Genomic DNA, 72,089 nt, shown 5'->3' on the forward strand with positions numbered 1-72,089 from the left:
AGATGGAGGTAGATGGACAGAAAGAATATCAATAGGGGAATACCGGAAGAAAGCAACCATGCTCCCAAACCTGTTACACATAAGGTTGTTTGTTACCTTTCAAGTATTGATAACCAACACAAATTACATAACAAAAAATTGATTGGTGATTCCTTGTCTGGATGATTTACCCATAGAAACGGAGGCAATCCCTCTGCAAAGAATGTCCACAGGTTGCAACTCGATTTGCAGTTGCATGGTTTGAAAAGCTAAGTTCCAAGAACTTTCCAAAAGATAATCCCCAAGCAGCATTCGACATAACAACTCTCTGAGTTGCTGGTGGAACTCCATCCTCAAATGGACACCTCAGACACCGGTGCCACATCCAAATCTTGCCATCTCTTTCCCCTGGTAACTTCACAGAGGGAAGGCACCGAACATTGATTGTAAGATTTCCTTGCTGGTGAGTAAAACATAGGACGTGAGCCTCTGCTGGCTCTTTACAAGACTGGCAGCAACATGCCTGGAAAAAGCAATTCATGTCCTTTCACTTCAGAAATAACTAGTACCAGAAAACACAAAAATAAACACAACTTACCTGATCAAACAGATCATCACGAAGATATCTCCCAAGAGGCTTATCAAAAGATCCATAAAATTTAAAGCGCAGCAACCTAGTACGTTCACATACAGTTCCTTTTGATACACAATGACTGGAAAAGTACACCAATATGCTCTGATGACCATCAGTGGCAGAAAAGAATTCACCAGAAAGCTCATCCTCATTAGGCTTGTCTTTTGAGTCAGCAACTTCACCACACTCCCTCTCGTCTTGAACCATGGCTTGTTGCAATTCTGATTGCAAAAGGTCTCTTGTACTAAATATAGTCTCTCCGTCTGATTCATTGCACTGATGTAAATAATCTGATTCTACAGTCAAATTAGAAGTTAAATTATTATAGAATGAATCAGAGAGTACACTCTCGGCTCTATAACCTGCCATGGTGCCTGTATATGAATGACAACTAAGGTCATCAAGATGCTCTGGCACTGATCCCAAATTTTCAAGCTTTAAATCAAGGCCAGCAAAGTCTTTCACTCTAGAAGCATCGTCAACCTCTGATTGGCACATGGTTGTAGAAAAGGAGTTAGGTATCATAGAAATATCAGTGTCAGCAGTTGCACTCTCTGGCATGTCAGTAGAGTTTTTTACTATCATTTTAGGTAGGGTAGCACCCTCATCGGCAAGGAATGAAGTCTCAAGAGATAAGTGATAGGCTGCAAAAACTGCATATTGCACAACATGTTTAATTTTCTTTAGTTCTTCACGGCATGTGCCCTTCAGCAAGACCTATAATGAGAATCAAAATCAGAAACAGACACCATTGCACATCCATATCCATACCTTACACAAAAAGAAACATGTAAAAAAACATGGAAGAAAATAAAAAGAAAAAGGAATACCGTGCAACCCAACCGCCGTGGACAACCTTCAAAAAACATTAATGTTTTGGTTGGCTTTTTGTTCAACTGATGAGTAGTCTCATGATCTTCCATCATTCTGTCTAACCGGAACAACTCACAGTGCCCCAATCGTGCTTTAGATAAACAATCCACTGATGGAGTGACAAGAGCGCCAGTGCACCGAGCTATACGCTCCAGCAAAGGCCTTTTAACATTCAACACCAAGGAGATTTCCTTTGCCAGCAAATATTCCTGCGCACATGAAGCTACACTTTTTTCTACCAGCAAAACATTTGGTCGAAGAGCCTCAATTTTCGAAATAATCATCTTCAGATGATCATTTTCCTGCCAGCATTTACAAATGAGAATTTCTTTCGAAGAAAGAAAAAAAAACTGAAACGGAAAGACACATAATCCTATGTGAGTCATGAAGGCACCTGCTGTAACAATGTATCAAAAGAAGCCAATTGATTTGGAACTTTCTGATATTCCAGAGCTCCACCTAAAAGGAGTAGTCTAGGCTTTCTGTATTGAGAGGTCATGCGCTTGTGCTTAATATTTTTTGTGCAAACTACTCCTTTGACAAGGGTGCTACAAAACCAAAAATCATAATTTAATGGTGAATCACATAGAAGTACCTAGGAACAAGGCAGGGATTTACAAGGTATATAGGCAAATTTCGGAAGATATGTTACCTCTCACTTGGGCTTCCAGATGCCACACATTTGACCTTCACATAATCACCTGGATCCATACTGCCACCTTTGCTGGTATCTGGTCTCACAAAGTTAGCAGCCTGCCACGCTACTGTTGCAACTATGTCAAGCCAGTCCTCAGAATCATTTTCCTTACCAACTTTAATTCCCTCTCCCTGTAAAAGCTGTGAAACAAGAGCTCTAAAATGCCCTTGGATGACTGATTTTAAAGGTTCCTTGTTTTCGTCATTATGTTTCTCCTTTCCAGGAAACATATTAGATAGACTGCAACTGGATGAGAACAAGGCACCTGAGTCACCAATATCATCATCCTCGTCATCATATGCAAAGAAATTACCTTCTGCATCATCGTTCTCATCATCAGGCGGTGGGGGGAACCAAATATGACCACTGTTTTCAAAATCCAATGGCCTCTGCGAATTCTCATTCTGGTTCCGGAAAATAGACAAGTCGTCAGAAAAATAAGCAGTAGTATATGCATCCTCAGTCCCTTGTTCAGGCTTTCTTAAAACAGCCATACTTTGTTGACCCAAGGGACCATCATTCTGAGGGATGTGGCCTTTCTCCTGCCCCTTCTGTTCAGGAAGCCCAGCCCTACTAGAAGTAAAACCAATCCTAGAAGGGCTATCTGAAGGACTCGACCCCACAGAATTATAGTTGTAAGTGTCATGTCTAGCACTAACGCTACTTGAATCTATATCTGAATAAGTATCACAATATGTACGTGACGATGGGCTGAGAAGGAGCTTCCTAGATTCCTCCATCCCCTCTTCATCACTCCTACATTTATACACAACACATATCAACTACAAAGGAGTTTTGAGGAAGAGGGACTACTTGAATTATGCAAGTAACTTTTAGTTTTCAAACAATTATAAAGGATCATTTTGTTCTCGAAATTCAAGGATAAGAAAACATATATGTGAGAACATATATTCATCATCAATTAAAATAACAATGAAAATTTACCCTTTCAATTGTAATAGTAATAGAACATGGAACACCATTATGTTAAGATATCAGATACGCAACAACTTTCTAATGAAATTCCAAAAAATACAAACCAAAAACATATAACTTCCCGTAATGATGATGAAAATATGATTACCTGAAGGTAGGTGGATGAGTAGATACCGAAGAAGGGTGAGTACAAGATGAGTTCACACGCTTGTTGACCACAGAACAAGGATAACATCCATAATCCAGATCGTGGAAACAGCTATCGAAGTGAGTTCCCTGATTCAGTTCAGCATTGAGAGGAGAACCGAGTCTATCACTCTCAACACTAAAGCATGGAGAAGGTGGCTCAGGACTTTGTCTTGGACTCTCTTGTGGAGAGACAGAAGGGTGCACTTTCTCACTGCACTTCTTCTGACCCTCAAAACACATCCTCCTACTATTGGCATCTGAACAGAACTTGCTTGAACGAATGGTTTCCTTAATTCCAGTGTTATCAGATTCACGATTCGACAGGTCACAACCCCGGATGCATTTCCCACACAACCAACGGCCACAGCTTTTGCAATTGTAATTCTGCTGCTGATTCATTTCACCAAGATTTCTATTGCACTCACAACACATTTTGCAGCCACTATGATGGAGCATATCAAATTTCTCAGACAAATAACACAAATCACTTCCTCCCCAAGAAACCCAAGACCTTACCTTTTCTATTAGATCTAATAGTGAACTATCAGGTATTCCCATATAAGATTTAATGATCCAACAAAGAACTCAGTCACTGCCTCAAAACAAAAACAAAAAAAACTCTACTTACCCCTTTTTCGGTATAGGGGTTTTCTTTCACAAAATCAAAAAAAGCAAAAGTAAAATCCTATATATGCTTTGGCACCAGAATACTGATCACTAAAATTGTCTAAAAATAACAAATCAAGTGAAGAGTATTGGTAAAAAAAACCCACGATAAAATTAGAGGGGGTGACTGTGATTGTTTTTTTTTTTAACAAAAAAAATCAAATTAAAAATAGTTTCCTTTTTTTTCCTCTTTTAATTTTGCAAATCCTCCAGGGAATCAAATAATATCAAAGGAGGAGGAGGCGACAACTATAACGACGAGAATCTAAGATTTCACCAATCAAACAATATTTACACCGAAAATAGAAAAAAAAATCCAAAATAACCACTGAACAACAACAATGTTTCAAATATCACGAACCAAGAACGAGAACCTCTCTCTCTCTTTCTCTCGCTCTCCACAACACCCAGCAACAAAAAAGCACGAAACTTTGAAATGCTAATGAGACCCCCACAAAAACTAACCGATCCCTAAATCACCCAGAATGCAGTGAGGAACCGATTCGAGCATTACCACGAAAAAATAAACAAGACCCTTAATAGAAAACGAGTTTTTCTCTCTGTTTAGAACAAAAAGGTGAAGTCTTTGAACAAAGAAGAAGAAGAGAAGAGAAGAGAAAGTGTGAACGAAGGAAGAAACTTTAAATGATGGGAAGAATTAGAATCAAGAGGAGAAAGAGAAGAAGTACAGAGAAGGTTCCCTTTCTACCGGAATAGGCTCGCATCTCAAACAACAACAACGCCACTTCCTTCTTACCCATCTTTCTCTCCTTCACTGCTTTCTTTTCTTTTCTTTTTTCCCTTCGTCCTCTCTTCCTTCACCACCTTATTATTATTATTTTATTAATTTTTTAATCATATAATAAATGTAGTTTTCATTGGTTGGTTTTTCAAAAAGAGCACGCAATGCTCTTGCTCCTATTTTTTTAATAACAATTAATTAACAAATATTAATATTATTTTTAAAGTCTGGGTAACGGATGCCCTTAATAAGAACACTTGATAAGAAATTCAAAATAATTTTTTTATTAAAATTATATTTCTTTTTATCTTTATCCCCATGTTTATCAGAAAAAAATAATATTTTTAATCAAAAATTATTTCTATCAAAAGATTTAATTCAAGTAATATCATATCGATTCAATTTTAACTTGAGCATATTAACTATTTATTTATTGAAATTAATATTTTTTAGAAAATCAAAAATATATTAAATGTTAAAATTTCATTAAAAATGTTGATTTGATCGTCCTTTTAATATATTTTAAAATACAATAAAATTAATATTTATAGCCAAAAAAATTACTTTAAATTTCTTCCCAAGTGATCTTGTTTTCATAAATTATCATAAATACTTTTGCTCAAACCTGGTAAGATTGCTATGAGACGATAAAGATCTCCTTTTGACTATTTTATTTTTAATTTTTAATATAACTACCTATTGAAAAACTTTTTTAGGGATCATATTGAAGCTTTTTTTTTACAAAAATATTGAACACTTAAAGTCAACATTATTGATTAAGTAAAAATAATCATATCAATTTATATACATAAATAATAAATATAGTGTGATATTTAAGATGTTTAACTTACTTGATTAAATCTGATTGCATGAATTATTATAAATTTTATGATATTATCTTCAATTCTCATGTATTAAAAAAAATAGTATCATTTGCATCTTATTACTCCTTTCTTTGTTTTTTTTGGGACTTGTGCTTATTATATCCTGCAAAATAAATATAATGTGGTATAATTGTTAGATAATTTTATTTTTTTTAAAGCATATTAAGAATTTGATGTTAAATTTTATTTATATTAAAAGAAACATATTGATTTTCGTAAGTTTATGTAAAATAAAAAGATATATATTAAAAATATATATCTTAAAAAATAATTCTTTAACTTTTAGGGAAAAATGCATGTCATAAAAATAAAAAATAAAATAATATGTGATGATTCCTTTTCAGATGTTACTAAAGCCTAAAATAGAACAGTCTGATTGAGTTTTTTATTTGTCTGTGGCTTCCTATTGGTCCTATGTCAGCCTGCCTATTGCATTAGCTGGGGTTTAATTAGTATAATACCATTATCTTCAATTGTATTATCCTTAATTAATTAATTGGTTTGTTTTTTTCTCTGTTTTTTAAACTTTGCTTGTTTTGATCCGCCCGCAAAAGCATTGTTAACTGTTCATTGGTCAGCATCAGTATGTAGACCACAGGTTGAACTCTTTTTATCACTTTTTATATTTACAATAATAGCAAGACGGAAAATATAAAACAAAGGGTTTTTTTTAAATTAGTGGCTATGATTTTTATAGTGCTTTTATATACCATATGTCAATCTAATTTGAAACAATATAAAATTTTGTTATTTTAAACTAGTGAAAAGACAGGTACCTGATTGCATTATTATTTTTGTATAATGTAAAAATACATATATGTGGACATTGGATAAAAGTGAAACATTAAATCGAAAATTGGAATCACTTTCTTAACAACAACAATCAATTAAGATAATTCGGAAGTTAAAGAAGAAGAAAGAATATGAGAATTGAACAGAAAATAAAAATAAAATAAGAAAGTATAATGTACAGTTAAAGAGTAAAATAAGTATAAAAATCGAAATAGGATATTGCCTTTATTATAGAAGATTATAGATTATAGGCTGTGGATTATAGAGGATGATAATGTTTGATTAACAAAAATAAAGCATAATCTTTGGAAAAAGATTCTTTCCATTTTTTTATATTCTCTATTATTATGTTTTTAGAGAAATAAAAGGATACTCTCTACTATATATTACCTCTATTTTATTTATAAGAAAAGAATTGTTGCAACTCCATAAAATGCTATAACTCATAACCTTTCTTTCTTATAGTAAATAAACCGCAACTTAAAAGTCATCACTTAATTGATATTAACGTGAAAATCCTAAATAAATAATTGTCTAGAGAACAAATATTTTTCACTTGAAGTCATCATATTTGAATTGGATAAAATTACTCTTATAATGGAACGTAGCGTAGCCAATTAGGTCAAAGTCGACTGGGAGGGCATTGAGTTGGCTTTCCATGCAGGATAATTTGTGTCATTTAGTTTGGCAAAGGGGGAATGATTATTTAGAACAACTGATTAATTGATTGAGAGTCATTAACTTGGATGGATCTAGGTGAGGAAGACATGATTTATAGGATCGTTAAGCTAAAACTTATGATACCATATAATAATTATGATACCATATAGTAGTATAGAGAGGAAGAATGAATCTAATTTATTCAATGAAGGATTATACTCCATGTATAGATGTAGATTACAATCGAATGATAATTACAATAATTAAAACTGAGAAACAATAAAATTATCTATGGTTAAACTAACGATAATAATTATCTACAATAATAATTATATATTTTAAACTAGCAATAATAATGATGTGTTGTGAACAATTTATTACTGTATAATAAGAAAAAGATATTATTAACGGACTAAGTTAAGTTTATCCAATAATGATCACTAAAAAAAATATTCTAAATATTTAACAAAGCACTGAGTGTGATGTCAAACTAGCACTATACATTGGTTGTTCGTTGTAACAAAAAAAAACTAGCACTATACATTTATTTATTTGGATGACTATTATTTAAATAATAATTATTAAATTAAATGTCATAAATATAACCAAAATAAGATATTTTGTTTTAATTATTGAGTAATTATTTAAAAAGTAAAATACGTTTTTAATCTTTCAACTATTCAAGGTTTTTGTTTGTAGTCTTTTATGTAAATGCTGACAGGTCTTAGTTCTTAAATTATGTTTATATTTCATTTTATGTCCATGTGGTTTGAGACTTGTGTTAAGTGATGAATTATCTGTTGAGGTGACGAATTGGGAGTAACCATGTGGATAATTTACTCACACGCGTAAAAATCATAATGCCACATCACATCATAAATAGTTAATTTAATTTTTAAAATGATATTACTAAATATTTTTTAATTTGTTAAATAAAATAGAATTTACTTAGAAAGTGTGTTGTGTACGTTTGAAAAGGACCAAAGTTTGGATCCAACGTGTTATTGTTTGAGCCCTAACAGGAGGTAGAAGTGGGAGGCTACCCATCTTCGTGCTCATAGTCCAGTCAAGAATGTCAATTTGAAAAGTGTCCAAAAATAATCTAAGTCTCATATCGATTAAAAGTAATTTTCCATTAGAATATATAAGTTAGAGATAACCCTTATCCCTTAAACTAATTTTTGGGATTAAATTAAGTTTCTCACATTATACATTATGGGATCATACTTTCGCTAGTTCTTGATTGGAGAATCATCGATTTTCATTTAGTTTACAATTTAATTATACAATTTTTTTTATTTTAAATATCAACATTAGTTGTTAATTTGTGTTAATAAGAATGATTCAAATTCATGACTTTTTTTCTCCTAACCACATGTCAATTTTATAACTATAGCTATATATTGTGTTAAAATGTTAGATTGACTAAGTTTTGCCCCCACATATTTCAAGTCATGATTAAGCTGGCTTTCAAGTTTTTAAGATGCTCTCAAGTTTGAAAATAATTTTTCATAAGTGTTTTGGTGGGCATTAACGTGAATGAGATGTGGTTGGACAAGACTCGCAAAAACTCTGAATTATAAGATGGAACAATTTCCCTTTAAATACCTAAGATTGTCTATTAAGGGTAAACCTAAGAAGAGAACTTTTTGGAACTCTATTTTTTCATAAATTAGTCTCATGATTTTCAAGAGTGACGATACCTTATTTTTATAAGAAAATAAAATGAAAAGGGATTGGGAATTTAGGATCAAGGAATCTATATTGAGTAAGTTGGTAGATATTCTTATACATGTGTAGTAAAGGAAGACTTTGAGCAAAGTAAGAAATGCAAATATCTCCATTATTTCTGGGCGGCATATTAGCTACTATTCCGCTAGGTCCTGATCTATTGATCGCTGTTGAAATTGGAAAATTAGCACATTTATTTCGCATTAAGCTACTCGTGAAAGTCCAAACTAGAATTTAATTACTTAATAATTAATAAATTTGGCCTCTTTAGAGAACTTGTTAATTAAATAATCACAAGAAACCCAAAATATGTATTGTGTTTAAATTTATTTGGCAACTTACGTAAAATACAAAATCAACTTGTAATTCTAATCTCCCACTAATCTTTGTCTGTGATTATTTGTGATAATATATTGGAAAATCGAATAGCTAGTACGTATTACAATATATATATATATATATATATATATATATATATATATATATATATATATATATATATATATATATATATTGGTAATTTTAAAAATAAAAAAATCATCACTTCTATTAACATGCTTAGATTAACTCCAAGACTCTTAACTTGTTGGCAAGTGTACTAATTTGTCATAAATAGTAAAGTTTAAAATGGAAGTTCAAGTGTCGAGTTCACATAAACTTTGTTTGTAATTGAATTGATTTATATCCAATTTGCAAGCAAAAGAATTGTAATAGAGATGGGAAAAAAGAAATAATTTGAATTTAAATAGACAAGGGTAAAATAAACAAGATTAATGCAAAAGATAACATCAGAATTTAAATATGTTGAGGTCTAATATGTCTAATTACCCTTAATGTAATATTAATATTTTTCTCTGTTACCTACTTTCCTAATTTTCACTCACATCTATTAAGACACTCAATCTTGATCTCTCACGATGAAGAATATAATTTATCTATTCTCTCTCCCAAATCTCTCTGCAAAGATTGAATAGTAAATCGCATTAAACATGAAGATGTATGCAAAGGCAAAACAAAGTCACTTTATCCCTAACAATGAATTGTTTAAATGTCATTTTCCAATTCTTTAAAAATTACAATTTCCCAATGTATAACCCCTAAAAACTAATGCATGGATGGCCAGACTATACAATAAAGATGAAGAGTAGAAAAGAGACAATAAAAACTAAAATGACATTTAATAGATAAAAAGAGCAGTTACATTACAAGGGTATTTGGCTGCTAGGCTCCCAATAGAGGGGGTTTAGTCTCTCATAGTCATGAGAGACTTTGCACTTCAGAGGCTAATGGAAGAAAAGGTTGGATGACTAAAAGCAAGAAAGGGGGAAATGACTAAAGAAGGAAGGTTTCCCATAAGGGAGAGGCTCGAACTTTGGATTTCTTCACTAGAGAGCTCTGAGACTCGGTGTGTCTATCTCTTCTGCTTCATCCTCCTTATATAGGCTTCGACTCCGGGTAGTTTGCTTTTCATGTTGACTTCACGCTTAGCGCGGGCTCTCATGCTAAGCGTGCCTTTGGACTTCGTTGTGGGCTTTTTTCGCGCTTAGCCTGAGGTTGCCCACTAAGCACGGACACACACTAAGCCTGGATTATGTGTTAAGCAAGATGTCCAATTCTTCCAATTTTTGCATCAATTTCCCTTCAAAGCACTTGAATTCTTCTTCTTTTTACTTCTGTTAATCAAAATTTGCAAATATGTTAATTTCTTCATTATTTCATTAAAAACAATAAGTAAAATGAAGAAATTGTAATCATTATTAGTCAAAATTGACTATCAAATTAACTCGAATTTCGCAATTATCAAAGACCCTAAAGAATTGACGCAATGGTGTAATGGTATAAGGGGTCACGGATCGAGAAATCTTATAAAAGGAAGCTTGAAAACAAATTATTTATAATTGTTTAAATGTCTATCTTTTAATAAATAATAATTTTGAAAAAAAATATTATTTTTACACATAAAATTGAAATTAATTTTTATATTAAATGATTATAACAACAAACACGCAATTAATTTTACACAATTTTACACTACTTATCACTTAAAATATTGTAATAAAACAACAAATATAACTCATTTTACACAATTTTGCACTAATTAATCTTAATCATTATTATAATAATAACATACAAACTTAATTTTATACTAACTGATTCAAAAATATATATGTGTGTACACAAAAAGTTCCAAGGGATTAGGTGTTGGGGGGGGGGGTGTGGGGGACTCGGGCTCCTCTGTCTCTGGGTGTAAGATTTTGTTGCATTCACCTGTGAGGAACAATCAACCTAACGAAAAAATTAGTATTTGATTTCCACCATGTGCAAGATTTTTTTAGGTCAGCAACAATCTCACATTGCTAAGAAATTAGTTTTAGATTCAGTGAGTTGGGAAACATCCACAGTCTCTTATAATTTTTAAAATTTATTGATTTATTTGCAACTAATATTTCAGTGTGTGAATTGAAAAAAAATTATTTTTATATAATTAATATTTTAGCTTTTGCATTAAACAAAATAAATATTTTTTTGTATATAATTATAATTAAATTCATAGGTGTACCTATAGGGGTCAAGTAAGGCTAACAACTCTGTCAGTCCTAGCAGGATTTCTCGCTCAGTCCATGCCTAGGGGGGGCTAGAGCGAAAAGGAAGGAGGAAATCTTGTTTGGCCAAAGCCCAAACACCTCGTCGATCTAAGCCGGACCCCATCGTTGCCAGTAGGACCTAACCCTTTACAAAGAGATTGTTATGAGGATTAAGCAAAGATTACGCAAATCACCAAGTAAGCATTATTAGTAAATAATAATAATGGAAGATTAGCATGACCATTAGCCATCATAGGTAAGGCCATGGATCAAGGCCCATTAAAATATGCATATAAAGGATGAGCCTTTTGAGGTAGCACATACTATTCCTTAACATTTATTACTCTCATTTATTATATTGAGAGAGTTCTAACTTGGGCGTCAGAATATCTTCAAGTAGTCACCTCTGCCATAGAAGACGAGGAGCTCATGACGAAGTGGGTGAGCAATCATCGTATTGGGGTAAGAAGAAGTTACCTTAATACCCTCATATAGGTACAATAGTATATATAAGTTATATTTTATATTTATAACAAATAATTTAATTGTAATATAATATTAATTGAAATAGAAATAGAAAAGTATTGAGAAAATCAAGTATATTGACAAAGATAAAAATAGACTATTTTGATACTGTATGAAATGCATCTTTCAAAGAGAGAAGAAATAGTGTGTTAATAATCACTAATGGCAAGAGTGGGAGCTTCATTCTCCAAGTTAAGAATTTTGATCAATAATATAACAGTAAATTAAAATTTATATTAAATAAGTATATTTAAATATATATATATATATATATAATACATTTTGGATTTATAATAAGTAATCTAAATTATGATATAAATTTATTCTTAGTTATCGACAATTATTATTAAAAGAATTTACCGATAATGATAAAAAAAAAGGTAGATTGAAAGAGATTGACAATTAAGAACACATGGATCAATTGATATGGAGTTATTTTAGTTTAATTAAAGGTCTCAAGTTTAACTCGTGAGTAAGCAATTGCATTATAGATGGAGATCACTTGTTCAAGGACCTTGTCCCCATGAATAAAACATCAACACATCATTTAAAAATCCATATTTGCTTTTTTATGCTTCTCATAATACCCGTGGCATACCTATTAGCATCATTTTTATTTTTTGGAAGACCATTATCAAGTTTCCCCGACATCATTAACACCTCTTCCCTCCAACCTTCATTAAACCCACTCACTCGTACCTGATGGCATCAACCACCTCAATTGTCTTATGGATTTTTGAGCCCTTCCTTTTGTTGTTTCTCACAGACACATTTCATAAGGGCGCAAATTAAACATTCTTTTGTAGGTGTATGAACTATAGGGTGTGATTACAATGCTCACATATCCTAGCAACGCATCGATGGAGATCTATCTTATTCACTCGCAAACCATCCATAATGTGCTCTTACGACATGAAAAAAGCAACATGTTCATAGTCGATGTCTAAATACTTTCCTTCAGACACATTGAACCCGATAGGACCTCACAGGTACATTTGTTAGCAATAACAATCAGAATTCTAAAACAGTAATTATACACACACAAACACAAAATTTAACAAGATTCGACAATTGCTCCCATGTCCTTGGGAGCATAACAACTATTTATAATATTTGACAAATAGGGTTACATCAATACCTATAAAATAAAATAAAAATAGTATAGATTTATAATATTACCCTCGTAAAAAAAATAGGGGGAAAGCCTCGCACATCCCACCCCACGTTGTAACCAAACAACAGGTGAACAAGTGGGCCAGGCCCAAAGGCAAATATTGTCGCTCCACTCGTCTTCACTTATGCTTCGTTGCACTTTGCTCCAGTCCAACATTTGTCCACCCATAGAAAATGAGTCATGCACAACAATGTTGATGGATAATGTCCACATCATCACCTTTACTAGTAGAAGAGTGTTTTGTTAGCAATGATAGAGCTTATAAAGACAAAAGCAATGTAGGTGTCTCAAAGCAAGGTCTTTGGTTTTGGAATTGGAATTGGGGGATTTAGGAAACATCAAAGCTTTGAGATTTTGGGTACTAGCTTGTGTAGAGAACCCCATTAATGACATCTAGGAAGCTTTACGATTGTTTTTCTAAAGCAGAACGCAGTTAACATGTCTGTCTTATCTGGGGTAATATGAGAAACATGAAAATGTACACGTGGATTTTAAATTATGTGTTACGTGGGACTGAAAATGAGACAAGCTTTTGAAATAATTAATCTTTATATTTGCATTAAATATTCGAAGGGAGAAATTTATTGGAGATAACAACCCTATTTATCTCAAATAAGATTATCTCTAACGAAAGATACATGTGGTCTATATACCAAAAAATACATACAAAATAAAAAAGGATAATTTTAGATGAGTGAAAGTTGTTGAAATAATGTGAAAATGAAAATCTAAAAAGAGAATAAAGAAAATATTAAAAATGTCTAATTAAAAAATAATAAAAGTAAAAACTTCAATTTGTAAATTGTATATACTTTTATTAGTATAAATTGGGTATTCTAATTTATAGCATAAGAATAAATGCATTATGATTAAATCAATATGCAAACATCTTAATTGAAGAGAGATTTTAAAGTAACATGTTTAGTTCACAATTCACATTGTGTAAAAACTACTGTTACATGATAAAGTTCAGAATTCACATTGTGTAAAAACTACTGTTACGTGATAAAGGTGTGTCAGAATGAAATTTGAAAAAAATCAATAATATTTTTAGTTGATTTTAAAAATTAAATAATTTAAAAATATTATCTGAAAATAATTTTGAGATGCATGATATTTATTTTGTTGTGAAACTAAGATAATATGTCTTTAGATGGCATAAAACACTTTTATATAATTATAAATTACTAAGAAAAGAGCTTGGTGTAATTTATATAAATATATATTATGTAAAATTTTATGTTTTAGGGATAAAATTGGTAAATATGTTGATACATAAGATCAGAAATATTATAAATTGTAAATAAGAATTATGCTAAAAATTATTTATAAATAATTTTCAATATAAATTAAATAATCAATTATTTAAATTTGTTTCCCTCACTTTGATTCAAAATTTGTCATAACAAAATATTTTGTTATCTTGCATAAGCATAGAAACATGGCCAGTAGAACTTGTTATCTTGCATAATGGGTTTGGTTTGCAACTAGCCTCTTTTAGTTGTTCTTTTATGCCAAATTTCTTGTTTCAATATATTGACAATCTCTCCTTCAACACTTTCATGTAGTCTTAACCTTGGGAATTTGTCTATTTTCTTCATAATGCACTCATATGATTCATAACCATAACATTGTCTAAGTATATATAGCCAGTTTGTTAGCTAAGTCAATTAATGTTGCAAAAGTGTAATAGGACATATAGTTTATCAAAGTCAATTAATTGTACATTGTCACTTACATTCTAATACTTTTTTATGGTCCAACTATGTAAATGTAAAGACACCTAAACACTATGTGAGAACACGATTATACTTCACATCAGTAAGTGTCGGGTTAGATTTTTTAATAACCTTCAACAAAAATTTACTTTTAAACCCCTCATTACCCGTAGTGTTTCTGTGATTTAAAATCTTTTCAATCTGATTATTTAAATCATTGATAGGTTACTAATTAACTACTTTCATGAACATCTTTAACCTATTAATTGATTAATTATTCCTAAACTGAGTAATTTTCAATGAGCGTCATTCTAGTGATTTTCCCAAAATCCTATCATCATGTTGGCTGGGGACTCTTGTTGGAGATTGGGATCCATTTCATCTTATTCTTGGTAGACTTTACATGAAACTGATTCTACAACTGGCTTGATCCAAGAAAAAAAATGGAAAGGGAAAAAAATTAAATAAAAGTAGATGTGAAAAAAAAATGTTGTTATAGTGAAGGGGTTCCAGGGGGTAACAAAACTTGGCAGTCAAACATGTTGGATTGGCTTTTCAAGTCCAATTGGTAGCATTATTTACACTCTTGTTAAGTATAATTGTTTTAAGTTTTCTTGGCATGAATATACTTGATTGATGATATTTTGTTCATGTTGTATTGCAACATAACAAGGATAAAACAAATAAAAGAAATACAAAGCTTTTGTTTAAATGTCAAATTAAATTGAATGGGTTGGCATATAAATGCCTTCATCCAAAATTTCTAAATAGATTCATCCGGTTCATAATTTTTTAACATTTGTATAGAATTTATCTTAGTTTTATTTTCATACTTAAGTTTAACAACAATATACATAGCTGCAAATACAACTTGCTTTATATTTATTTAGGGGCTTCATTTTGTTTAGGACCCATAAAATCATAAAAATAAATAACATCAGTTTTATACTAAAAATCATCTTAAAAGGGAGACTTTTTAAGATAATTTTTACAACAAAACCGTTTTAAAAAAGCTTCATTCTAAGATGGTTTTTACAGAAAAATTGTCTTAGAAAGTTATGGTTCTAAGACGATTTTCTCGTGAAAATCGTCTTTAAATTTAAATGATGATTTTTTAAAACAGTTTATTATGATGTCGAATATGTCATTCTAAGATGATTAAGGAATCATCCTGAAATTAATTTTTCACGACATTAGCTTCAAAGACGATTTAAAATTGTTGTTGAATGTGTCAAATAACCGTCGTGAAAAATGTTTTTTCTAGTAGTGAAAAACTTTTATAAAAAAAAAACTGTAGTCAGCAAAAAAGAACTGTTATTGATATAAATTTAAATATTACCAAACACATACTAAAATTCCAATACGAGTATGAAATATTTTAAAATATTATTTGTTGGACAATTAAAATATTTTTGTATCTAAAATTTTAAATAATCAATAATTACGAATATAAAAAGCATGGAATAGTTTTTAAAGCTATTTTAATGGAAATAATACGCATTTGCGAAGGAAAACTAGCTACTTGAACAAGGAAAAATAATCGAGAGGTAAGTGACATGAAAACCATTTGAAGTCTTTCTCAATCTCCTTTTTGCAATAACTTATATTAATTAATTGGTTTTTCTCTTAAAAAAAATTTAATTGGCTTTCTATAGTATCAATTTGAAAATTAGGGCCATGATTTGGTATATACATGTAAAAGCAAAAATACACCAAGCTGGCCTAACTTAATTGGTTGATAATAATGTATAAATTATTATAAATTTCTTGCTAACTTGTATTTGTCTTGATTCACACAGATAAGAATAAAAATTGAAAAAGCAAAAATACCTTGAATAGTTTAGTTTTTAGTAATGAAATTTAGATATACGTAAAGTATTTTCCTCAATGAAATGACATGCCCCATGCAATACGAATAGGTAAGAAAAGGGTTTGGTAGCATTAGCTTGGAAAGTGTTTGGTAGCCAGACAACGTCTGCAAAAGAGGTGTGCCTGCTGAGTTGTGCCGAAAGATACAATATGCCTTTTCTTTCAAAAATTTCTTTCTCCCATTATTAACTACATGTACTTTGTTGGTCTTTTCTTTGGTAGACCATAATTCTCCTAAAATACACTCATTTTCCTCGCGTGAGCAAATTTGGAATTTTCAATCACAATTTTTTTTAATTAACTCTTAATTTCCAAACATTTAAATTTCTTTAATCCCAACTTGGACGCATAAATCTTGCTGTTCTTTATCTATTAGTTACATCATTGTTACACACAAATAGTTACAAAAGGATAAGAGAGAAGAGCGAGAGAAACCGCCCTTGAGGCTATTAAGCAAACAAATCTGCTTCTTCTATATAGATCATGAGTCATATCCATGTGGGACGGTGTCATACTTTGTGAGCTATTTTTGGTTGGTAGAAGACGATTCCTCATCCCACCTTTCTTTAATTACGTGATGCTTGTCAAATTGAGGAACCCAGTTCTTGAATTATATTTTCTTGGGGTAAATAGTTACTCTAAGTATTTTTTATTTATAAATACCATGTATCATTGGAGTATTTAATGGAGCTGCACCTTCTTGAATACAAGATATTAGATTAAATTAAATAATAATCATATATCAGTTGATTCACACATTTAATGATAATTATCTTTAATATTTGTTTTTGGTATAAAGTTATTCTTAGTATTTGAAACTTCACCAAAGTATTTTTCATTCTACAATCTAGTTCTTAATTTTTTTTTCCATTTTATTATCTAAATTTATTGAATTAATATTTTATTAAATTTTTTAATCTTAATTTAATCTCAAAAAAACAAAGATGTTGTTTAGTTATAAAGTCTCACATTATTTAGGAATCCAAACCGAGAGTAAGTTATAAATACTCTTTTCTCTTAATCTATTGAAACATCTTTTATAAGCATAAAATCAGATGTTGTATCGAACACTTAAGCGGATAATACTTCAGATATAAGAGATTCTCACGATGTATGTGGATTTGAGATCGAAACATAAATACGAGAAGGAGGACCTAGACCAGTCTCATTCCTTAGTCTCGATTGGTGGGCTTGTTCCAATAACTACAAAATCCTACGTCCCTTAGGAGTTGAGACCAATAATCATTTATAAACATCCTCTCTTCTCAACCCCTGAAATATCTTATATAAAGATAAAATTATGACGATTTATCTAGTAGTTAAATAAATAATACCTCATATATATATAGCAACATATGATATGTTTTATAAATTTAAAGAATAATTTATACACATATATGAAACATAAAATTAGGAATCAAACTTTAAGTTAATTATTTATTCAATATTTGCATAGTGAATTTGTCTATTAGCACTTAAGAAGCGTTAACTGTTCCTTCTACTTGTGTTATACTTTAGAGCTAATTTAAAGTGAAATTAATTCATTGACGTGGAGTTTGGGTAACTTATTAAATGGGTTATACCATTAAAACTCATTACTCCCATTGTATAAAAAAAAGTCAAACCGATGAGGATATAAGATACAAATCGAATTTATCTAAAAAGAAAACAACACAATCGAATGTTACAATTTCTTTTCAAGCTTTTAACCGATCGCAGCCCTCAATTGACTTTTATTTTTTCCTAAAAAAAACCATGTTCCTCTTCAAATTCTGCTTACAAATCTTTTTAAAGATTCACATTTTGTTTAACAAAGACTCGTATTTTAAGTTTACCTTTCTTTGACAGAAATTTTAAGTCTACCCATGGATTAATATTTTAGTCCGTGCAATACACGTTGATAAATATTTATTTTATATAACTAAAATTTATATTAAATAAATATTTTTGAATATATAAATTAAATTATAATTAAAACTTATAATAAATAAATATTTTTAAACATATAAAATATTTTTTAAATTTATAATAATAATTTATATTGTAATACATGATTATATTCATCTATTAATAATTTCTTTAAGAAAATTTAAAATTTAATTTAGAAATAAAAATTAAAAGGATAGATTGAAAGAGAAGAAAGGTTAAGAAAAAAAATCCTTAAAATCACTCTTTGCCGAAGGAAAAATTCCTAAAAAAATCCTTTTGTTGAATTACTTCTAACAAGACTTTCACTCGAGATAACTATTCTAATTTATAGACAGAATATAAAAAATTTCATAAAAAAATTAGCTCTGGTAAAATATAAAACAAAGGATACATTTTATAGAAAAATGAAATTAAAATTGTTAGTTATTCATCAATTATTAAGATTGTGACATATAAATGTATGCCTTTGTTTTTCTTTTTTTCTTTTTAAAAACGCACCTGTGTTACTTCAGAGCAATCAAATCCAACAAAAATTATCCAAATTTTAAATCAAGTTCACACCTTTTTTATCATTTAGAATTTTCCATCCTTAACGTTATCCCATTGAGAGTACTTTATTAATATGAATCAGGTATAATAGGAGTGAGGCATGATGCTTGCTATCTTGTCATCGTCCACATCACGATCAAATTAGTCCTTAAACACAAAGATCAACATTAGGACCTATAAGAGGAAGCTATTAAGTATCTTTTGGCAATACTCTGACAAAAACATAGTCAATAAGTCGCATCTTATGTGCATGTATGTCTCTTTACATTGGTCGGCTTGAACATATATATTCTCAATAAGTTAAGGACAAACAAGCCCACTTAATCCTCAATTGTGTTATGTCACACTCAAAAGTTTTCTCACTAATCGGTAAATATCTCAATCATACATCGTGCTAATGCTAATGCTAATACCAATACAATGTTGATAGATTAGGCCTTGCATTGCCTTTATGGTTGAAATTTGAAGATTAAGTGACCAGTGAAAAGGAAAAAAAATGGTTAAATCACCTATTTCATTCTTAAAAGTAATAGACATTATTATCTTAGTATCTCAAATTAAAAAAAATTAAAAGAAGTATTTGAAATTGTAATTTGTGAATCACTTTAGTATATACCATGTAACTTATAATATTAGCATAAGTTCATAAATTAAAATGATAATAAATAATCAAATTTTAAATTATTATGATATGAATATAAAATATTCATCGATTTGCTCATGATTAATTTCTATTAAAAAATATCTAAACAATTAAGTTTAAAAACTTAGGTGAAACGATTAAATGCATGATTGTTTTTCCATTTATTTTGCTGTAGTACGTGATTGGAGACAAATTAACCCAACGGATGGACGGAAAAATAAGGGGGGGCTCCATTAAAAAATGTACCTTTGGTGCTAATCCAACAAATTCTCAAACACGCTCTAACAATTTCAAACATTTATTTACGTTTTTCTTAATTTTAGAAATTCATGTGACGATATTTATGAATTTGAGGGCAAAAAAGGTGATTTACCCCAAGAAAAATTGATGCCCTTGGATAGATAGATTAATAGTTCCTTCACTTTATGGTACAAAGTTTGGTAGCTCCTTTAAAGAGCCCTGTTTGAACCACCGCTCTAAATGGTAGTTTTTATTCCTGGGAGACACACTGGTGGTGTGGTATTCTAGGCCTTATACTCGTCTTTATTTACAAGCTTCTGTTCTGTTGTATCCTTCTGACTGTCCGGTGAGAGCATTATTTAGATTCCAAGTTTCCACCCTCAAAACTCCAAACTTACACTCTAGGATTCTATATATGTTTGTGACTTTACTCTTTTCATGAGCAGCTGCCCCATACCCTACAATAAATAAATGCATATATATGCTCAGAATCCCTAGTTCTTGTTGGGTGTGTTAATTTTGTGGAGAATACAGTTATGATCCTGTTGCCAGGCTTTGTCCTCATTTATATGGAGGATATCAATGTAGACAAGAGGTGGTCACATTAGATCATAGTGCCCATTTTCATGTGTCTCCCCTGAAACACTTTATGGACCAACCATATATGGCCATACCCCATTTAATTGAATTCACTTCTATTTAGTCTACTCAATCCAAAAATAAAAAACCAGTGTAATAGTGTAATATGATTGATAAATTACCTTATTTTTTAATTATATTGTCAAAGATTCAATTAGTCCTTAACTTTTAGGTCAGTTAAAAAAAAAATAAAACCAAAAGCCAAAATAACAAAATCTCAAGCAAATATTGAGTCATTCTGGATTGTATAAAATAAAATGCATGTGCTTTACCCATCAGTCATCACCAACAGCCACATACACACTACTCATCCGTTAGATTCTTCATTACTAAGTCATGAAAAATGAACTTTAACGTTAAAGGGAGGCTGCGCCACCTAGAAATAGCACTATTTCAGTGGTGCTAGTTTCCATCTTTATTCTTTGACTAAAGTGATCATGAGCAAAATTGAGAAAATTATGGATGCCACTTTAGGTGAACTTAACTCGGTAATTAATAAGCTTTCAATACAATTTATTATTATTGACTTCAAGATAGTGGAATTCTGTGGCTTAGTCTTTTACCGACTAAATTGGTAAATCCAATTAGGCAAGAGTTTCTCCAATGTTGGCGTGTAAAGCTCTAAAATTGAGTTCAGATAACTCTTATCCAATTGGGCACACGCCACCGTTAGATATTTTTCTGGTTGAACTTAGAGTATTCCCCGTAAATTAAATAGGTATCGATGCAAATCAATTTAAATGATATATTTAGATCAACCAATGAAAATTAAATATTACGAGCGTACTTTCATTCATTGTAAATCGAACACGAAGTAGCGCATACATGAACCTAAAAGTAGTTTTGTTCTTCTCGACTCACTATAAATAGATGTTGTATTCTTTCTGAATAAAGAAGTGGATTTGATGATACAAAACTGATAGCACTTCATCCCTATTTATAGAGTCTGTCAATCACAGATCTCAATCAAATTTATAAAATTCTCAAAAAAATACAATAGAAATAAAAATAAAAAGAAGCACGTAGAACGTGGGCTTCGAACATTCTTATCATTAAGAATTAATTTGTCGATGATACTCGGATTTATTTTAATTCTTAAGAATATTGAGATTTATCTAAAGTTTTTTTTATTTATAATTTAATCAATATAAAACTTATAAACTTTTCAAAAATTTTATCAAACACATTCGGATCCAAGACAATCGTATGCTGGAAAGCAAAGACTAATCCATTAAAGTATTTACATATTGAGATTATTTAAAGGGTTAATCTTTTATTTAAAGGACTAATCTCTCTTAAAAGATATTTTTCTATACAAACAAATTTAAAATCGATATAAAACAATAATGTTAATATGATCACATAGATTTCAAGGTTTCGGCAAGACTAAAGAAGGTTAGAAAAAGCAGAGTTATCCAGCAGACAGCAGAATTTGAAGGTGTTGCGGATAGAGCCGTAATGGAAAATGAAAATGAAAAAGACTGCGGATAAAGCGCAAGAAAAGAATCTATAGTTAGGCAGAACACGTTTGACATTTTTTCTTCTTCTTGATTATGGTGTTAATATGAATTAGTTTCTGTCACTGATTAATTTTTATCGAAAATTTTAAATATATATAAAATAAATATTTTCTTCTCAGTATGAATTATTTCATATTCATCAATATTCGAATTCTACACAATTTAATTAAGGAACGACATTTGAAATTTGATTATAACAAAAAAGAATAATAATAAAAATAATTTAGAATGAAATTATCTGTTAGTTGTCATAGCGACAAGTTCTTTAATTTTGTCCCAGATAATTTTTTGCATTTTCGTCAAACAAAGTGCATTTATTCGATGTTTGTTTATTTAAAAATAATTTAAAAACTATCCAGGCCTATATGTTAAAATATGTGGAGTATTAAAAATTTGCTTCTTCCTTTCAAAAAAATAAATTGCTTCTGTTTCTTTTTTTTTTTTTTTAATTTTAAAAATCGTCAAAAACTGTAAGGGTATACAAAATTTGCTTCTAAAAGAAGAGAACACAATGGCTGCCGTCAAAGGTCCACAAGCACCACAATTCAATCTATTTTGAACCCTTGCTTAAATTTTTAAAAATCAAGTTAATAGAATTAAGAAATGTATAAAACAACCCAGTTAAAGTATCTTTGTTAACTTTTTTACATTAACTAAGATACTTAAGCATATAAAATCACTTTCATGACATGATAGAATAGCGTATATATCTACCGTGCTTAGTTGAGTAATTGCAAACTAGCTTTTGAATGAAAAAAAAAAAACCTCATTGGTACAAGAAACAGACACTCCATAAGGAGAAATTGTTCTATAATTTGTAATAATGATATTTTTTAATTCACTTTCAACTCATCTTTTTGAATTTGGATATTTTAAACTTTTCTCATATAATAGAATATGGGTAAGTAAAACAACAAAAAAATTTCCGTTAATAGAATACAAATAAATTACACAAGTGAGATATATGAATTTTTCTTACTTATATGATTTAATTTAATATGGTCATTTTTTTTAATAAATGTGAAACTTCTTCCCTTATACTTATCACTACAATAACCTCTCCATAAAATAAGTGAAAGTTTATTATTATTATTAGCTTAAATCAATAGGACACATCACTTGACCTCAACATTGTTTTAAAAAAAAATTGATACCAGGGATCCTAATACGTGAGTGTACTGTTAGAAAAAATTTTAATATAAGGAACCCTGATACATAAATTCATCACCAATTTTACTATCTCTTAATATTTATTTTAGTTGGTATCAAATCATACTATGACCTCCACACTGCTAAGATTGATCACCTAGTGGCACCACCTAATCTTGATATCAATTGTTATGAGATATTATTGGTAAAATATTAAAAGAATCTCTACCAACAAGTCATAAATGAGCCACACAAATAAATTTTATATCACATTTAATCTAAAATTTTAAGATATTAAATTTATTTATCTTTCTCACTCATATTTTACTCAATATATATAATAATTTTTAGCACATATGAAACTTTCCACTCACATGCCACTTCAACATTTTAAACCTTTCTATTTTCTATCTCTTTCTAATTTCTCTTTTTCTTTCTCTGTGTCAAAATAAAATTAACCCCATGCAAACTTATGTGTATCATTGTCTATTGTAAAACTAAACATATAACATGCACGAATTGATGTTAACTAATGTTTGAAAAAGATCAAAATCTTATTCATTTTAGACAACAATACAAGAAAGTACATATTCACATTGATTAATTTTTATACATAAAAAAGAAAGGAAAACAACAAAAAGAAAAAAATGTAGGAAATACAATATAAGAAACTTATCTCTCATGACATCAACCAAGAATAGTGGTATGAAACAACACTTGAGCCTCCAAACCCGATTTAGAATACATTAATGATGTAAATATTTTTTCACCAAAAAAATTAAATATTTTTAAACATAATTCAATAATATATTTTTCATAATTAAAAACATTAAATTTTACAACAATTATTTTAAAAATACATTTATGAGGATTTTTAATTAATTGATATAATGTGTCAAATTTAATTACATTCATTTATATTTTATAAATTCTAATACACCATCTTTTCCAAACTAGAGAAAAAATATTATAATATTTTTAGTGCAATGATTATATTGCTTTTTCAAGCTAAGCAAAAGAAAAAGGCATACATTCCATTATTGACTAAGAAGACAATTACTTTATATTTGATGGAAACAAAAAAAAAATTAGTTGTTTGCCGTTTATGTTCAGACCTAACCAGGGTCGTCCATTTCTTAGCCGCACCCATTTGGGTCAACTCACGGAAAATGCAACCGTGCAAACGCACGAGGGACCATGAAAATAAATGAAACCATTTTTCCCTCTCTTTTTTAATATTTATTATGAAACCATTTGTATAAACATTATTAAAATATTATTACCAAAAAAAATTGTTATTAAAACATTGCAAATATAAGCAATGAGTTTACCTCGGTTGACAACACACTGATTTTATGAGAAAAAAATTTGAATTCGAACTTCATAGAATGCACTACTGGGAGAAGAGTGATGAGTTTTAAGTATTCTTTTTATTTTTTGTGTTTTTTTAAAAAGGAATGTATCCACCCTTAATTTAAATTTAAGATTTGTTTTAACACAAATCAAGAATTAATATTTTTTTTTTCATTTTACCTAATTTTTCACTTTGAATCATATCCTTCTTTCCCTTGTACTATTGACTCCTTATTATATGTTAAAGATCAGAGAAAATAAAATTTTGCTGCTGGGGTTGTCTTTGTGACATGGAATGAAAAACTAAACCAAGATGGGATTAGTTAGGATTTCTTTGCACTTACTATTAAGACAAAAAGAAAATTAGCCCAAAGGAATCATGATGTCCATTTATTGGCTAGAAAGAAAGTCATTGGATCACGCCATTTTATTACTATTAAATATTAAGTATACGAAGATGAAAGTGTAACGTGATTCTTTTGGCCCATGTATAACGGAGCCTACTCTTCTATATCCACCACCTAGCCAACTAATAGTAAGATTGCAACATCTATGAAATATATACAAAATTTTTATGAACAAGTATATACAAGTTTTTATTTATTAACAACAACCATAATCATTTCATTCCAAATTTAGTCACACATAAGAATTAAGGCTCATCGCCCCTCTTCAAAAGTATGTTTTGTGAAAATCGACTCTAAATTTTTTCCCACAAACTCAATGTGTGTACCAATAGAACTATACTCATTGGTTATATACAAGTTTTATTAACACATGAAAATTTTCCGTAGCTATATATTTTATTTGAGTTGTAGTTTGCCACTTCACGATAATTAGGTCATTTACATGCCACTAGAAGGAAAACAGTGCCACAAGCTAGATACTATGAAATGCTGGTTAGTGAGCACTGAGCAAAAGTGAAAACTGAGTGCACCATATCCATTGAAGGATAATCAAAGCTCGTTCAATGCGACGTCAATTTCAAGAGTCAAGACCCATACTTGCAATTCAGTATCCACTTTGAGTTTGAGGCAGAGAGATGCTGAGTGCTGTCACACAATGAATCAAGCAAAACGTTGCAGAAAAACCCAACTAAAAGAGCCACTCAAATAAATAATTAATAATTTTTCATAAATAATACATGCAAGTTGTGAGTAGTGTGGTTTGTAAGTTGTTAAGTAAATGCGTCCAAATACTAAGATTTTAAGATTACAAATTACATACAGTAAAAGATATTTATGGTCTCCTAAAAGAAAAAACTCCATGCTGATAAATTTTTTATTGGTAAAAGTTGAAAACATATCTCAAAAGATTTATAACAATTCATTCATGTACCATGCGTAATTAACAAACCCCTTCACATTCTATGCTGATAAATTGTGGTTGCGTTTAGAAGTTCTATTATGACAATGTTAACTATAAAAGGAAGCTACAAAATAGGTTTCAATATATAGTATAAATTACAATAACACCGTTCAGATGACAGAGACTTTCACCAAAAGAAAAAAAAAGAAGATTATACATTCTGAAGTACAGTTTGAGAGCAATTTTTTTTTTTAAAATATTTATCTTCAAAAACTCACTTCAAAATATAAAAAAAACTTTTTTAAAATAAATGAATGAAATACACTCAAAATACTTTTTTTTTAATTATATAACCGTCAAATAATTCAATAAATATGTGAATCAATTAGGCTTATGGATTCATTATTTCCAAATTGTCCCATTTCGGCCCAAATCATAGGAATTATTCTAGGGATATGCTAGGTGCACCCAGCATTATTGCTGGTGCACCCAGCAATTTATTGAAAGGTCAAGTTTGCCCTTCATTAAAATTTTTTAAAACACTCCCTCTTTTCTCCCGGATTCACTTTCTGCTTCTGCTTTTGTTTCTTTTCTTTCCTCTTCCGGGAGCATTCTCTTCCACCGCAAGCCACCGCAAGCCCAGCTGCTGCTTCTTTCGCCTGGACGCCATTGCCGTTCGAGGTAAGTTTCGTTAACCTTCCATTTGGTTTTATTATGCACTGTGTAGTTGTAGCATTAGGCTAGGTTAAAAGAACCTTAGGTTAGCAGAACCATAGGGTAGAAGACGAGAGCAGGAGATGCCGGAAAAAATGGGGAAAGGGGGCTGACGGCGAGGCTTCCGGAAGACCCGTTATGGGTTCTTCCGGAACTTCCGGAAGAACATTTTCCGGAAACTTTCCGGAAGAAGTGTTCTTCCGGAAGAAACCAAACGTTTTCCGGAAGAACCCTTCTTCCGGAAACTTTCCGAAAGAAGGTTTCTTCCGGAAACGTTTGGGATTTCCGGAAGAACACTTCTTCCGGAAAGTTGTTTTTTTTTTCTTTTTTTTAAAACAAAAATTATTTTTGTTTTTTTTTTAAATGAATTATTATATTTCTGTTGATTATTTTGTTTTATAGATTTTATGAAAAATGAGGTTTGGATTTTTGATGTCATGTTTTTTTTATAATTTACATTGTGTATTTTTATTAAATATTAATTTGTAAATTTTTTTTTTATAAAAGTGGTTGTGTTTGTTTTTGTTTATTGTTGATTTTTTTAAATTAGTGTTTTTTCTTTAAAAATGAAGTTGTCTATTTTTATAATTAAAGTTGTGTGTTTTGGAAGTTTTATAAAAATACTATTTTTTTAAAATTAATTAGTTTTTTTATTATAAATGAAGTATTTTATTTTCTAAAAAAATTGTGGATGTTTACTAAATAATTTTTTTTACATTAGTTGTTTAATTTTTTTTTTTAAAATTAAGTTGTGGATGTTTAGTAATGAATTATTTTTATATTAGTTGTGTTTTTTTTTATAAATGAAGTTGTTTAATTTTTTTTAAAAAAATTAACTTATGGATGTTTACTAAGTAATTTAGTTGTGTTTTTTTAAGTAATAAAGTTTCTTATTTTTTTTTAAAAATTAAGAGTTGGATGTTTACTAATTAATTTTTTTTACATTAGTTGTGTTTTTTTATAAATGATGTTGTTTAATTTTTTTTTAAAATTAAGTTGTGGATGTTTAGTAATGAATTATTTTTATATTAGTTGTGTTTTTTTTATAAATGAAGTTGTTTGTTTTTTTTAAAAAAATTAACTTGTGGATGTTTACTAAATAATTTAGTTGTGTTTTTTTTAATGAAGTTGTTTAATTTTGTTTTTAAAATTAAGTTGTGGATGTTTATTAATAATTTTTTTTACATTAGTAGTGTTTTTTTTATAAATGAAGTTTAATTTTTTTTAAAAAATTATGTTGTGTATGTTTTAAAATAATTTGATTTAAGTTAGTCTTATTTGTTTATAAATAAAGTTGTTTTTTTATAAAGAAAATTGTGTATATTTTGACCGAAAAAAATACGTGTTCAACATGATTTGCAGATCATGGCCAGAACACGAGGTTTAGGTCGTGCGATAGGTAGAGTTGTAGGCAGAGATAGACCTGCTGATGAGGATGCTGCTGATGTTCCTGAGAGGCGTAGGCCTACTACCTCAGCCCGTAGGCTACGCGTTCATCAGATGACTGCGGAGGGACGTGATATGGCTGAGGACGTCGCTGACATGACTGATGATGTCCCTGAGCAGCCTACGGAGGCACCTGAGATGCGTGTGGACGCACAGGGTGCTGATAGTGGTGAGGGGTAAGATGGTGATGATGCTGCAGAGGGATTCCCTGGTGGTCCACGAGACCCGTCAGTGCTCACATCATTTGCCGAGCATGTTGCACATGCCGTGTGGAGTGGACATGTATTTTAATTTGTTAATTATTTGTCATTGTTTATTTATTTGTTTATGATACATTTTTTTAATAATTGTATAATTTGTACTTCAAATCAGGAACGTCCTGATTTGAAGTTAGTGTCACATGGGAGGAAGGTGACACTGATTGGGAGGCCAGTGCCTGAGATTGAAGGCCTGGTGGCTGCCACAGGATTAAGTCCACTGATAGATTGTTCAGTTATTACTGACGATCCTGGACTTATATCCGCATTTGTGGAGAGGTGGCACAGTGAGACTAGCACCTTCCACCTTCCTGTAGGAGAGCTGACGATCACATTGGATGATGTGTCGTCCATCCTACATTTGCCCATCACTGGCGCCTTGCACAGTTTCCACGCTCTTTCTACGGAGGAGGCCAGATTCTTGCTTACGGAAGTTACGAAGCCCAATTCCGGAAGAAGGTCTTCCGGAAGTAGTTTCCGGAAGCACTTCTTCCGGAATTGGCCTTCGTAACTTCCGGAAGACCTTCTTCCGGAAGTGGTCATTCCGGACCTTCCTCCTTCTGTGCCTAAAATTTCTTCCGGATACACTTTTTACTGTTTTTCTTCTCTAAAAACTAACCGGAAAACGAAATAAACGCGTACCTCCGACGAAATAGGAACAACAGCCACTAATAAAACTTCAAATACGGAACACGGGACCACCAAATCTTCAAATACTTCACTTCACGGGACCACCAACAGACTGCTGAAGGGACCACCACTGAAACAACAGCAAACGGAAGAAACAAACAAAGCAAACGGAAGAAGAAACAAAGCAAACGGAAGAAGAAACAAAGAAAGCGCAGTAAAACACAGTCTCAACACATTAATTTAAAGAAATTTACACAAGGGCAAAATCGTCATTACATACGCATTAAATATTATTTTATTTTTACTTATTATTATAAAATGAAAATTCTTTTTTCTTCATTTTGTTATAAAACAATAATCACGTTTACGAATTAATTAATTTTTATGGTTTAAATTAATATTTGACATGCGCGTAAAAAACAAATTATAAATATTAGTCATAATTACGTTCACTAATTATTTAATTATTTATGCATAATAGTATTAATTATTTTATAAATTAGTTTATGCAATTAAAAATAAATTATTACAAAATAAAATATTTTTTTTAAAAAAAAACTAACTTCCGAAAGAAGCTTCTTCCGGAAGACAATGGAAATCTTTCGGAAGAAGCTTTTTCCGGGAACATTTCGGATGGCGTTCTTCCGGAAGTTGTCTGTGAGTACTTCCGGAAGACACAAATTCTTCTTCCGAAAGAAGGTTCTTCCGGAAAAGTTCTGAAAATAATTTTTCCGGAAAGTTTCCGGAAGAAGATTCTTCCGGAAGAATAATTGCTGAAGGGCAATTTCCCACTTCACTGTTTGCTGGGTGCCCCAGCAATAATGCTGGGTGCACGTAGCAACTCCCATTATTCTACTACCCAACTTGCCAAGCCCAACATCATTAGGTGCAGTCTCCGCATGGTCGCACCGGATGCTTTGAAACTATTTCAATGTGGGTAATTACTTAAGGCACCTCATTATTTGTTTTGGTGCATCTAAAGTATATCACGGATTGGGTAATCAGGAATATAATTTATTACAGATTCTTCAATTCATAATACACTTTATATAACTTATGAAAAGTAAACCTAAAAAATAAACCCGAATATTAAATAAGTTTAATTTAATAAAAAAAAACTTATAAACTAATGAAATGGGTTTATACCTTCCTCAAAAGTCAAACTAAACCAAAGTATTTATATATTTTTCAAAATTTGTAATTTTGATTTTGTATATAAAGATAGAGAAAGTTAATTCTTTTTGTACAAAAAATTACCTTGGTAATTCTAAAATATTAACCGGTAAAAGATTGATTTGATTTTGAAGCAATTTAGTGGCTTGTGATATGATTTCTTTTTATTCATCTCATAATCTCTTTCCATGTCTAGAATCACACTTTTTCTTCCAACTAAAATAGTGATTTACGTGGGGATTGTAAGAACGACAGCACAGCAAGCAATATGACGCGTGACGACATTGAACCTCTCTCACCTCAAAATATCTAATCTCAAACTCACTCTCACAACCACATGTTATGTATTCTCTCAAGTATCTACGTCCCACGCAAAATATCTATTCTTCACGAACATTCTAGGCTTTGGAACCAGCATGTTCCGTAAAACTTTCTAGAGCATTCATTTCCAAAACAATAATAAATACCCGATAAACCTTTCAAACCTTCCCTCGTTCATTGTTCACGTACTGTGTCAAGAGCAAAGAGCCAAGAGGGTGCAATTACATGAGCTGAAAGAAGTAACGCAAAAGCCCCTTTATTTTTTATGGTTAGAACTTAGAAGCTGATTGTGACAATGGATGCTCGTGGAGAAGGGTCTTCTACTTCTTACTACAACGTTCTTGGTGTTAGCTCAGATTCTAACGTGGATGAGATTAGACGTGCTTATAGGAAGCTGGCTATGCAATGGCATCCTGATAAGTGCACAAGGTCGCCTTCTTTGCTGGGTGAAGCTAAGCGCAAATTCCAGCAAATTCAAGAAGCCTATTCAGGTATGTATGTATGTTTGTATGTTTCAAGTTCTTGTTTTTATTTATTTATTTTTTATATCTAGGAATCGAACACATAAATTAGAATATAAGAATGAGTTGATTATTTTTGCACTCTGTCATTATCAACTAATCATAAATTACGAATCAACGGAGTTGGTGTTGGTCTAGTGGAAGGGCTAATCTCACAACGTGGTGAACTGGGTTCGAATCTCCCTCGGAAGAGGTACTGACATCTAGTGTTCATCAAAAGTGTCTCGAATAAGATTGTGGAATAAGATTGTCTCCGTGGGAAGTAAAAAAAAAAAAAAAAAGATTTTGGTAGATATATAGATGATTATTATTAAAGTCAATCAATTTATTTTACATGTTAATTTGTAATTTAATTTTTTTACACTTTGGGTGTGTAGACTATTTTCTCGTCTCTTGTGATGTTATATTGAGCTCTGTTGCTTAATTATTTATGTTTTCTTGAGCAGTGTTGTCTGATAGTAAGAAAAGAACTATGTATGATGCGGGCTTGTATGATCCTCAAGAGGAAGAGGATGAGGTGAGTGTGTTTCAGAGGCATCTTTTATGTGGATTCAAATTTGGTTGTTTTTAATTTATTTATTTTTTCCTTGTTGTGTTATGGTCTTGAAAGATTTATGTGTGTTTCTCTGCTTCCAGGGCTTTTCTGATTTTGTGGAAGAAATGTTGTCCCATATGGCTCAAGTGAGGCGAGAGGTAATGCTTCTTATAGAATTGAATGAAAAATTATTTATGCTTCTAATATGGTTAAGGTAGGAGGAAAAAGGTTGACGGTTCCCCCTTTGCTAAAAAAAAATAACTTTCTAGCAAATTAATAATTACATACTAACATTTGTTTTTGAAAAGAAACTTTAGTTGTTTGAATATGACTTGACCCTTTAACTAAGGTTTGGGGTTCCATTCCGATTTGGACATAGGATTGCTAAACTAGAGATATTATTTTACTTCAAAATAGGTTGATTCAGTGGGATATGATTAGTTTACTTCTAAGTAAGAAGTTTAAGATACCTTTTGTTAAATAAAAAAAAATTTAAAATATGATGAAAAAGTTGGATATAAAACGGATGCAAGAATGAGTAACAACACTAATCGTTTACAACTATCAATTGCTGCAGGGAAAGCATTACGGTTTGGAAGAGTTGCAGGGCATGTTAATGGAAATGGCTAAAGGATTCGAGTGTCCTTCAATGTATTGTGGGGTGAACTCTGTGATTGATGAGTCTCCATGCGTAAAGAGAACGCGTTTTGACACAAACATGATGGAGAATAAGGGGTCACATTTCCAAGTACCTGATCTTAACCTCTATTGCAGTTAAGATGTTTTTCACGGATCGATATCAAGAAAAAACAGATGGGTAGTGATGATGAATTTTGGTAGTTATTTTCAACATTTTGACAATGGATTTATCTGTACATATTCCTTGTATGGTGCTAAATTCCCAGGGCTTTGTCTCAGTTTTTCTAGTTGTAAATGATATATATCTTCTGAAGGGGAAGAGAGGAGAAAATAATGATTGAGTAGTTTGGAAATTATGTTTTGAGTAAGGATTTTCTGCCACGGGATTGTTCACTTTTTGTATTTCTTTGATTTGGATAAGAAGTTTTATGGACATGTTTGAGATTAATGATTTTTTTGAAGTAGTATTATATATATAATAATTTTTAATTAGATTATAGTATTTTTTTTATTTTGTTAGTAATTATTAATTAATTTGATTTTCAATATTATAAAAAATAATTTTGTTAGTTATTAATAAATTTGATCCTAGAATTGATATATATAGGTTAACTTAATATTTAGAATTAAAAATGATCAGATTGATTAAATAATGTCAAGGGATAATATTTTTTTTTTTCAACTATGATAACGAGAATTGAATATAAGTTTTCATTCATCTATTTCAATTCTATTATTAGGTCTATTATGGTGGTTAAGAGATTACATTAACCGAAGTCAAATGTTGGGGATTGTTATTGAAGTTAAGAAATAAATTTAGTTTTAAGAATATTACAGATTTAATTAACTAAAAATGCTGATGTTTGGAATTAAAGTTATTTATACACTTCACTTTACAATTAATCCACAATAAAGGTGTTTCAATTTTGATCGAAAGGTATACATATGTAAAAAAAAAAAATTATGAAAAATATATACTATATTTTGAAGTGATGTCACATCAAAAAATTATATATCCACCAAAAGGTCAAAAGCATTATATTCCTGATACATTTTCATAATCTACCCATTTTTCAGTGTTTGTAAAAATAAAAAATAAAAAATAACTTTCTTTTATTTATATGATATGATTTTCTCTTTATTTATATGAATTAAAGACATGTATTAATAATTTATAATATCCATGCATCTCAGTTGAGTTAGACTTTTTAAATATAAATAACTATAATTTGGGAACAATATAAATATATGTGTTCATTAAATTATAAATTGTTACAAGTTTCTTAAAAAACACTTAGATAGAAAATCAAATTACATGATTTGTATTGAAAGTTTGATGAATATTATTATTGGTGCTAAAAATATGAATTCATTATTGATAAAAATATAAAAGGAGTAAAAATATAAGTTTTTTTTATTTATAAAAAACTATTTATTTTTTCCCCTAATTTGAACATTTTTTATTAAAAATATTAAAACAAAAAAGTTTTTATACCTTGCGTTTTGTCTTTTGTTTGGGTTTCGGCCTAACTGTTTATCTTCAGTTGGGAAGCATTTTGTTATATCTACTTTCATTTTTTCTAAGTACACTCCCCTTGATATCATAAATATTTTATATGCCCAAAGTATCCCTATATCATTATTTTAAATTTCATAATGATGTTTAAATTTTGGCATTTCGAAAAATAATTTCCAGAAGTTAAAATTTCCAAAAAGTATTTCTTGAAATTTAATAAAAGAATTTTTTTTGCATCTATTTAAAATCTAAAAAGACAATCATCTCAATAAAATGACACACAAATAAAATCCCATCTCTTGAATCTTTAATCAAATTTACATAATATGTGCAAATGGAGATCCCAAACTTGTAAGCACTTTTTTAGTTTGTGGTAAGAAAATAAAGATATAGATAAGTAAAATCAAGAAAGTGAGGAAGAATGAAAGATGAAAATAAAATATTCAATCTGAGTCATAAATGGATAGAAAGAGAGAGGAAATATTTTATTATGATGGAAGGAGTGCATTGTTGAGAGGTGGGGGTAATATGACCGTGTGAGGGAAAGAAGAGAGTTTGAATTGTAGAATGGGTTGGTTTATAACGTACCAGTAGGGTCATTCTTTGTCTTCAAAAACCTTTGCATTTCGCGATTTCCACAGGAACCAACATGTGCAAGCAAAAAGAACTCCTTCGTTGCTGGTGCAAAGTGTTTGAAGCCATATATGTAGATGCTGCGTCGCAGCTAAGAATATTAGGAGAGTGAACTGAAGTTTCTCCCACACTATCCTGCTAAGGGGACAGTCGCGAAGGATATGCAAGAGGTCTTCTTCCTAATAAGAACATTATTTAAATCATTTGAGTTTAGAAAGAAAAAGGAAAGTAGATATGATCTTATCACATTTTCATCCTCTTCATGTAAAAAACATGAAAAAATATAATAAAAAAGAAAGTTGTGGCATTTTATAAATCAACAATATCTTAAAATAATTTTTTAAAACTTAGTAACAAACTTAAGAATGTTATATTTTCAGCCATAGACTTTTAATGGTGATAAAAACGTACTAATTTTATAAAACTTTTATCATTCTGATTATTAAATGTGAGGGCATCCTTAATTATTTATTTATTTTATGTATTTATATTTTTTTTGTTATACATAGCTTTATCCTGATTTATTATAAATTTCTAAAAAATAATCAAATTATTATTTATATTACTTTTAGTTTTTGTGATAATTTCTCTCTCTTCAAATCTGAACTTATATTTTTTTTTCATCTCAAATTCATCTACTTGTAGAACATGACAAATGTCAATTGTATTTTTTTTTTAACTTTCCGATTGATCAAGGGAAAGAAACGCTAATCAATCTGAAGTTTGGTCGGGAGATAAGTAAAATCTGATCAAGAATTATTTTTGTTAAGGGTTAAACTCGAGATTAACATCAGTTTTGAATCAATGTTGAAACAAGTGATGTTAAAGTCTGACATTTCAGCATTGATTTAAAAAATTGTTGTTGAAAATACCTTTCCACATTGGTTATTCCACAAACCGATAAAAAAATTATCGATATAGAATGTAACTACACAATACTAGTTCTCTTTGTATTCAATATTGTTTACATACTTTCTACGTATATTCGAACAATTTAATTTTAACTTTAGTCCATTAATCACTTGTGCACAAATGTCAACTATATATATGTATTTTCAAATTATTATTTTTGAAAGTTATTTTAAAAAATGGAATTCCTAAAACTAAATTACTTATATTTTTATTTACACATTTATACAATTTTTTATATTTTTAATTTTGACTTAAATTACAAATTTTACCAGGTTCCTTGACTGTATTAAAAAATCAATAAGTTTCATATTTCAGAACACCAAATAAATAAAAAGTTTTTATTTTTCTTTATCCATAAGAATTGAATACAATAAAAAGGAATTTTATAATATACTCACACATTATGTTCAACCAACTGAGTTAAACTCGTTAATAAAAAAAAGTTGCTATGGGCACTCCAAAAAGTTCAATTGCATTTGTCAAAGAAGTTGTGGTGAGTAGTAATACAACTTTTATGTGGATTTTATTTGTCTTTAGTTCTTTGTTTCTATAAACAGTCAGAATGATTTTCAAGATTTTGGAATAGGCTACCTACGAAGGATTTTGTCAAGTGGAGGATTTGGATGATGAGTGAAGTGTCATCGTGTGAAGTGCCGTAATGTGAGAGCCGCCGAACAAGTATGGTGTGGTTCTAGGACGAACCGGGCGGAAGCTGGTGGGCATGTAACACCCGGACGAATCACACCAGAAAGAGAGGGATCCAAAGGCTATGTAGGTATGAGATTGTACAATTGAGGATGACTTAAAAGGAATTAATTGGTACTACCTATATCAACAAGATGCATTTATTTTTTGGAACCCATCACTTAAGAACTTCATAGTTAAGTGTATTTGGCTTGGAGTAGTAATGAGATGAGTGACCTTCTGGAAAGTTTCTCGGAAAGCATGTGAGTGAAGACAAAACACGTTGAAAAGTCTTGTGTTGATTTGTGTGGTCAGTCATTGATCCTTAAAGCAGACAGAGCTAGGAGTGGAAATAGGTCAGGCCAGGCCAAGCTTTGAGGGGCCTAAGCCTGGCCCGCATCACTATCATTAAGCCTTAGCCTGACTTGTTATTTGTTAAAAATAATTTATTAAGGCCCTGGTCTGCATAAAGATCTGGCTTGGCCTGAATCCCTGTATACAAGACCTGATCTAATCAAATACATAAAAGGCCTGAAAGCCTATGTGAGTCACGTGACAGACCGAGTCCAAGACATGTCCACCATTGAAAGAAGGAAACTAAGGAAGTATGGATGTATTTAGGCTGTATGAATGTAGAAGGAGGAATGGAAGTGATAGACCGGCTCTTACATATCGTGTGACTCTTGTAGACCACGTGTATTTTCGTAGAAAGGTCCTTGATGGACCACGTGACTCTTGTGGCCTGTATTATAGGTAAGTGAGATAACTAATAAGTGAAAGTAGAAATTATTTAGTTAAGACAAACTTACTATTCAGGCTTAGTGGACTTTTTTTAAAGCTTACGACATGACCTTTTTAATCAAAAAGGCTTTTTAAAAAAACTCAAATTTGGCCTTTTTAATAAATAGGCTAGGCAAAATCAGGTCAAGTCATGGGTCTCTAACAGGTTGTTTGATCTATTTCCACCCTTAAACAGAATTGATTTTCGAGGTTTTAGAAAAGACTATCTATGAAGGGTTCTAACTGATGAAGGGTTATGACTAACAAAGATGTTGAGTAGAGTGTCGTAGTATAAGAGCTGTCGAAAAATAAAAAATTAAAGATGTTACATTTTTCACATTAAAGAACATATGAAAATATACATAAATAAAAGTGAACCATCCCATAGCAATCTCTAAATTAAATGTCGTACCATTGCACTACAGATTGCTTGGAGCTAAAGGGTTTTAGGAATATGTCTCATAAAACAGGGATTGTGCTTTCCAAAAGGTCATGGGATGGTACAAATGATAAATTATTAGGTGATCTTATAGTTTTTATTAATTTTCAAATGACATATAATTAAGTGGTTTTTCAAAAATTAAAAAAACTTTAATATGTGTCATCTAAAATTAATTAAGATCATAAATAAATATTTCTTTTGTTCCATTATAATTATTGTATAAGAAAAAAATTATTCTAAAAAAAATATTATTTTAAATTTTTGACGTAATATTTTTATATTTTTTACTTGTAGTTCTTATAATATTAATGATAGACAAAAAAAATTATAAATGAATTAATGATAATATAAAATTAATTTTATAAAATTATTATTCTTTTTAATCTATTTATTATTTTTTGTTGATTAGTATAAAATAACTAAAACAAAAATTATTTTAGGATGGAAGGAGTAATAATTTTCCACTACCTAATAATTTCTCATCAGATACCTGTCCTGGATAAAGAAAGAGCGAAGGATTAAACAAAAGTCATATAGGAGATCTCTCAAATATAAAAGTAGAGAAACCCAGCAAGTGTAGTGTGAAGTTTATGACTCAAAATCAAAGCCACAATTGCAATAGTCCAAAATGATGACTCAACAATAAAGCTACAATAATCCAAAATGATGACTTACTCAGCCCTTTGATTTGGGGGGTGGGTTAGAAAATAGGACATGGGAAGGGATAAGTCCTACACAAACAAGGCATATGCCAAAACGTGTTTGTTCAATATACTAATACTAATATAGTAATTATAATTCGTCATACGCGTCAATTTCTTTTGTAGTAGAAGGAAATACCCTTGTGAATGTGTTAGTGACTAGCTAACTACTCACCCCCTGTCATTTTCTCCCCCTTTTTTTTCCCTCCTTATTTATATACTGTGGTGCCAACTTATAACATAAAGTAGAACTTGATTTTAAATGCTAGAATAGATATAGAAAAAAAAATAGTTTGAAACAACTGATTAATTATAACACTAGAACTTTTAGAATCCTAAGGCCAAATAATCGGCATTTTTTTTGTTACAACGATCAAGTCACAACCTGCAGAAGGTTTCATATCATGTGAAATAATATAGGTTCACAAATTAAAAACTCATACAAAAAGTGTTTACATCAAGAAAAGGAATGACTTACCCCTCTTTGCAAGATATGATTTCCACACGCATACGCCTAATTTTCTGGTGATGATGACACTGTTACTGCTGCACTTTAGCTCTAAAAACGTTGCTGTCCACTTTAAGCTGCATTAATTTCAACAAAAGATAATTAGGAATTGGATTATAACATATATGGACTTTCCATGAACGAACTTTGATTTGACCTCAAAAGTGTTGCAACGGGTGGAATACAGGGATCCAAGATTAATCTCAAATCGTGCCAAAACTTGGCAATAATCCAAAGTGGTCTAGATCCATGTTAATTTTTTTAGCACATGTGGATCTATTATGCTTAGAGAAATTGTTTTTCACAGCAAATTAAAATTATACAAAAATGATTCAATCTTGTGAGGGAAATAAAAAAACAATGTAAACTATGCTGAATATAATAATATCATAGAAAAGTAAAAAAAAAAAGTCAATACTACAAGAAATTAAGAGTAAACAGTACATTCATCAAACAATGTAAAAGTCTCATACTATAAAAAAGAATACCAACAAATGGTTAATCCAAATGATAATGACTTGATTTCCTTAAGTGAAGAATTTATCCAACAACTCATATTTCCATAAATTCAAAATTTAATAATAACAGTAATATATACCAATAATAACAACAACTTTAAATATTATTATTATTATTATTATTATTAATTTAAAACAATATTATAATATTATCTTTTGTATATTTATTAAATTTATCTATTTACCTGTTTATCTATTTATTCATGTAAATTTCGCTTGAAATTTTTTAACTATCAGATCAAAACTTTAACTTCACAATAACAGTTGATAAGATTTAATTCTGTAATATTTTCTTCAACAGTTTTGAGGCATTAGATTTTGTGACAGAGATTATTAATAAAGCCAGTGGATGTTGTGGATGTTCTAGACTAGTAACAAACTAAAATCTAATTTATATCTTCCTATTTTTTTAATCCACAATTTTAGTTTTCATATTTTTTTTATTGAGATATTTTATCGCTCACTTTTAAAAAATTCTTAATTTTAGTCTTCTTATTTTTAATTGAGACATTTCATTTCTCATTTTTAAAAATTATGTAATTTTAATCTACTTTGTCAATTTTAGACTTAACTATGTATGTTTTTAATTTTTATTTTTTTAATAAATTAAACTTGCTAGTAATTAAATAATTAAAAAAATATATTTGTCATGTGAATAATAAATAAATATGTATTAATCAATGTTTGTCACCTACTTAAATCAATATTTAAAATTGGACACAAGAATTAAAATTATGAATTTTTTAAAAGTAATAAATGAAATATTTCAATGAAAAAAAATAAGAGGCTGACCTTTTTTTAAAAAATAAGGATAAGATGTTTCAATAAAATTTAGAAATCAAAATTATAAATTTAAAAAAATAAAGAGACGTTATAGCCAAATTTTTATAATAAAAAAATATACTATGATACATGGTGGAGCCCACAATATACACAAGGCACATGCTATTGAGGTTCCCTTATTCCATAAGTTACTTAAAAGACCCGAGATAGCGAAAAAGAGTCCATAATAGAAAACCCTTAATATCCTAAAATTCCTTCATAGAAAAGTACTCACCCTAAACCCAAAAGGTCAATTTACCAATTTATTTTTTTTATAGTTCCCATGCACTTAACGTAAGAAATCCTTCACCTTCACTTCTAAAATCTCTCTTTTCCCAAATCCACCAATCTCACTCACACACAAATCAGAATTCACACCCACATACCAACACAATCTCTCTGAATTGAAACCCACCATGTTGATTAAAGGGCATCAAATTAAGGCACCAATTTTGGTCCTCAATTTGTTCCTTGTCCTAATTTGTTCCACAGCTTCTTCCGTCAACGTTGTTGAATCAAGGAAACTTGATGAGACCACTCCAGTGCCTGCCACAAACGGTACTGAAGAAAAGTGTGGATCATGTGGTGGTACCACTTATCCGTCGCCACCGCCACCGTTACTACCACCACCGTCGCCACCACCGCCTTCACCAAAGAAAACACCACCCTCTCAGTATTGTCCGCCACCACCACCGTCATCGTTCATATACATCACGGGGCCGCCGGGGAACTTGTATCCGGTCGACGAGAATTTCAGCGGAGCCACCAGCCATCACCGGAGCTTCGCCGCCGTGTTGATGCCACTTTTGGTTGGCTTGTTTAGCACGCTAGCGTTTTTGTGATTTGCTTGTGATGAAGAAGGTAATTAATTAATAATCACCATGTATCATTCAGATCATTCTAAATTCAGTGAAAGAATTTTATGGTTTATGATGTTATTGTTATATTTATGAATACCAAGAATTTACATAAGGTACGGCATGGAGAATTTTGTAATCGGTAATTAGTGTTTGACACTATGCTCTCTTCTTCTTTTTATTATGTGATCACAGCCTGTTCAATGATAACAATCTCTCTTGTAATTCTCTGTCAATTTTTTATTAAAAAAAAACGCCTTTTTTTTATATAAAAAAATGTATGTCTCATATTAGGAACTCCAATTTATTTTATCACATAATAAATTAATATTTGAAACTGAACTTTATTAATTTTAATGGTCGGATATGCATGCAATTTCTTTTGAAACTGTAGAGGATGGGGATCAATTCATTTTTCATCTTAACAAATTTAATTTTCAGATGCACTGGTAATCCCAATTTTCCCAATCTCAATTAATTAGAAACCAGAGAAGTTTGAGAGTAACATATTTTTAATACACTACTACGAATATATTTTTATTATTAACTAAAAATTATTAAAAATAATATTTTTTATGGATGTCATTTTTTATTTAACGAGGCTTTCTTTTAATTTTACATTTTCAATAAATTTTAACTAATAAAAAATATGATAAAAAGTGTTATTGACACACATGTTAAAAACTAATTAGAAATTAATTGTTAATTAGTTTTAATATAATTATTATGAAATCCAAGTTTTACTATATAACTCAACCTATAATTAAATAATAGTGTAATGAAAAATTATATTATAACTCTAATTAGTCTCAATATTATTTTTCCACGTAATTTAATTTCCCGAAATGTGAAAAAAGGGATGAATGGTTATTGATGGATCAAACAAGAAAGTCGGTGCTGATCAAAATCGAGTGCTAGCTGGAATTTCTGCATTATTAAAATAAATAATGTTGAATTGTTGACCTATATCATTAATTATGTTGAATACAACGGCTCATCCACCACCTTCATCAGCTCCATACCATTGCTTTCACATTGCTGTCTCAATTATACACAAAGTTCATTGTTGATAATAATGGTATTCTTAGGTTCGGCGTAGCCTATCTATACAAATAACACATACCAAATAATGGATAGCAGAAATAAGAGAAGCATTCACCCCAATTCACTTTTGAATTTCCAGTTGTTAATTTAGATTTAATTAGAAAAGGATTAATAAAGTAATGCTTGTGATTTGTGAACAGCATATACGGAAGTAACACACACTGAAGTCTTGTGGATAATTATACTCTCATAACACTTTTATGATACTTTTTACAATTTAAAAGAGAAATGTTTTTTTTTTCTTTGGATAAGATGAATAATGTAATAAAGAGAAAAAAAATATTATAATAAATCATTATAAGAATAATATTACTCAAATTTTATTTCACCAAATGTATTAGTTGCAGAGGAAGTCTCACAGTTATTTCTTCAAGTATACCGGCCAAAGAAAAGAAAAGAAAAGAAAAGAGAAGTTTTGAATTTTTTGTTTGTTTAATATTGGCAGCAGTTAGAGAGAAATTTTGACATTTAGGATGATTATCCGTAGGATTCATAGAATGAATAGTTACCTAAGATTAGTTAGTGCTTATTATTCTATACATAACAGTAGCTCTGTATCAGAACTTATAATTATCCTTATTAAAAGGTTAATCAAAATTATGAAAAAAAAACAACAAGCAGAGAGGACCAAACTCTTTAGACAAGCCACGTTTGAATGTGCAATATCATCTTTATCGTTTTATAAGTGGATGAAAGCGGAGTAGTGACCTTAAAGAATAATAATCTGTTGGATCCTGATGTCAGAGTTCAATTCATGTTTGTGAAATCAAAAGAGTCATTTATGTCAGTGGCTTGAAACATCAACTTCGGTTACACCAACCATGCATAGAGTGGGGACCCATTAATGGTTGATGTTTGGCAAGTTTAGCCTATTTGTCTCTATCTTTTCACTGTTTGATCCCTATCACCCCACTAAAGAAAATTCCAGTAGAGAAAATTTCAGTGGGAACATGGCTTTTAGTTTTGAAAATTGTTTGTGACTCTCGATATCTTATCTAACAATTAAATAAAATGTGTTAGGGACGTGTTTAAAATGAATGATGTTCATGTATTATTACTTTTTAATTTTATTGGCCGCATAAATTACATAATCTAATGGATTAAGTCAAAACTTTTTTGTATGTCCTTGAGTTCTATTGAAAATACCCCACTATAATTGTTTAGTGTAGAAATGCATTTAAGCAGTACTAGTAATAAATTAATTACTGTTTTGGAATGTTTATCCAAAAGAGGAGAACTTTTACTTTTCATAACACAGGACAAAATGTCACTAAACCAAACTATTGACAAGTTGTTTGCTATTTTTCATTTTCATTTCACACCTAACCAATTACATATTATACATTTAAATACAATAAAGTAACTTATATTTGATTATATGTTAGATATAGAAACATATAGAAATTATTGATGAGCTTTCACTCACACTCTTAATAGGACTGATCACCGACATTGTATTCCCTGTGACTAATAATTCGTTTACCGGTACAATCTATTACTCACGATTGGTCTTAATAATTAGCTATTAAAATAATTATGATTATTTTTTAATACCTTTTTACATTTTTTTTGTACTTCGTTATAGTGGTTAATAATTTATATTGACTAATTGTCTAAAAATACATTTATATTGACTAATTAACAACTAGTTTTTCTGAGTTATAAGGTTTTCTTATGTGTTTTCAATTTATTATTTAAATATTAATTAGCTACTAATATATTTGAAAAATAAGCGTAACTGGATATGTTCTAAATTAGTATGCAATTATGTTAAATATTTATTAAATTTTTTTTATCACTTATAATACTTCTATCATGTTCAAGTAAATTGTCTCTAGTAAAAATTTCTTATATGATTCATACAAAAAAAAGGAAGAAAAAACAGCTAAAAAGAGAAACAGAGTCATATAAATAAGTATAGAAAAGTGTTTTTACCAAAAATAAAAAGTGTAGAAAAGTGTATCAGTGTATAAAAATACAAGACTGCAATTATAATTTTCTATAATTGCTTAAGTGGCATTATTCAGACAAATCCCACCACCCTTTATAGATCACTAACGACATTCATTAAAAAAGAACAAATAAGCTTAAAGGCAACGAGTTTGTCAGTTTAACCTCATTTGTTTGCAACACTCTGTTGAGGACTAGCTTGAGAAGACATCACTTAATATTAGGTGTGATTGAAACTGGTGCACCTATGTTCAAGGGTGTAATTATTTAGGGCGTTGTATGGCATGCATCAAAGTGTATATGGAGTAGTTTATTTTTTGCTTGTCTTTTTTGAGTGGAGGTAAAAAAAACTAACTGTTCCCACATAGTAACAAAGAATTACAGGCTTGGTAAATATGAGATTTAGGAGAAACATTGCACTTATTTTCTCTTGAATGATGCATGTGTCGCATATCATCGTTGATATATAAGAGTTGACCTTGCAATAGTTAACGTTACAAAATAACTAACTAACTATTTATTTGCTATTTTTATAAATATTAATTTTTGTTAGTTTTGTTAAAAATATCGGTAAAAAGATTTGAATCCGTAATCTTTTTCCTCCTCTTATATCTTAAGCTTTATTTTATAACCATTAGGTCAATAAGTGCTCATGATAGTAGACCTATTGCGAATGATTATGCAGTGTTAAGGTTATGAACAGTAAGATCTAATACCAAGTTCAAAGTTGCTCACTTGCTCTTAACCCTTCATGTGATTTTTTAAAATTAAATTTTAATTTCATATATAATTATACAGTTTAAATTTAATTTTCTCATTCTTATATAAAATACATCCTCTGGTGGTCAGATATGTATGTTGGTAAGAAGGATCTACAGTATACAAATGTTAACAAATCAAAGCAGAATGTGTTTTCTCTACAATATGGAGATCTAATGCCATATCTTAAGTCTTAATATAAGAAAGACAGGGTTAATTTTATCTAGTTCACTGTCATTCCTCACTTTTCATCTAGAAAGCAATTCGCTGCTTCTGCAAAATAAAATTGGAGAATATGAAAGAATGTATAATAGATATGCGAGAAGGGATAACTAAAATTAGGTATCTAGTGTTATAACAAAAGCCATTACCTATTTAACTTGCAGGAGAGAAGACTAGTTGAGTAACCGGGAAATTGCTAATGTAAATCCGAGAATAGCATGATGGCTGATATTCTACGAACAGAACATAACTGAATTTTGATAAATAAATACAAACTTGTAAAGACAAATAAAACATAAAGAAGGGGTTAAATTGTGTTCTATAAAAACTTCAATTTCACAAACATTTTCTTAATGAAAAAACACTTTTAAGTACACGTTTACAAAAAACTTTAAGATTCACTGAGAGATAAGACGATGTTTCATGCTATAAACTGTCCATTGAATCTAAACCATGCTTTATGAAAAATACTTTGTAGGACAAAGAAATTTTTTATGACAACACCAACTATTCCTTTTAAATAAGTTGGCATTAATGAAATGTAAAAGAGAATGGGATGAACAAAAGTACATAATATTTTTTTTAAAAAAATATTGTGCTAGTTCATCTCACACGCAACTCTATTATTCTTTTATAGTTATATTTTGTCTGAGTTGTGCTTAATCTCACACTTAATTTAGTGAGGATTGTACTTAATTAATATAACATGTGATAGTTATAACAAAATCTTGAATGGCAAATTTTATATATATGGTCAGTCTGAGCATTACTTTAAATCTGCATTGGATGCCCTATGAGACTGGAAATTCTTGAAGCTCACGTCTACTCTCTCTTGTTTTGGTATTCTAATCAAGTGTTTTAAATTAAGTACGATTATCACTAAGACCACAAATTATGTGATGAAAGATTAATAGAATCATATTTCATTAAAGCCAATGTATTTAGTTCATAACCTTTATATTAAGACAAATACTCTGTACCCCCCCCCCCCCCCCCCCCCCCCCCACCCCCCCATTCTTGTTTTTTCCTTTCGTGAGTCTAAATAAAATGTCTCAAAAATATAAGAAAACTTAGCTCATGCAAAAGTTTGTGATCGAGAGTATTAGAATGAAATAGTGCTTTTTGATTGGGATTGAAGAAAGTTTCAACATAGAAGGTTGAGGTCATATGGGCTACTGAAAGTGTGCTTTTCGGGATGGAGAATTATTGTAAACAGATTCACTTTGAAAATTGAAATGCCTTTGAGAAATATTATTAGTTTACATATATACTTTAATTTATTTGTCATTTTAGTCCAGACAATGTCTAAGGTGACGAAGGCTGATAGGTGGTTTAGAGTGACGAAGTATTTTATGATCATTAGATATACTAGTTAAATATTTAATGGTTCTGATTGTTTCAGTTTTTAACATTTAATTTTGTTTTGCATGTTATTTTTCATATTACTTTACTACCCCTCTGTCTAATCTTCTGCCATCTTTCAGTCTTTACCTTTAAACAATATTGTTGGGGTTCAACTCTCGTCCACCACGGTCATTTGTCACAATCCAAACACTGCTATTCAGGCTAATGAACCAATCCAAGAAAAAACCAAGAGCCCCACCAGATTCTACTGTATATAATGCGTGAATCACACCCTAGAAGACACTGAAGTTGTTGCCTGATGCTTAATTCCTCCATTTCAATTTAAAGATTTGCTTCACAATTAGATCTAATTTACACTTAGAACAGCTCCTAAACGCTGTTACACACGCCACGCTACGTGCTCGTTCCTTAGGTTTTTAATTACTTTTTAATGAGGGGATCTAATGTCATGTCAAGTTTTAAAAAATATATGTATAAAAGAATAAACTGGTTTAGCCTCTTATTCCCGGTAGAAAAAAAAACTTTCCCACCCTAAACCACCTATCTTACTTTCCCACCTTAAACATCGTCTTTAGTCATTTGATTTTATTTTTACAATTGGAAATTTAGCTATATGAAGACAATGTGAGTATTTAACATTAGAGAGACTCAAATCACACATAAACTAAATTATAAGGATAAAAAAATGCAATAAAGCCTATAAAAAATATTATTGTTCGTTAAGTTAAAATTTGAGATTACTTAAACTCCCATCAAACAACATTAATACGAAAATATATATATTACTCTAAAACCTAAATATATTATTGTATACCTTTTATTAGCACATGCACAATGCAAATTAATAAGTCATTAGTTCGGGTAGAAATTAACATAAATTTTTTTAACAAGATTTTAAGTTTAAATTTTGTAAATAAAAAATGTTATTAGGAAAGAATATTTCATTAAAGATTATCAATCAATTTTTTTATAAAGATAAGTTATTACAAAATCGTAGATATTTTACATCAATAACATCGTAGAAAATTTTCTAACTAAATTTTCATTGAAATTTATTTTAAGGGTTTAATCTTTATATTCCTTTTTCAAGTAAAAAATTAAATTAAATATATAAATTGAGAAAAAATAAATAACAATTTAATTCATTCAAACAAGTTATAATCAAATTAATCAACCTAGGTAAACATAGACATAAGCAGTTACAAACAAGGGTTGAGTATAGTGAAAAAAATTAGTCTCCCATGACATGAAGAACCAATTTTAAAATCCTTGTAAAAAATACACATTTAATGTTCAATCATGTCTCGGTCTCAACTGTCTCCAAAGGAAAAGACTAATAAAAAGTCAAAAATAAAAAACATAAGGAAATAATTCATTTGATTGGCTCACATTTTTACATCACTTGTATACACAATGATTGTTCATTTCTACTAAAGAATTAGTTATTGTAGGTAATTTTATAATTTCTTTTAAGAAAAATGTTAACCAATACTTTAAGTGTATTGGTTAAGAAATGAAAAATTAATTTTTTTTATTAAAAATGATGATTAATACATTTGTTCTATGATTTTCAATACACCTCAACATAATTCCAAATAAAAACTTCCTAAACTCATTTTACTCGACTTAGTGGTGAGGATCGGAGTTTGGGTAGCTTTTAACCAATATATTGATTAGCAAGACTCGTATTTTTATTAATTTTAACTGAAATTTTGTTTAAAAAATAATATATATTGAAATATTTTTAAAGATCTTTCTAGTCGATCAAATATGATAATCTAGAAGAATTAAATAGGATGTGTTTGATTGTGTTTTTATTTTTTTAGATTATAAAGACAATTTTTAAATGATTTTTAGAAAACATAAATATAGCAAGATGTAAAAGTACAAAAAATAACATGAATAATAGAAAAATAATCATAAAAACCAAAATAACCTAGAAATTTCTAGCTTTTTGATTTTTGAAAACTAATTATGAAAATAAATTAATTTTGAAAGCAATTTTAAATAGTAAGTATTTTCGTTTTTCATTTTTAAATAGAAAATGGTATTCAAAAACAAAAACCAAAGAGTCACTTAATTCTGAATTTATTATCCATAAAAGAGTTAGAAGTTTTACTAATTTTTTCCTTTTTTACCAAGTTGAAGAGTTATCCATCCGTAAAAGCTTGTGGTTCTAATTCTAATATCTTGAACTAAATATATATGGCTTATTTGGCATGGGAATCTTGTGCACTCAGAGACATGTGCATGAACCCAAAGAAGAAAACAAAACTAATTAGAATCTTTTGAAATGTTCAACTGATTTGGAATCACATATTGGTAGCTATAACCACTATCACACGTCAAATAAGTGTGTGTTTAGGAACAAGAAACCAACTACATGCATGGTCTTTTTCCACCTACACAAAGAGATTCAGTAAAACTAAAAATTAGCACCCCCCCACCTAATTCACCTTTAATTTCGTTGATGCTATGATATTTTTAACCCAAATTCGTTTTACTTAATATTTGGGACTAAATTCTTATTAAGCACCATAAGAAAAAACCAAGTTCACTATTATAAGTATTATTTGAATGTAGACATTTGGGTCAAATATTGAACATTAAAGTATTAGGCATTGCAGCTTTCTTTCATTGTAGCAGCCAACAAAGTGAGGCTATGTGACACAACATGGTGTTTCGGTTATGGGGCACGCGTCTAATCATTCATTCTCACACATTATTTTTTTTTCTCCAGCTGTTCTTCAATTTTCTTTCTTGCGTATGGAATGGGTTTTGGTGATTTGTATTACACTTGTGAAGTCAGCAAATTGGACACTAGCTTCAATTTTCTTTCTTGCGTATTGTCCACATGCTCCCTCTATGATTTGATTCTCCCAGTCCTCGAAACAACCCTGTTTTGATTAAATCCAAGAATCTATACCTAGAAAAGTTCATAACTAATCTATATTTAGATAATTAGATGCAATAACAGTAACAGTTAGGTCTCTACATATTATGATGAAAGAAACTGAACTTTTAGTCTATAATGTGGTTGGGACCATTTCATCCAAGTTCTTATTTCGATAACTAAAGTATAGTTAATTCAATGACAGTATATATATATGAATGTAATTGTTTATCAAATAAATAATTGTGCTTAAGACATAACTGCATTGAAGAATTAGAAAAATTATAAAAATGACAAAATGACAAAATTGACCTTAGAGTTTGAAGCTTTATTTATAATAAAAATTACATCAGTATAGAGTATGCTGAGTTTGTACTTTAATTTGTAGCTTCCTTCATAAAAAGTTGTGATGAAAGATTTGTAACTTGGTCCATCCGAAGCATATTATATTTTGAGGGGGTTGTGCTGTTTTATTTATATTTTTCTCTCCTTAAAAGACGAAAAGAAGTCGTGTAATATATCTCGAGCATCAACATATATATATATGTCATATTTCTAATATATTTTATATTAACTAAAATCTATTAAATTGTATTCTGTTAAAAAAATTGTATTGAGTTCTATTGTAATAAAACCTATATAAATTAATTCCACTTAAAAATAAAAATATAATAAATAAAAAATTATAATAAAAATATAATAAATAAAAAATTATACTCGTACCATACAAGCATTTCTAACAAAAAAAATATTATACAAATATCTCACTTATATATGATGGCGTGAAGACCGGGGCTCGAGATAGCTTTTGGTCTTCCATTATTCAGCAAAGAGTACTTTTAGTGAAAAAGATTTTGTGAAGAAAAGATAAAAATAAAGGCTATATTAATAATAACGAGCTTTTTAGTTTGAAAAAAAAGTCTAAATAAACTTTTTATTATATATATATATATATATATATATATATATATATATATATTATATGTTAACTTTGCTAAAAAAAATTTATGGAGTAACAATGTAAGATAATTTACACTGTAATTTAATGACAGACTTATGTAAAATAAATTTATTAAATTTTATGATAATTATTTTAAAGATCGTATTAGTAATAATTTATAATTAAATAATAATATAAAATTACAGTATATGACCATTAAATTCATGATTTTTTCCTTCTTTTCATTATATATATTTTATTTATACTTGTATCCTTTAATGTATCACCTTTTTATAAAAAGTATTGAGGGAATATAGTTGCTATTCATTTGGAGATAAACTGGCCTTACTAGTGACTAATGAATATGACAGCATACAAATTAAATTAAAGTGTGCATCATTGTGATGATTTGTTTATTGATGAAAAGATGTGTATTCCATAATGTCATTGTCTATCCATTATTACATGCTCAACATACAACTTAACGCGGCATATCATATCACTATATATACGAGGCATGATTTGCTATGATACTATATATTATTTTCACCAAAATATCAAGGATGGAAAAAGGTGCATATGATACTTATAAAAAAAACATGAGCAGTTTTACTAAAATCACAAATGGAGTTTGGGATGGACATCAAAACTTCATCAATTATCATATACTCTTCAAATTTATTGTTTCATTTATTTATCTTGATTGGGTTTTCGGTCTTGTTCATCACTCCATAACAACTGCATGTCCCTTAACTGAAATTATATTAGCTAAAATTTTGAACTTAGCTTAGTAAAAAAAAGAGTTAATGTATTAGTATTGAAGGAAAGGGCACTGAATTGAAGTTCATATACCCGTCAAATGATTTAGTATTGTACTTTAAATCAAAGAAGTACATATATAGTTCAAATAAAGTTTGAATTCCAAGAAATTTTCTCCCCTAGCTGGTCAGGTAGGCCTGGCTAAATATATTAATTATACTTCTAATTTCGAAGAAACATAATTCTTCAAGGCCCGAGGCATATGTGGCAAGAGTCTTTTTTTTTTTTTTTATATTACTTTTTAGAGTTGAAGCTAGCTGTGACCTGTCAAATTAAGTAATTTCATTTAATTTGAAGATGCTATTGAAATAACATTTGAAAATTGAAAATGGAAGTTTCTTTCTATTGAACCAACCCCCACCCTTTTGTTTACAATCAATTGAGACCAGAGTTTGATCGTATTTTATAACATCATGGGTTTTGTTATGAATCCTTCCTTTTTGTCGTAGGCATATCATGTGCAATCATTATTATTCTTTGTAAACAAACAATACAAGTGTTTTTTCTATACTAATCTTAATTTCCAATACCTCAAATGAAGGAGTTTGCTGTCCTGCAGCCTCACCACCCATCACCAACTCCACTTTGATTTTTCCTCTGTCCAATTAAATGCAACTAAACCGTTTTTGGTATCTATTTATTACCATTAGGGTACGTAATAATTAACAACTCAATAAACCGAATTTTTTACTAAAATTTTCTTAATCATTATTTTGAGAACAATGAATAGCTAAACCTAAAAAAGGCACCAACTAACTAAAGCAAAGTTCATTTAAGTAGTGTCATTAATTACCATGACCAAAAATTTTAACATCTCCGAAGTACATGCTTGACTTCTCCTTAATCACATCCAAGTCGCTATAACTTCACTTTCAATTCTTAGCAATATGTAGCATTGTTTTCCGTTGCTGAAAATATGACATAACACACGTAGCCATCCAATAAGACCACCAGTTCACCACACACATTTCTTCAAACGCACTTCTTTCTTTCCTCACCTTAATTCTATTCACTCTCTCTCACTCACAAGTCACACCCACTTGGTTCCTTCCCCCACCCAATTTTTTTTTCTCCTTTTTTCCCATCCAAACATGTCCTCCACTCACCCAAAAAACCCAGCAACAATAACAACATCCACTACTCTCATCTTGCTCTCAATTATACTCCTTTGTTTTCCAACAACCTCAAAATCCGACAACCCTCCATGCCCTTATCCATGTTACCCACCACCCATTGGAACGGTTACTCCCACAACTCCTTCAGGTGGTTCCACTGTTCCACCAGCTCCACCTCAACCCGGATTACTATATCCACCACCTTCCGGGAATTACCCTTATTACCCCACACCACCTTTCGGCGGCGGCGGTGTCGGCGGCAACGACGGTAGCGGTGGCGGTGGTTTTGGCACCCCACCACCACCGGACCCTATTCTACCCTACTTTCCATTCTACTACAGAAAGCCTCCTCACAAGCCAGAAGATAATTCAGCGTCAACAACCACTATGCACAAATGGACAGGGATGGTTGCTATTACTAGTCTATTATCTTCATCTTTGCTTCTTCTCTTTGTATAACTCTCATGAATCATGATCAAAATCTTCATGTACTATCTGAACTCTTAATTTTATGCTTGTTAATTTAATGAAAATTTCTTTTTTTTTATTTAAATTTTAATGATTTTTTATATATATAATATTCACAGAAGTTCGAAACTATAATCTTATGCATATTATTTCAATTTTCCGTTATTAGGATAATCTTAGTGGGTAAATTTAATGGTAATTTATTAACGTTTATGTTGTGTTTGAGAAAATATGTTACATCTCTTGTTGTGGCTGTGGATTGTGTATGTGTATGTGATTCTGCAGGGGAAGGGGAAAAACATAGGAGGTATGATTAGATGAATTTTGGACTAGAAGAGGTTGTAAAGAGAAAAAACAAAAAAGATAAGAACGAAAATTTTGCTTGGTGTCGGATGATGTAATGTAATTGATTGTAAATTTAATTAAAATGTTGTTGAATTGAGCATTTTTGTCTGAATGCTATAATTATTAGAATAGTGTCACCACCGCTATTGCGCTATATGTTTCACCTGCTTTGGATGGTTTTATATGTTGTTGTCCTTCTAATTAATTTCTTCCTTCTTTTTGTTTTATTTTTCTTCACTTTCTACTTTAGTTGATCGTTCTTAATTTTATATTAAGAATAAGAATTTTTTATAAGGATGGTTTTTACGTATTGATAATTTTGCTTTCGTCTCTCTTCCATATATATATATATAAAGACAAGTGAATTTATGAGTGTATTCAGAACATGAAATAGGAGTAGAATAAAACTTGTTCGTTCTTACAGATTTTTTATTTATTTATACATAAAAAATCATGTAAATTCAAATAATGTATTAAAGATTATATTATTCTACCAACAAGTAGTTATTTGAGTGGAATGAAACTCAAATTCAAACATTGTGAATTAAGAGAAAAAATCAACATGATCGATTCTCTGACAAATTTATTAATGAGTTATTTCACTCAAGTAATTCATGTATATATTTTTACTTCATGTGTTATATGAAGAATCGTTTTATTTTAATTTATATTATTTTATAAAAAGACATAATTTCAATTAATGTGTATTCATTTATGAATGATCACATTATTTCACTTCATGTCTATTCAAATAATTTCCTTCTCAAAATTCATATAAACCCACATTATTTTCTTTTCTAAAATGATGATTTGAGAGCTTTAAGTAGACGGGTACTTATGAAAAAACTTAATTATAACAATTAAAAAAATTAAAAGATAATATTTGAGTTAAAAATATTAAGAGACTTAAATAGAATAATTGTTAATAATAGTGAAAATATAAGTATTATCAAGTAAAAAAAAGTGTACAACTTGTGAGTATATATTTTGAGGATAAGGGTTTCTTTATAAAGTTAATATATGCATGTACTTATTTTTTTAATATTCATAATTAATATTTATCAATAGAATTTATGAAAATCTTATAAATTTGTCTGGTTATTTTTGAATTGAATATCTATGTAATCTATTTGAATTCTTATGTTGGTAGACATTTGCTTTTATTTTTTTCATTTTTAATGAAAATTAAAAGTTTGTGCCAAATTTCAAAAAACAGAAATGATTGAAAATATGAAAAGTAAAAAAAAAAACATGGATAAAATAAATCTCTCGAACTTGCAGTAAGGAAAGGGGAAATGAGACAAAGGTAGGGGCAGAAATAGGAGGGTGAAAGAGGAATGAATTTGCCTGGAAGTTTCAATTTAACTTTCAAGTGAAGCAAGCAAAATTTCTAGTCAAGCATAAGAATGGGGGTAAGCCATGTAAGCATAATATTAACTTTAAATAAAATAAAATATAAATGAATCAATGATTAATAAAATTTAAAAGAAAACTTTATCTACATCACTCAAACATCAAATAAAGCAAAAAATAATATCCCTGATTTTTTACATAAAGGAATTATAAATATTCAAATACTAAGAAAGAGAATATACACTACACAAGTAGCAAGTAGTAGTAAATATCTAAATACATCAATAAAGCTATAAAAAATAATATTTAAAATTGCAATTGTTATGTGAGTTGCCCCATTAACTTGAGAACTCAACTCATTTAAACCACAAGTTAAATGAACTAGACTGAATAATTCATGTTTAAATGGATCAATATTTTAATTAGTCTTAACTTGTATGGTATGCAGATTGAAGAAACTGTATATCCAAGTCCAAACCATGTATCCACCCCTACAACTACATGTTACATCACAGTTCACAACTTTACTAATGAGTTAGTGTCAATACAGACTAATTTAACTAATATAATTATAGGGCTTTCTCCAAAACTCTTGTATATTTGTAGTGCAAGTTCTTCAGGAGCAATGCAGAAACAACCCCGTTAGAGGGGCTTTCTCCATCAATAGGAAAGACTTTTACTTCCATGACAGGGTTTTCTCTTCACTTTTGATGAATTCTTTCCTCTCCATAGTGAGAATTTCAATTGTCTTTTTTGTGTGTGTGTGTGTCTATACCACCTTGTTCTCTAATTCAACCAAACTGCCTTACTCATATTTATTGTTTTCTGTGAGCTCTTTTACATTTAGTACTGTTTTACTAACATTCATTATGGAATGCTTAAGGTCGTTTCAATTTGAGTTGTTGCTAGCCTAAATCTAATCCAGCAGGAATTACAAAAGAAAAACTACAAAAAATTGCTCAAGACTCTATCAAGGTCTCTTTAATATAGGACTATGTGTTGGTAATTCAAAATTGATATTATGTTTAGCTAAAATGCTTTGAATATGCCTGTTTGATTGATTGTTGTTTGAGTTGTTCATTACATACGTAGTAATCTTTCTTTAGCATCATGCCATTTTACAAAGTGTTGCTAGACATTTTCATTGATCTTTTTGAAAGTGAGTTTTTTTTTTCTTTTTTGAGAAAACGAAATTTAAGCTGTGACCTGTGAGATTTATTTAACATTCATCCCATTTCCGAATTTATTGTAACAATGTGTCGTAAGAAAGACGAAAGTGGTAGTTTACTATTTTTTTCTTAAAAATTTAAAATTAAAAAAAAAAAACTGAATGAAAATTGGCCCTAAATCACAAATTTTGGCTCCCCTTAGATTTAGTTACCAATTTAGTCTACATTATTTAAAATATGTCAATTTGATTCCAAAATTTTTAACGTTTCAATTTGATCATTTAATTTTAAAAAATATCTCAATTATGTTTATTTTATTCAATTAAGATTGATGACGTTAAGTTGATGTGCACATGACATCCTATGATTATTTATAATCTTAACTGTCAATCTCAATTGGACAACAAAAACATAATTAAAATATTTTTTTGAGAAAATTACAATCACCTTTCTTATTGTATGTACTATTTATACACATCTTTTCTTCATTTTTTGACATTGCACAAAAATCGCTAACTTTTGTGATTTTATTACACTTGCATGTCCTTCATTGTTAATAATGTTAATTTCATTTATTTTTTAGATCACATGGTTGACATCATTTTTGTGAAAATTTTAATTTCAAAATTATTCTCATCTCCTTCCTTTTTTGTTTAAAATCCCTATTTTTTTGTCACACCATTGCTTTCTATGGTGAAATTGGTGCCAATTTGTTTTGGTGAGTTAAAGTTTATGGTGTTGATTTTCCTTTTCATTTTTAACGATGTTCAATTGTTCAACTGTATTTTTTTTTTTTTTTACATTTCAACAAGTGAGAAGGAAAAAAGATATTGAATGTAATTTTTGTAAAACAAAAAGAGATACGTGTATTATTTGTAGAAGACAGGAGTACATGTGTAACATTTTAAAAACTTTATAGGATACATATGTAATATTTTGAAAATCTCGAGAGATATATATAAAATAACTTTAAACACACAACAAACGGGAGCACACCTAACACCACCAGAGATGCAAAGAGGAACTCAGAGGAGAAACCACCACCGCGGGTGTGAACAGGATGACGAGGCGACAACGATGAACAAGGAACGTTCAATTCCACCTTTAGCTGCACGTAGAAGACGACCTAGCAGAGTAGCATGGGACAAAAATTTAACTCTATTTGGATCACTTAAAAATCATGAACAATTTTGGATTTTCTTAAAAATGAATTAAAATGTAATGTGTATATCTCTTAACTTTTAAACCATAATTTAACATCGTTACAATATAAAATGTCAATGTAATAATTTTAGAAAGAGAAAAAATATGTATAAATAGAACAAATCCATGAAATTTTTTTGTAATTTACTCTATTTTTTAAAATTAAATGATGAAATTAAAGCATTTATAAGCCTTTTCCATTATCATTTCCCCCTCCACAGCTATGCATGTAGAAATGGGCTATAACTTCGAGCAAATCGAAACTCTCTCTCTGGAGGTAACATAGACCCTTATCATCCCTTGACACCTCTCTTCTAAAAAATACGCTCTTGCCCAGGTACACTCACCCTCTCCACTTATTTTCTTTATTTTCAGGGATTTCTCTTAATGCCTAATAGCACTTATGTTCAGTTCTCTATAAATTTTGGTGAATTGCAACGAACCTAATTAATAGTTTATTCATCAATTGCAATTTGAGAACGAAAAAATCTCTTGGGAGAGAAAGAAAATTAATATAGTGTTGCCGTTTAGTGACAGGCAGACAGCAGAGCTAGGTGCTAAAAGGTCGAAGATGTATATGAACCCAACCCAAATGAAATAAACGCCGTTTTTGTGTTCAGGCAATTGGAATTTGTCACCCCATTTGGCAAGTTGAATTTTTTCCACAAAGAAATGACAAATTCCGCTGGTTCCAAGGTACTGCAATATGCGCACCTTTTGTTTGATGAAAGTCCTGCTAGGTCATTGAGATGTTTATATACTTATATGAGGATAATTTTCTCTGCAGGTTCTGAATGACAATGCAACAGGCACATTTTTAATTCCTACTTCTGAATAATGGACTGCACAGTGTCGTTTCCTTGTGTGCATTTTATTCCGGTGGGAAGAACTTTGTGCAACTACAGCAGAGTCACTTTAGTAGCACATTCAAAAAGGAGAAAACCATCAAAGGATAATCGGTATCGACCACGTCCCAAGCAACCTCCAGAGTTTGGTGTTAATCTGTTCTTGAAGAAGCCTAGCACCACCTCTAAACCAACTGAGGATGATATGGATAGCAATGAAGAGAATGATGAAGAGGAGGATGGAAATATTGGTGTTGTTTGGGAATCAGATGAGCTTGAAGCCATCTCATCACTTTTCCAAGGTAGAATTCCGCAAAAACCTGGAAAATTGGATCGAGAAAGGCCTCTTCCTCTTCCAGTTCCCTACAAGCTTCGACCTTTGGGGCTACCTACACCAAAAACACAAGTAAAATTGACAGCTCCTGCTGTGGTTTCTTCCCGGGCTTCTATGGCTAAGAAAGTGTATAAAAGCCCGAGGTTCCTAGTTGGGTTGGCAAGAGAAATAAGTAGGCTTGGTCCAGATGAAGATGTATCTAAAATTCTTGGAAAGTGGGTGCAGTTCCTGAGGAAAGGGTCCTTGTCATTGACAATAAGGGAATTAGGTCATATGGGATTCCCTGAGAGAGCTCTGCAAACATTCTTATGGGCACAAAATCAACCTCATCTCTTCCCAGATGATTGGATTCTGGCCTCAACTGTCGAGGTCTTGGCCAGGAACCATGAGTTAAGAATTCCATTCAACCTAAACCAGTATACTGGTTTGGCAAGTCGTGTTGTGTTGGAGGCAATGATTAAGGGTTTTATAAAAGGAGGAAACCTTAGGCTTGCATGGAAGGTTCTAATAGTTGCCAGAAGGGATAAAAGAATGTTGGATTCCAGCATATATGCTAAGCTAATATTAGAACTTGGAAAGAACCCTGACAGACACAGGCATGTGTTGCCCTTGTTAGATGAACTTGCAGAACGCGATGAATTGAATTTAAGCCAGCAAGATTGTACTGCAATAATGAAAGTCTGCGTTAAGATGGGGAAATTTGAAGTAGTCGAGTGCCTGTTTAGTTGGTTCAAACAGTCTGGCTATCATACGAGCGTAGTTATGTTCACTTCTGTGATTCACAGTCGTTACACAGAAAAGAAATACAGAGAGGCATTGGCTGTAGTTTGGGAGATGGAGTCTTCAAGTTGTCTTTTTGACCTTCCAGCTTATTGCGTGGTAATAAAACTGTTTGTTGCTTTGAATGATCTATCTAGGGCCACGAGATATTTTTCAAAACTTAAAGAGGCTGGATTTTCTCCCTCTTTTGGCTTGTACAAGGACATGCTTCATATCTACATGGCCTCTGGGAGGATAGCAAAGTGCAAAGAGCTCTGCAAGGAAGCTGAGATGTCTGGTTTCAAGCTAGATAAATATCTTGTGTCACAGTTAGATAGATGAAAAACTATAGACTTTAGAATCCTGCAAGCATTGTCCTTGCTTGTATCAATTCTAAATCCCTCTTTCTTATGAAATGGCTTGGCTTCCTTTTGTACATTGACAAACATAACGAATTCTTTTTACACTGAGGTTAATAATTTGGAATGTTTAATACAGTTGAATTTACTGGTTCAGTCTGCATTTTTTTCTATCGATGTGTAATACCTCCTGAATTTGGTTACTGCATTTGGTGTTGTAACTTGTAATACCTTCTGAATCTGAGTTAGGAGCAGAGGATAGTTTAGGCCCGTTTGTTTAAGCTTTTATTCTTTTTTTTTCATGTGTCTGTTTAAACTTTTTTTTAATAAAAAAATAGTTTTCTATTTTTCTAAGAAGCCAATTTTGTCTGATTCTTAAAAAAATCTTGTTTAAATTTAAACAAGTACTTAATCTAATGAGAAAAGGTTAAAACATAAAGTTGGCATTATGCCCAAGTATTCTTGCTTGGGAGCCCATTATTGCAGTGATTCTTTAAAGTGATTGTTATGTCTGCTTTCCACGTATTTTCTTATAAGTTGATGCCACCTCTGATTTGAGTTGCTTCTCCATTTTCTCATAACTTTCTCACTTCAATTTGGACAAGACTTTTTTTTAAAAATGGATAAGAAGAAAGAAAGAAAAAAACCCAAATGATGGTATATTTTATTTAACTAAAAAAACTTTATTTAATTTCTTGTCTTTTATTTCAAAAACCAATATATTACGCAAGTATTTTAATTATCAATTTTATTGTTAAAAAAGTTGCAAATATTAATATTTATTATTAAATGATTATTTTATACAAATATTAATATAATTAATTACAAAACTAAAAGAGATCTACACAAAAAAAAAAATAGATATGAACATTAAAGCTCAAAAAATAAGTTTTCAATTTTGATAGTAAGCTTTCAAGCACCATTTTCTATTAAAATCATTTTCCTAATATTTATTATCCAAAAAATATCATGTTACTTTAAATTCATATTTGCTTAAAGTTAATTCTATATAATTACGTTTATCCAAATTTTAATTCCTGTACTTATATATATAATTATTTTATTATTTGACAAAAAAAACTAGTTACATTATTATTTTTATAAAAACATCATGGGCCAGACTCAAATTCAGTATTTCTGGCCCAAAAGGTAGTTGCTAGGCCGGGTCACGCATTCACACTCTCAAACTATATAACTCACAATACTCTCGGAAACAACCATTCCCCTTAGCCCCATTATGTATTTTCAGTTCCTCTTTCAAAGAAAACTCAAACCCTAATCCCTAGTTTGAGTTTGCAGTTCCCACTTACCCTCTCTTACACACAATGAATTCTCCATCTCCTTAATTCTACGCCCAATGGAAACCCTAATTGTGTTCTGCAATCAATCCATTTAGTATGAAATTTTTAAAATTTCGAAAGAGATTCAAGTATAAGAAATTGATGTAGTTTAGTGGGCTTGTTTCCTTTCTGATCTTGTGAGTTGCAATTAAAATTGTTTTTTTTTTCATCTTAGATTGTCCCTGTTTGTGCTTGGTTGTTGTCTGATTTTGCTTTTAAAGGTTTTAAATATAGGTCGTGTTACGGTTTTGTAGCGTTTGTTAATATCACGGCAAATCACAGACAAATGCAGTTGATACTGTCCTAGTTGAGGTTGTTTTGCGATCGCGGACAGTTAACAAAACCATGATGCTGTGGCCAAAACAATGGTTGCGGTCCCTGTTTTTAAAGCCATTGAAAACTTACAAGTTGCTATACCTGTTAGATTTTACGATGAGTGTGATAGTTTTTTGCACTGGCAAGTTCAATTGTTTGTGTCTCTAGATTATTTGAACAATATCTTGCTTCATAAACTAAAATTCAAGTGCAAAGATGTTGCATATGATGGTTTACACTTGATCTCTGAACTTCAGGTAAGTTCATATGTTGAAAAGTACATTCACTGATGCTTTCTCTTTGCACTTGATCATGAATCTGCCAGAAAAAAAAATGCTTAAGACGAGGATTGAGGGCATTGTAATTATGAAAGATGCTGACATTTTTTGAAGTTATTGCTGTATGGTGTATTATGGTGTGCATCTGCCTCATCTCAGCAGATACTATGATTATAGAATGGGGGAATGATTAGCATTATGTAAAAAATACTTTGCACATCTGTTTCATAATCAATTGTTGCGTTGCACTCTTTTTTTTATTTTTGAAGTGTACTCCATACCTTAAGAGAAGTTAAATTTGGTAAGACACTACCTCACATTTCTCTACTTCAATGTTGTAGATAATGGAAGATGTTTTGTAGGGCGATAGGATACATTGTTTCATATGATGCATGATTGAGTTTAGAGTGGGTTATGCTTCTTGTATGCATGGACATCTTTGGTCAGTACTTTGTTGTTGTTCTCAACAATTGTACTTCACATTGCTGGAACTTTTTCTTTCTTGTTGGCAGTGCTTGTACCGCATTAATAATATTTATTTGGTAGGTAAAAAAATGACAAACAGGATTGAATATAAATATTTTCTGAGGCATTTGAACAACAATTTTAAAAAGAAATTTTATGTTTTATGGTGATACATGTTAAAATAAAGAAATTAACATCATCATATTGGATGATAATAACATGATAAAATATTAGAGGGATTGAAATGGGTGCAAAATTTTAGAAGGACCAATTTTGAATTTCACATATTTTAAAAGGGATCCAAAATATATTTTCTCGTTAAAATATTGTTGTAACAATACATCAATGAAAAACAAAAGGGATCGACGTCACTTGTTAGCTGTCCTGCAAAGGTTGTTAGATAATTTTAATCTAAAAGTGACTCGTTTAATTATGGAATGATTTTTAAAAATGTCAATTCAGTTGAATCAAATGTCTCCTGTTCTTAGGAGAGGTTGGAACTAAACGTCCACAGTTCTAGGATAAAAATGTCAATTCAGGATAAAAACATGTTAAGAAAAAACTTTTAAAAAATAAAATACCAACACAATCTGAAACATTCATTCTTTTAATTTAAATCCTATGGCATGCAACTAGGGTATAATTAATATTTACTAAATTTAAATTAATAGTTTTAGCTACTGTTCATAATTTTTGTGCTGGTCTATCGGTGGACCACCTATTTCACATGTCCACCGTAAAAATTGCCGTGATAAAAAATAGCTTTTATCTTTAGAAAACACTGTTTGGTAGAGTGAAAAAAAAAATGAAAGGAAAAAGAAATGAAAATTTTAAATTAAAATAGAGTAAAAGTCTCCACAAATTTTTAGTATTCGTTTTACTCCTTTTCTACCATCTTTTGCCTCTACCAAACAGACCATAAGCAGCATGCACAACAATATTTCAAAACCTAGTTCTTCAAAGCCCGCTACCCATAATTTTTCAGCCACCAATGAATTTAGTTAAATTTTGGCCCTGATTAGCAACCAAAAAGTTTTTACAGGAAGAACAAAAATACAAGGGTTCCTTCAAAAGAAACAAACAAGTCTTTTTTGCTAAATTAAACTGGTGCTGCTGTCTTAATGTTGTATCGATGTCCTGCATCTGTAAAAATACAGCATTTCTTCCTCCACAGGATGGGTCTGGCCTGTTATAACAAGGCAATGCAAAGGTGCTCCAAAATCAACCATCTGCAACTGCTTCATTGTTCCAGCTACTATCATCTGATCTTCACTCCCAAGCCGTGCAAGCCCAACACACTCGGTATCCTCAGTATATGCTGCAAGGCAAAGAGGGGAAAGGTACTTTTAACTAGATAGTTATATTTCTAATGAGAAATAATAGGAAGTCCATTTATATAAAAACTCTTGCTGCAGTGAAGATTGGATTCTAATGAGCAAATACTATTATGGAAGTAATGGCACACACATCTCTGATCCACAAGAAAGACAAGGTGAAACTTTAAAAACAAGGAAAACAGTCATTTTGCTAGTTGTTTTCCAATGAAGGAACTTCCACTGTTTGATAGCACAATATATTTAAAAAAGCACAAAATGAGCTTATTATAATGTTTCCACCAAATAATTACAATCCAGATCAAATTTGAAAGGTTTATATCTTCAGAATTAGTACAATCAAGAAGCAAATAATTTACACTAGAAATTTATGCCTAGAGTGATGTAAAAGCACGAGGAACTCACCAGGTTCTTCACGTGCTTGCACAATCTCCAAGAGCTGCTCAATGGCTGTGTTTATTGTCATATATCTGGGTGGTTCATAAGCTTTTCTTCCTCTGAAACAACCAAATAAAAAAGATAAATAAAAACAAAGAATATGCAGTATGGAGAAAAACATATAACTAGAACAATTCACTGAATATCATGATACCAGTCAGAACACTAGAATGATAGAGAACTTTAGCAACCCATACTTATCACTTAAAAAAGTACATTAGCAACAGGAAATAATAAAAAAAAAGGGCCACTTAGAAAACCAACCTGCACAAAGATTCTAGTGTGGGTTCCTTCACACGAATATCTGTAACCATACCAAATCAGAAATCATATTAGCTTTCTCAAGAAACAAAGAGGAAGAATCTCTAGTACACTATCAAAGAAGAAAGTTTTCCTCTAAAACTGTCATCAACTTCAGATGGTACAATCATTTGAACATTTATTTGAATAAAGTAACAAATTTTTTGGCTAACTATCTTCTAGATATTTATATGACACTCTAGGCTTTGGATTCCATTCCAAGAAGTAGAAGATAATAAGTTTAGTAAACAAGTTTTTAGTTCACTGATCCGCAAATGCAAGAAGAAGCACTCACAACATAATCACTATTTCATTATATGATATAAGCAAAGACCTGCTGCATCAGACTAATGCATTTCATACACAGGTTCCATATAAGCAAATACCTATGTTGGATTTATATTTTTAACGTATGCACACAAAAAATTCTAACACAAGCAACATTTTAAAGTTTAAACAACAAATAATAGAGAGTTACCTAACAAGCAAAGCGTGTGCAGTCCCATTGATAGGTTTCTTTGAATCTTTTCATAGAAGCTATCAGGTCTCCAAGTCTCTGTAAAGAATGGTATAGAAACGGTCTCCCCATAACGGTAAAGCTGTAGACCACAAACTCCAATAGCATTCATCACAGATGCATTGTGTACTACTTTGACTTCAATTGCCATCTTCTTTGCTCGAACAACCAGGTCAGTGTGAGTGGTAGCCCTGGGAAAAAAACAGAATCAAAGCCTTACTAATATTATACAACAGCGTATGAGTAAAGCAATGCAAGTGCTGGATAGAGAAAAGCAAGGAAGTAGAGGCATAGTAATAGCATACCCAAAAGGATCCCCAACAACAAGGAAAGCAACATGGGCATGATCAGCTTCAGAGAGAATTTCATCAGCCTTTTCTTCTACCATTTCTCTGTCAGCAAGAATAATGGGTTTACCGTATAGTTTTTCCTAGTGATTGTAAAAGGAGATGAAAAAAGTGTAAATTCAAGTAGAAGGAAACACGCATATGAAAGGAAAATATCAGAATATTTTGACAAGAGATGCAAGTCATGTAGCCACACATCATAATAGAGCTCAAAGAATAAAAGAGGACTTCCATAGAAAGATCAAATAAGTAAAAGTTATATATGGTGATTAACAAGCAATGAACTATAACGAATTAAGGGATTAACTAACATATGGTGATCCTAATTACACTAATAGTGCTGACAACTGAGTATAGGACTATAAAAAATTAAGTGATTAACGAACTAACTAACAGATTCTTATTCTCCTAATAGAAAGGAATGGTTGATAGATAGATTGGTACCAGGTTGGAGATGCCATTGGTGGAGAGACCAAAGGAGAGGAGGGAAGTGTAGGCTTCCATGTAAACCTTGCTGCACTTCTTCACAGCTTCCAAGCCTTTGAGAGTGATGTCTTGCTCATCACCCAACCCTAAACCAATTATGTACAGCATTTTTTCTTTTCTTTTCTTCACTCTTTGGTATTTTTGCTTCTCAAATCAGAATAATCGCACTCCTTCGACTTTAACTCAAAGGATAATAGAAGAAATCAATAATTACCAAGGGATTGAGAGTACATCGGCGAATGGAGGTGGCGGTCGGAGTACACGGCGGCGGCGGGATGGGTTCTCTGAGCTTTTTTTGATTTGAAGTTTCGAACAACGGTGTTACGAGTGTGATAAATTTCAGTAATTTTCTTTATAGGTTGGGTCGGGTTTCGCTTTCTGGACCTGAGGCCCAACCCAATATTAGCTTTTGTAAACCAAATCCTTGTGGGGAAATTATATCCTGCACCAGATTTCAGTAATTTTCTTTATAGGTTCGGGAAGCTTAAAAGAGGTGCAGGGAGCAATTAGGAGGTGCAGGAAGCAACTGTGTGTGGGGTGTTTGTCCTTTGTGTGGCTCTCTCTTGTTTGCAACCTTTCAAGGAAACCTCCTTCACTTCACTCACCGACTCACGTTTTATTTTCCGTAAATTTTACTTTTTTTTATCCCAGGTGACAAAAATTTCCAAAAATTTCTCTAGTGTAGTTTCCTTTTTATATAGTTCAGAAATTATAAGTCTTGAAAAAAATATTTTTCTAAAAAAAATATTTTTCTAAAAAAAATAAAACAAAAAAGATGGGAAGAGATAGAATTTCCTCCATTACAATTGGGTTAAATTATTTGTAGTTTAAGTCTCAACACTACTTTCTTTCATTTTTATTTGTCGTTTAAAATTTTTATGTAGAAATCAAAAAATGTAATTAATTTTCTCGATTCTAATAAAATAATTGTGAAGTTTTTTATTTCATCCATTTCTCTTTTCACTCCACCATGAATGTATATGTAAATTAATTAAGGAAAAAAAATAAATAAGGATATAATTGATAAAAGAGTAATTAATGTGATCTTAAACTTTACCAAATAAAAACAAAAAAAATCTTAAAAAATCCCACAAATAAAAATGAACGAGGAAATAATTCTCTGGTTGTACCTCTTAGTAGTCCTAGTATATCATTGGTGTCTTGCTCAGTTGTATTAGGGATATCCTAATTCTACCAAATACCCAATCAAAGTATGTTGCCAAGTCAATGTTTCTTAATTCTCCTTCAGTGATTAAATGTGCACATTTTATTTCAATGGTAACTTGGTAGGGCAAAAGTTCTCAAACATTGAGCAGGTCTTCAGTAGGGGTGGGTAAACGGACTCTCAATGAACTGGCCCGCGGTCCATGCGGGTTGCGGACCAATTTTTTTAAACGGTCTATGGTTATGTCATATTTTTAAGCCCGTCCCGCTTAACCTGTGGACTATGCGGATTTGGCCCGCGGGGTCCGTGGGTTGCCCGCAGCCCGCATTAAGTTTGATTTATGTGGCTTTGACCCAATTTATATTAGGTTTGATTTTTTCTTTTTCACTTTAAACTTTAAATATATTAGATAAGATAAAGATTTAAAGATAAAAATAAAAGATGATAAAGATAAAAAGGATAAGATAAGATAAACAAAAGATAATAGAAATAAAAGATTAAGATAAAAAAGATAAGTGATAACATGCTAAAAATCTTCCTTTTGATATTTTCTCGATCTTTTTCTCTTTTAATTTATCGTTTTCATATCTGCAAGCTATAAATAATAAAAATATCAATTCTTATCATTTAAGCCAAAAATAATTGTTAAATAAATATTTTTAAAGATATTTCAATATATTTTTATTATAAAAAATAGCTCACATTGAGAAGGCTCAAGCTACTTCAAATATGGAATTATTTGTTGTTGGAGATGTTTAAATTTCATATTTTAGATTTATTGCTTGGATTTTCTTTTGTCAAGACAATATTTATTTTATTGATGTAATTGACTAATTATTGAGATTTTATTTACATTTGTATTGAACTTAATTTCATTGTATTGTATTTTTATTAAAATTGAAATTCTTTTAAAATTAGACCCGCAGATCAGCCCGCTTGACCCGCGTGATCCGCGGAGCGGGGACGGACCAATTTATTTGGTTCGTGTAAGAAGCGGAATGGACTGGCCCAGTCCGCTGCCAATGCGGGCGAACCTTACGCGGGGCGGACCGACCCGCTTACCCACCCCTAGTCTTCAGATTCTTATTTTGATTAGTCCGTTTGTATGTTCCTAGCCTTAAATATATAACGTTTTTTCTTGACTGAATTGTCGAGAAACAACTTTAAACCTAGTCACAAAGTGATATATGATATAGTATATGTTCTCAAACATTAGGAGAGGGACCACTAAAAGGAATTCTTGGATATACACAAGAGGATGATTTATACTTTGTCGTATTCCTTTTAAAAGCGAACTTTAGTTATATTGCTTTATGATTGTACAGTGAGACATCACCAAAAAATGAGATGTGCAATTTGGTTGATGCCTTTATATGTGCTTAAATCAGACTCAGTTAAAAAAACAATGGAAGTGGTTAAAAGTTTGATTAGTTACTCTGAAGTGTTAATTAGGAAAACGTAGAATCTGGAAATGAAAATGGGTTCCCCTTACCCAGATTAATGAGTCTACTTTTGATTTAGCATATTTGATTGATGTTCTAATTTCATATAATCCCAGAGAGGCAAAAAAGAGCATTTCTAGCAATAAAATAGATAAGCACAAGACACAACGTCACCATAAAACATGTTCAAATCAACGCAAAATTTGCATCAACTGAAATTTGTGAGTTCATGATATAAAGGTATGATATAGAAGGAAGATAAATCTATAATACTACTCCAGCAGATCATGATAAATTTTAAGATTACTTATATACATATAAAAATTTCCATAAATTCCATTTCTTTTCTTTTCTTTTCTGATGAGCAAATGAACACACTTCCTTAAGGAGGGGAGCCCACAAGATCCAACAACTCCAGTAAAAACATGCCAATTACTAGTTATGCCTATGTTTGCTGCATACAAAACTTCTACCAAACTTAGAAGTAGTAACATGGATCATGTTGTACTATAACTTGCCTCAGCTATACCATGAAATGAATATCATGAAAAAAATACAAGAAATGCTACTACCTCAATGTGCAATATGCCTTAATATCTGTGTAGTGGCGGTATTCATTCCACAGCATTTTATGCTGGAACCTGAAATGCCTCCTCAATTTGTAAAGTGGAAGTGGGTAAATTCTTCAGGAGGCAACACGTACAGCAAGATTACCACTTTTAGAACTGCTTCTCAAACCAACATTCCCCACACCTTTCCGCATTATATCATTTCTATGTTTTGCGGTTTCGCCATTTTTATTTCTTTCATTGCTTTGCTGTTTTGCTCCTTTACAACTATCAGTTACCCTATGTTTTTGCAAAGAAACCTTTGCTCCTTCTTTCTTTCCAGAAGTATGACTACTTGTTGTAGAATCTGCAAGGCAGCTATTGTTGGTTGATGGAGCTGGAGAAATCAAACTAGCTTTGGATGCTTTATTTTTGGCACACTCTTTGACTGAGATACCATGTGGTTCTCTCGCTGTTACGGATTCATCGGTTTCTAGATCATTTCCCACCTTCGATCTCGAAGGAAATGCTGCATCAGCTCCACTCCCTGGACATTTTGGTTTATTATGTTCTTTCTTACTTCTGGTGTTATTTGACACAGCCTGAGGTTGAAACTTGAGAAGGGAGAATTTGCAAACATCAAGTGGTTACAGTCAAACAGAGAAAGGAGAAAAACAATAAAAAGAATAAAAAAAAATGCAGCACTTTGATTCATTGCTCATCTAAATTCTTAAACAAAACTAGGCCAGTAAATATTTAGTCGCCAGGAAGGTCCCTTAAATTGGACAATGGATATGAATATGATACAACAAAGACAGCTCATTTGCAATGAATCACATACAACAAACACAGCGCATTCACAAACAAAACAAGCAGAAAACTCAGAAAGTATGTACCTTATTCCCATGTGGTTGTGACGGTGAAGGTGTGCAGTAAAATGAAGGCATTGGTGTTGCTTTAAAGTTGAGACTCTTCCGGAGTTTTTTAATATCAGCTTCTGTCTTTTCCTACAAGAACAGAAGTTGAATGTAATAAGTTTCTTCAAGCTCCATAAGAAATGCAAATAAGTGGAGTCAGCTACACTACACATACTAGTTAAAACTATAATAGAATCCTTCTACAAATTTTGTTTCTTTATTCTGTATAGTATAGTTGCCACACCTCTGTATTCACAAATGGTAAAGACAGTTTTCATTTCCAGAATATCCCTGAATTTAGTCTCAGTAATTCATATTGATTCTGTAGATCTTAACACAAGGGTAATTGAAAACAAACGGATCCTAAATAGTTTCTTTGGTAGAGTTTGACAAAATTTGAGGGCAATGGTTGAAGAAAATATTTGACCTTATTTAGGAAAGGAATGAAGTAATGATACCAATTGAAATAGCCAAAGTAATAGAAATTTGAGTTTAAAATAAAATACACAGGTGAACAACCTCATTGGTAACAATCATATTAGCCCCTTCAATTAGAATCTAACAGATTCCGCACCAATGTGTCTTGCTTCTTCCGTACTATAGACATATAGAAGCAGAAGCAGAAACTCATTTGAAACCTATGTAACTTTATTCCAAGTTCCATTGGTTTGAAATTGCATTTCACCATGTATTCATATCAAGAGCCTTTCACCTGATAATCTGCTATGCTTGAGCTCATAAAACCAGAAGCCATTATTGGCAGACTTACCTGTGACATTGCTTGCATTTGATTAATCTCTGCTTCCTTTGCATACATTTTTTCTTCCAGCTTCATGTAGAACTGAGTTGACAGGATCAGGACAACAAATCAACAATTATACATTTTATATACTTTTCTTTTATATGAACAGCAATGGTTCTAAAACAATAGCATTTTACTTGCCTGTTTCCGTCTTTCCGCTCGCTCGCTACATTTGAAGTTGAAAGCCGCAGCCCTAGGCTTAACATTGGAATTTGTAGAATTGAAAGCTTGGTTCATCCTATATAAACCTTATTATGTTAGTCTCAGATCAGAATGAAAGAAAACGAAAGATTAATCCTTACATATGTCAACAAACCTCTCTGCTTCTTGAATTCCTCTCGAAGCTGTTTTTGAAGCAGAAAGTTGGGATTCTGCACCCTTTCTTACTTTTGATGCATTTTCACTATCAAAAATTAAAAACACGTATGTGAGAGTGAATCTGAAGCATATAATATAACAATTACAACTGAGAAACAACAAATACCTTTTGCTTTCACGAACAAGTTTCTCTGCACTTTTAGAAACCTGCACATGGAGGCCCATAAATTAAGGGTGATAGCTGACAATTCACAAGCAAGCCATATAGAAGAGAAATCACACTTTAAAAAAATGAAATCAAATTCTTACCTCTTTGGTAGTTTTGCTAGCTAAACAAGTAGTTGGTGTTGCAAGTTTTGATGAATTCTTTTCCATATTTGTTCTCCTTGGACTCTCTCCTCTGGGAATCCTAGCAGGATCCTTAACTGATCTAGGAGGGGTGCTTTTCCGAACTTGAACATTGTTGACTTCAGAATTCCGTTGAGGCTTGATCTTTCTTTCCTATGCATCAATCAAACACACTTATGTCACCCAAGAGTATAACAAGAAAATTTATATAATTGCAGACTATAAACAATGTGACAATAAAGGGAAACCAGGTTCTGGTTCAATGAAAATATAAAACTAAAGCACAAATAATATTTTGTTGTTATAAATATGAATAATCTTAATTTACTGCATTAATAGTGCTTTCACTATAAGCCATTCTACATGTTGGATCTTTCCATGGGTGAAAAAAAGCAACTTCAAGCATTGGTTTGCATACCTTAGTAGAAGGATTTGCAGGATCATGCGAAATTGTTTCCTCAACACCCTGTGCAGGTTCATTCACAGGCATAATCATGTTTGTTGACGATTCATCAGTATTTACTGTAACATCATCATTCTTTTTCACTTCTATAATCACCTTGTCATCATCTAAGAGAATATTACTTGTTTCATTTTCAGATTGATGATGAGCTTTATCCAAAGTAATACTTATCTTACCAGGATCCTCAAAATCATTAGAATCGTTTGCAGCAGATTCCATCTGCTGCAGACCTGAAAATGAATCCATCAGAGATTCTGTGACGGTCTCTTCTCTTTCATATTCATCCATACCACATTCTCCATGATAATTTGAATTAGCAGGAATTTCACCAAATTGAACATAATGATCATCTTCAATTGTCACAAAGTCCTCTTGGGAACTTTGGTCCATTTCAATATAATGGTCACCTTCATCTAGCTCAAAATCCTTTTGGGACATTTCATCAAATTGAACATAATGGCCATCATTGGACTCAAAATCCTCTTGCTTGCCAATTCTCTCTGAGCCATCATTTTCACTGATTGCTCTAACTGATGATCCCTCATGACCTGTAGATGGAATAAAACCAAATATGCCCTTCTTCTTGAAATGAGCTTCAAAATATGCCTTCTTCTCAATAACTGAACCTGGTTTTGAACATTTCTCAACCTCCTCCAAGTACCTATTGTGAGAGAAAGAGGACCTTCTTTCCCAAGATAAAGTCTCATTCTCAAATCTCCCAAATGAGATAGAACCGGAATGTATAGAATCTACCTGCATTTTCGGCAAGAATCAAAGCACAGCAGTCAGAGTTAAATATCAACACTGTTTCATCTTTTTAGTATTAACGGTATTCAATCTAGTCAATACTCATAATATTGAGTTCCTTTTTCAGGGTCTTTTTTGGAGGAATAGTTACATGTAAAGTGAACATATTTTGTGTGGAATTATAATAAATCACATAAATGAATAGATTTCTATAAGATACAAATCTTAAAATTAGCACTGAACAAAATCCATGCAAATTAGGAAAACCCTGATGAGAATGAATCATCATAGTAAACCAAAGGGAACATCAAATAGGAAAAGCATAACACTGTCTAACTCCAGTCAATCTTCTTTACCATGCTCTACTTGTTCAACTAAATTCAGATCAAGACCATTATATGTCTGACTAAGCAACAATCACTGAAGAAGATCACTCTTCTAGCAAATTATGGTCGTCCATCCTATATATCACTATCTATGTTAGGTATAACAGTGAGTTTTATATTGGCTGCTGAGGGCCTAACAAAACCCTCCTCCGTAATCCGGGCTTGAGAACGGCTATCAGGGCTATGAAAAATCATATTCATGTAACTGACCTCATCTAGTGGGATAAAGCTTAGTTGTTGTTGTATCCCTATATATTATCATTAACCACAAGAACTATTCACACAGAACCAACCTATGTTAAATGAAAATTACAGAAACATATAAAAAAAATATACTTTCTAATCTTCTGCCAATGAATTGAGATGGAGTTATGAAAACGGCAATCATAATTCATTAACTAAACTAACCAAAACAGGAGTAAGCATGATTGGAAGCTGGAACTTTGTAACTATTAATGAAAACAATAGATCCATGTTAAAATCAACAAGTGTATGAAAAAACAACAACCTGAAAGTTCATGCTGAATGATTCCTCAAC

General features: G+C 30.8%; 6 protein-coding genes, 1 long non-coding RNA gene, 1 other non-coding gene and 1 pseudogene across 11 annotated transcripts in view; 5 read left to right on the forward strand and 4 right to left on the reverse strand.

Annotated features, from left to right (window-relative positions):
• LOC114402801 (putative 1-phosphatidylinositol-3-phosphate 5-kinase FAB1C) overlaps window positions 1-4,801 on the reverse strand; it is an 8,084-nt gene extending 3,283 nt beyond the window's left edge. The window contains exons 1-8 of one of the 2 annotated variants that reach the window (XM_028365479.1): window positions 3,268-4,801; window positions 2,139-2,939; window positions 1,881-2,034; window positions 1,444-1,788; window positions 976-1,330; window positions 578-876; window positions 171-502; window positions 1-70 (exon numbers count right to left, since the gene is read on the reverse strand). The exon at window positions 1-70 is cut by the window's left edge and continues 54 nt beyond it. In XM_028365479.1, the coding sequence (XP_028221280.1) occupies window positions 1-70; window positions 171-502; window positions 578-876; window positions 976-1,330; window positions 1,444-1,788; window positions 1,881-2,034; window positions 2,139-2,939; window positions 3,268-3,866 (2,955 nt within the window). In that variant the 5' untranslated portion in view covers window positions 3,867-4,801. Of the gene's footprint in view, window positions 71-170; window positions 503-577; window positions 1,331-1,443; window positions 1,789-1,880; window positions 2,035-2,138; window positions 2,940-3,267 lie in introns of both variants that reach the window. The other variant, XM_028365478.1, reaches the window with a different exon arrangement.
• Window positions 4,802-25,446: 20,645 nt separating this feature from the next.
• LOC114401560 lies at window positions 25,447-34,549 on the reverse strand. Its single transcript, XR_003664300.1, has 2 exons — window positions 34,325-34,549; window positions 25,447-25,728 (listed from the first exon to the last, which is right to left on the reverse strand). It is a non-coding gene; the product is annotated as an uncharacterized LOC114401560 (long non-coding RNA).
• On the forward strand, window positions 30,587-32,681 carry LOC114401559 (curved DNA-binding protein-like). Its single transcript, XM_028364092.1, has 4 exons — window positions 30,587-31,016; window positions 31,493-31,563; window positions 31,683-31,739; window positions 32,159-32,681. Exons 1-4 carry the CDS (start codon window positions 30,821-30,823, stop codon window positions 32,357-32,359), a joined length of 525 nt encoding a protein of 174 aa, XP_028219893.1. The 5' UTR covers window positions 30,587-30,820; the 3' UTR covers window positions 32,360-32,681.
• A 5,366-nt stretch (window positions 34,550-39,915) lies between the features above and the next one.
• LOC114401376 (classical arabinogalactan protein 5-like) lies at window positions 39,916-40,818 on the forward strand. The gene has a single exon (XM_028363885.1). The coding sequence runs from the start codon at window positions 40,153-40,155 to the stop codon at window positions 40,576-40,578; it is 426 nt and encodes a 141-aa protein (XP_028219686.1). The 5' UTR covers window positions 39,916-40,152; the 3' UTR covers window positions 40,579-40,818.
• A 10,664-nt stretch (window positions 40,819-51,482) lies between these two features.
• LOC114401749 (proline-rich antigen homolog) lies at window positions 51,483-52,313 on the forward strand. The gene has a single exon (XM_028364327.1). It carries the CDS (start codon window positions 51,737-51,739, stop codon window positions 52,217-52,219), a length of 483 nt encoding a protein of 160 aa, XP_028220128.1. The 5' UTR covers window positions 51,483-51,736; the 3' UTR covers window positions 52,220-52,313.
• A 4,156-nt stretch (window positions 52,314-56,469) lies between these two features.
• LOC114403931 (pentatricopeptide repeat-containing protein At2g01860-like) lies at window positions 56,470-58,766 on the forward strand. 2 transcript variants are annotated; one of them, XM_028367167.1, is made up of 3 exons: window positions 56,470-56,635; window positions 56,830-56,994; window positions 57,086-58,766. In XM_028367167.1, the coding sequence occupies exon 3, from the start codon at window positions 57,136-57,138 to the stop codon at window positions 58,576-58,578; it is 1,443 nt and encodes a 480-aa protein (XP_028222968.1). In that variant the 5' UTR covers window positions 56,470-56,635; window positions 56,830-56,994; window positions 57,086-57,135; the 3' UTR covers window positions 58,579-58,766. The 2 variants fall into 2 exon arrangements, with proteins under 2 accessions (XP_028222968.1, XP_028222970.1); XM_028367169.1 differs by having other exon boundaries at window positions 56,836-56,994.
• Window positions 58,767-60,480: 1,714 nt separating this feature from the next.
• LOC114403987 lies at window positions 60,481-60,544 on the forward strand. The gene has a single exon (XR_003664752.1). It is a non-coding gene; the product is annotated as a small nucleolar RNA snoR101 (small nucleolar RNA).
• Window positions 60,545-61,847: 1,303 nt separating this feature from the next.
• LOC114401518 (probable diphthine methyl ester synthase) lies at window positions 61,848-64,744 on the reverse strand. The gene is made up of 6 exons (XM_028364038.1): window positions 64,374-64,744; window positions 63,888-64,012; window positions 63,544-63,773; window positions 63,030-63,069; window positions 62,733-62,824; window positions 61,848-62,311 (listed from the first exon to the last, which is right to left on the reverse strand). The coding sequence occupies exons 1-6, from the start codon at window positions 64,521-64,523 to the stop codon at window positions 62,112-62,114; spliced, it is 837 nt and encodes a 278-aa protein (XP_028219839.1). The 5' UTR covers window positions 64,524-64,744; the 3' UTR covers window positions 61,848-62,111.
• A 2,463-nt stretch (window positions 64,745-67,207) lies between these two features.
• Window positions 67,208-72,089, reverse strand: part of LOC114403725 — a 5,329-nt pseudogene continuing 447 nt past the window's right edge. The window contains exons 1-9 of the transcript XR_003664691.1: window positions 72,060-72,089; window positions 70,374-71,171; window positions 69,917-70,108; window positions 69,774-69,814; window positions 69,606-69,692; window positions 69,431-69,527; window positions 69,257-69,328; window positions 68,467-68,577; window positions 67,208-68,184 (exon numbers count right to left, since the gene is read on the reverse strand). The exon at window positions 72,060-72,089 is cut by the window's right edge and continues 447 nt beyond it. The product of XR_003664691.1 is annotated as a protein WVD2-like 7 (transcript). The remainder of the gene's footprint in view (window positions 68,185-68,466; window positions 68,578-69,256; window positions 69,329-69,430; window positions 69,528-69,605; window positions 69,693-69,773; window positions 69,815-69,916; window positions 70,109-70,373; window positions 71,172-72,059) is intronic.

This window comes from Glycine soja, chromosome 20 (assembly GCF_004193775.1).
Source record: "Glycine soja cultivar W05 chromosome 20, ASM419377v2, whole genome shotgun sequence".
Classification (NCBI taxonomy): Eukaryota; Viridiplantae; Streptophyta; class Magnoliopsida; order Fabales; family Fabaceae; genus Glycine; species Glycine soja.

Coding starts and splice junctions, on each gene's coding strand:
- LOC114401559 (XM_028364092.1), top strand. CDS start 30,821: ATGGATGCTCGTGGAGAAGGGTCTTCTACTTCTTACTACAACGTTCTT. Junction 31,017..31,492: donor AATTCAAGAAGCCTATTCAG/GTATGTATGTAT, acceptor TTTCTTGAGCAG/TGTTGTCTGATAGTAAGAAA. Junction 31,564..31,682: donor CTCAAGAGGAAGAGGATGAG/GTGAGTGTGTTT, acceptor CTCTGCTTCCAG/GGCTTTTCTGATTTTGTGGA.
- LOC114401376 (XM_028363885.1), top strand. CDS start 40,153: ATGTTGATTAAAGGGCATCAAATTAAGGCACCAATTTTGGTCCTCAAT.
- LOC114401749 (XM_028364327.1), top strand. CDS start 51,737: ATGTCCTCCACTCACCCAAAAAACCCAGCAACAATAACAACATCCACT.
- LOC114401518 (XM_028364038.1), bottom strand. CDS start 64,523: ATGCTGTACATAATTGGTTTAGGGTTGGGTGATGAGCAAGACATCACT. Junction 63,774..63,887: donor GTTGTTGGGGATCCTTTTGG/GTATGCTATTAC, acceptor TTTTTTTCCCAG/GGCTACCACTCACACTGACC. Junction 62,312..62,732: donor GCAAGCACGTGAAGAACCTG/GTGAGTTCCTCG, acceptor TTTGCCTTGCAG/CATATACTGAGGATACCGAG.
- LOC114403931 (XM_028367167.1), top strand. CDS start 57,136: ATGGACTGCACAGTGTCGTTTCCTTGTGTGCATTTTATTCCGGTGGGA.